This window comes from Cebus imitator, unplaced genomic scaffold (assembly GCF_001604975.1).
Source record: "Cebus imitator isolate Cc_AM_T3 unplaced genomic scaffold, Cebus_imitator-1.0 Scaffold53, whole genome shotgun sequence".
Classification (NCBI taxonomy): domain Eukaryota; kingdom Metazoa; phylum Chordata; class Mammalia; order Primates; family Cebidae; genus Cebus; species Cebus imitator.
In genome coordinates, this window is record NW_016107368.1 from 809,541 (window position 1) to 881,629 (window position 72,089).

The 72,089-nt window shown below is 41.0% G+C and overlaps 1 protein-coding gene across 2 annotated transcripts; it reads right to left on the minus strand.

Moving 5' to 3' along the window:
• Positions 1 to 1,572: 1,572 nt before the first annotated feature.
• CLDN18 (claudin 18) lies at positions 1,573 to 33,542 on the minus strand. 2 transcript variants are annotated; one of them, XM_017528260.1, is made up of 5 exons: positions 33,320 to 33,542; positions 10,121 to 10,285; positions 9,209 to 9,326; positions 5,306 to 5,416; positions 1,573 to 4,262 (listed from the first exon to the last, which is right to left on the minus strand). In XM_017528260.1, the coding sequence occupies exons 1-5, from the start codon at positions 33,537 to 33,539 to the stop codon at positions 4,091 to 4,093; spliced, it is 786 nt and encodes a 261-aa protein (XP_017383749.1). In that variant the 5' UTR covers positions 33,540 to 33,542; the 3' UTR covers positions 1,573 to 4,090. The 2 variants fall into 2 exon arrangements, with proteins under 2 accessions (XP_017383749.1, XP_017383748.1); XM_017528259.2 differs by lacking the exon at positions 33,320 to 33,542 and adding an exon at positions 25,241 to 25,655.
• Positions 33,543 to 72,089: the final 38,547 nt, after the last annotated feature.

Below are 72,089 nucleotides of genomic sequence, written 5' to 3' on the forward strand. Positions count from 1 at the left end.
TGTCCTGTGGAGGCAGGAGGGGCCTGGATACTACCTAAGAAAAAGGTAACAGAATTGGGCATCCCATCAAAAGACTGATTAAACCCCTTGCTTGTGGACCTTAAGATAGACAGGAGTGAAGCACCCAGTAGTCAGCTACTGGGGACTCCCAGGGATTTTTATGAGTAACAATGCTGAGTCATATTTTGAGCCTGTACTCCATGGCTTGGTTCCTCCATTTCTGTCTTTGTACAAGGAGACTTCAAAATGCCCCTAAATTTAAAAAAATCTAAATCTGAATAGCTCAAAATTATATAACTAAGAACAGCTTTCTACTGATGACTTTTTAAAATCTCACTTGTTTAAAACCGAATGTAAAGTGTTTGTTTTTGCCTTTTTTTCCCCTTCATTTTTAGGTTTTAATTATCAGCTTTCTTTGAGAACCAGAGTAATCTCTCAGACCCTCCTTTCTGTACTATATACTATTTGGTAACTAGTTAGAGAAGCTTAGAAGTTATATCTCTGAAGCTTTCTCTGGAGTTCAGGTTCAACCAAAATGAGGCAAAGCAATCAGTTTACCTGATTTCTAAGGACTCTGGGTCCTTAGAATACAAGTCTTCATGACATATGACAAATCTCCATGTTTTAGCTGGGGGACCCCGGCTTCACCAAACTAGATACCACTGCTCTGGCTATAGGAAGAGGTTTAGGGATGGGTACATTACTCAAATAATCTAAAGTATTTTGTTGGAATTTTTCTCCTATGGATAGAAGGAAAGAGATGCCTCCCTTTGGCTAGGTTTCGTATAGCTGAAACATAGCTTTCTGGCTGGAAATATAAGCAGCCAACACTGCTACCCTGTAGAAAATCTTCTTGAGAAGCAATCCAACAGAGAGGAAAGCAGAACTGAGATGCAGAGTCTTAATCATAACCCTTGGTTCAGCTGTGCCTGAAGCCAGCCCTGGCCTCAGATATCCCAGTTACATAAGTATTGCCCTCTTTGTCTTAAAGTTGTGCAGCTTGGTTTTCTGTCAATTAAGTGGGTCCTTTACTTGTATTATTCCATTTTCCTTACCATCCCTATTTTACAGGTAAGGAAACCGAGACTCAGAAAGCCTAACACATCTGGGAAGTGGTATGACCTGGATTTGAGGTTGGGCTGTTCTGACTCTACAGCTTATGCTATCTTTGTAGCCTGATACAGCCTGTTTATTGAGCTGGTAAACCCAACCCTTGGCAGCATCAAGAAGACAGGCATTGGCTTTCTTGTTTTACTGGCCCACAAATAGGCCAATGATGTTAGACACTTTGGGCTGGTGTGCTTAGGGTCTGACAGGCTAAACTGGATCCTTGAACCCCATGCTGCATGCCTGGTTGCTCTAGGAACTCCTTTTCATTAAGGCTTCCCAACTTGCAGAAACCACAAACTGGTCTGGACCCACATCTAGCTGTCCTCCAGGTAGCTAGGCTGCTGCTGAGCAGAAACAGATTCTGAAAGCAGAAAAACTCCATGAAGATGCATCCAACATTGAGGTATTGGGACTTCCCACCTCCACTTCCCAAAAATTACAAAAAAAGAGCAGACGCTATTCAACTGTAAGATAACAGTGTTTTTAATATTTAAGTAACAAAACATGCAGGTTAATACTCAATGCATATATAATAAGATAGAGCAACAACAACAAAATTACAAAGCACAATCTAACTATATGGAGGCTTTCAAACAATTAAGTGTTGGATAGAGAATGTGCTAATTAAAAACCCAGCTGAGTCACACTGCACTGCCTGTGACCTGACCAGGGACTTTCTGGTGGTAGGAGAGAGAGCTCATTGTGCCCTGTGGCCTTCAACTCAAATGGATGATCTTCTACTCATATCCAGAGAACACTTAAGAATCTTCATGCTCCAGATTGCCTAACCCTCCTCCCTGCTTTTCTTTTTTCTTTAGTTGACTTGTCTGCTCATCTTCTACCCAACCTGAGGCAGTGAGTTCCACAAATACTTCTTCTGGTTTGGCCTAAATCTTGCTATCTCAGTGAAAAGGGCCTCTGAGCTCACTGCTCTGATTCTTGATGAACACAACTTGGTATTATTTAATGGGGCATGATCTGGTCTTTCCCCAGTCTGTTCAGCCTGAAGACCCTTATGAGTATTCACCAATGCCCCTGGAGGTCACTTTCATATGTACTATTGATGTGAGGACTTTTCTCTCAAATAATAACCCAAAGGCCAAGTTCCCCAGCACCAATGCTGCTCTGGGTAGTTTTTAGAGATTGTTCTTACTTCAGTTTCCCAGGTGGCCTATCTGGCTTTGGAACTGGGATGGAATTCTAGTGTCCTAGAAGGAATTTCGGCTTTCTGCTCAAAAAGGCAGTGATGTAAGCATAGGAAAGATATGTGGTTGCAAAGAGCTTTCAGTTTTGCCTGAACATCTGATGGTCCAACCACGCTAGGTGAATTCAGAGAAGGGAACAGCTCTCAGAGTAACAAAACTGACCACCAGCCAGTTGTGATGGCACACACCTATAGTCCCAGCTACTTGGACGGCCAGGGTAGGAGAATTGCTTGAGTGCAGGAGTTTGAGGCCAGCCTGGAAAGTGAGACCCCATCTCTAAACAAAACAAAGCAAAACAAAACAAACAAAACCAACCACAGTGCCAGGAAAGTGCTATTCCCAACTGACAGTGGCTTGTAACCATGCAAATGTGGATATGTGTCACTTGGAAACATAACATTAAATTTAGGCTCAAATTTTTTATTTAAGAACTGGTTTTAACCTATTTCCCAGGACTTGCTGTGTTTCACTATTTTTTATTTTTTAGACAGGGTCTTGCTATGTCACTGGCTGGAGTGCAGTGGCGTGATCACGGCTCACTGCAGCCTCAACCTATCGGGGCTCAAATGATCCTCCCACCTCAGCCTCCCGGGATGCTGGGGCTTACAGGTGTATGCCACCATGACTGGCTGATTTTTTTTCTCTGTATTTTGTAGACGCAGGGTTTCTCCATGTTGCCCAGGCTGGTCTCAAACTTCTGGGCTCAAGAGATTCTTCCTCCTCAGCCTCCCAAAGTGCTGGGATTACAGACGTGAGCCACTGTGCCCAAACATTATTTATTTTTTACCTGGCTTACACTTATTATCATGTATAATCAGAGCCATACAGACCTCAAAGGGAAATAATTAGCATCAGTGAGCTTTTCATGGAATTTGTACTTAAGCGTGACTTTACAAAGTACCATATAGACAATGTCAAAGCAGTTATTTTTTCATTTCCTTCTATCCACATGTAGGGGTGAGGCTTCACAGAGACAGTGTATCATTTTACTGAAACATTATTTGTTTTAACTATATTTAGGACTTAGATTACAAAAAAAAAAAATTTCTCATTCATCTAGGGTCAATTGCTGATCCATGACAGAAAGAAGACTCCAGTGGAGAGCTCAGGAAGCCACTGGTATTCTTGCTGGAATAAGCAGAGGCCAACAGCAACAGAAAAGCTTGGTTTCCTCAATCTGAAAATTGCTTTGGTTTGGTAAGTTTTAAGATTACAGTGTAAGAAAACTCAGATCATGGGCTGGAGAGATTATAAATAACTTTCCCTTTTTGCCTCTTCTTCAGTAAATGTTTATTAGTAGCCAAGTTAGGGGTGGGGAAGCAAACGTCAAATAGCAGAAAATAATGTCTTTTGATCTACTCTTTTTTTCCTTTCAAAACTTTTCTTGGGGATAAGCTGGGAAATAGATCTTCAATGGGTTTATTGACTAGGAGGAAGAGGGGGAATCTGTCTAAATCATCAAAATGTCAGAGAGAAATTCAAAGCACATTCTCTCATCAAAGTAGAAAGTTATATTTAAAAAAAGAAATAGAGGATTGAAAATGTGAACTATAGCATCTAATTCATAAATGATAACTCAGCTGTTTTATGATGAAATATTTAGAGACAGAGACATGAGGCTAACACCATTTGGCCTCTTCGAAGATGAAATGAAGGCTTTTCTTAACTTCCAGCTGTGAGTCAAAAGCAATAAGAAATCAAGATGGAATATCCTTGTTTTTTGGGTGAGCTCTCTTGGGGAGTTTCTTCTGCTCATGCTGAGAGGTCTTAGAGCATTACACGTAGTCGTACTTGGAAGGATGAGATTGTCCCTCGTCCTCTGTGTGGGCACCTCCATCGTATATCTTCTTGCTTTTGGTGTTGGACCCAAAGCCAGTGCTGGCCTTGAAGCCTCCAGGCTTGTAGGCGACATTGTGGCCTGAGGCATGATAAGAAACAGCTTTGTAGCTGAAAGAAAAATAAACATTCCATGATTATAGAGGTCTTTGTTAGGGGGACCAGCCTCCTATTTACCCTAGACTGTCTCAGTCTCGGCACTGAAAGTCCAGTGTCCCTGGAAACCCATCAGTCCTGGGCAAAAACCAGCATAGTTAGTAACCCTAGTTTTTGGTACACTGGCTTTTCTGCCTCTGCAGTGGAACAGAAGTTCTTGCACTGTTTTAGCACCTTGCTGAGCTGAGAACAAAATCCTCTGAGAACAAGATAATTGTGATTCCAAATGGACATTTTTGGATGGTGGAGAGAGGTATCCCCAAGTCCTCAGTAACTAATGAGTTCCCTCTGTTAATCAGTAAAAATAAAGCTGAACCAGAACAATGTCCCGGGGAAACATTGTTACGTCAAAGGATCATAGAATTTGTGAGCTGGAAGGCACCTATGTTCAGCCCATTGCCTCCAAGCTGCTCATTTCGTGGATGAGGTGATTGAGGCATAGAGAGATCAAACAACGTCAGCAGCAGAACCACACTGGAATCCAGCTCTCTCCACACCAGTTCAATCTAGGGAGTTATGGCAGAGTTTCTCAGCAGTAGCACTGTTGACATTTTGGAACAGATACTTCTTCGTTGTGGGACAGTTCTGTATGCCGTAGGGTGTTTAGCAGCGTCCCTGGCCTCTACCCACCGGATGCCAGTATCACTCTCCCCCATCCTCCCAAAGCTGTAACAAATAAAAATGTCTTCCCGTGTTGCTAAATATCCCCTGAGGGGCAAATTACTCCTAGTTGAGAACCATGGAGTTACAAAACAATCTTAGAAGGAACCAAGATGGATGAATTTTTCTTTCAAATAGGATCACATTTAAATCAGCCTAGGCTGAAATAGTCTCGTTCTATTCTTTAGGTACCCCCTAAAAGAGAAGGTTCAATAATCTTTAAGTCAATAAAGTTCTTCCGTATACCTAGACTGTTTTTTTTTTTGGCTGCAAGTTATACATTAAAATAGACCCTGAACAAATAAAATGTCTGGTTGCAGCAGGACAGGGAGACTCACTTGGTTTCTTCTGGTGCCAGACCACGGCAGGCGATGCACATCATCACACCCCCAATTAGTGTGAGGCCTCCAGCGACCCAGCCCACAAACAGAGCTGCACCAAATGTGTACCTGGGAGGGGAGATGGTAGCTGTGAATGCTGTTGACTCAACTCTCCAGGCTCCGCCCACTGCACCTGGCTGTGCCTGTTCTTTCTGTCCTCACTTTTGGATTCCATATCCATCCCTGCCCATGCCCCTGAACACACACTCCTGTGGGTCACAGCCAACTGAACAGTAGAACTGGAACTAAAGCTAGGGGGCAAAACAGCAGGGGGATTCTAGCATCACTCAACTAAAACATTATACATCTGATCTCTGCGAAACATCTCAGGAAAGGAGAGCTCAGCATGGAAAAGAAGTGCCTCCCCTTGGAAGTTTCCGTTTGTGTTCCTCAAAGAGCATGGGGACTGTTTATAGAACTCTGTGAATTACTAATATGTTTAAAGTCTATGACACAAGCTAAGAACATTATACCAACAATAGGAAGACAAGTAATATGTGTGCAAACTTCTGCAACCTAAGAAAATACAATACTTTAGATGCACGCACATTGGCCAGGCATGGTGGCTCATGCCTGAAATCCCAGCACTTTGGGAGGCCAAGGTAGGCAGTATCACCTGGGGTCAGGAGTTTGAGACCAGCCTGGCCAGCATGGTGAAACTCTGTCTCTGTTAAAAATACAAAATTAGCTGGGCATGGTGACAGGTGCCTGTAATCCCAGCTACTCCGGAAGCTGAGGCAGGAGAATTGCTGGAACCCAGGAGGCGGAGGTTGCAGCGAACCAAGATCAAGCCATTGTACTCCAGTCTGGACAACAGAGCGAGGCTCCGACAAAAAAAAAAAAAAAAAAAAAGCATACACATTTTAGCAGGATAAAAGTAAACAACATAAGCTTTGTGACCAAATGTAGTATTAATATGTAGGGCAAAACTGGTTAACTGAGCTCAGTCCTTGAAAAAGTCCTGGGAGAAAATTTACCTAGGCTATTTTTATTTCCTTTGGACTGGGAAAAAGACAGATACTTGGTTTGAGGGCTTCTGCCTTGGGATGAAGAACCCTGCCCCCTCATCCTACCCAGTGTGGATGGGGGCTGAACAGCAGGTCTTTTCCTAGGGCTTCTCCTAGGGGGGCCCTAGGTTATTTCCTGGTGACAGCCCTGCTCCTTGATACCCCTATAGATGGCTGAATGATTGCTTAATGCTAATGAGATAACAACAATGCTACCATTTATTAAGCCCTTACTGATATTCTGATAAGCACTTTTTTACTACTATTTTAATTATCCCAATAGCCACTGTGATAGTATTTGTCACTCGCATTTTTCAGATGAAGACATTGAGGCTCAGCGAGGTTAAGTAACTTCTCCAATGACCCAGGAAGGACATGACATTGTCAGGATTCAAATTCAAGTCACTTTGACTTCAACGCTTTCATTGTTCATGCATCTTCTGGGCATGAGAGACAGTCTTCTTCCTCAATTTACACACTCTGGGTCAAGGTTAGCAAACCTAAATACTTACCTGGGACAGGCAAGAAACTTAAATGAATGAAGTGAGCTAGATATAAGAACATATTTCATTTTATTAACTGTAATATATGGGAAAATCCCCTATAAGCATGAGTTGGGCCATTTGGGAGTAGTGGCGATTGTGGTAAACTGGACAAAGTCAGTCCTAGCCAAAAGGGCAGCTGCCTCTCAGCTGCAGAGATGGAGGCCATATAAGAATGAGGGCCCAGTGCAATGCGGCCAGATCTTCTGATGTTTTACACAAAGTTGGAAAAACAGAGTATGTGTATATGTGTGTAGGGGGATGAAGTCTCCTTGTACTAGGCTCTAGTGGTGCTCTACCCTTTAACTGTTTCTGTGTCTCTTCCCTGGATTGTATGTTCCTTTGCCTTTACCTGCTGGCAACTGTGGCTGCCTCTGGTTTAGCCACCAAAGCCACTCTGCCCACAAGGACTGACTGGCACTGAGATATGAAAGCTCAGCTCTTTAGTTTGGAGTCGAGACAACCGTGACATATAATTCATACTGCACAGCACCCCTCAGGATCAGGCTGAGTCCAGGGCTTCACCTGAAATCGCGCCCATGCTTGGCTTTCCTTCCTTCCTGGCCGTGCCTCCCTCACCCGCTAACCAGTCTCCCTTTTCTTAACAAACTCTGGCACTGGGATCCTCTTCTCAGGATCTATTGCTGAGGAACCCAACCCTAACTCTTCTAATTTTTAAAAGTTGGCGATTGGCTCAGATTTTAAAATGAAATGTTTTCTACAAAACACCTTGCAGACTGGGTACAGTGTGAGGGCAGGCACTTTGCAGCTCTAGTACAGGGCTTAGGCTCTGCCAGTGTGACATACAATACATAATAGAGTTGGGGAACAGGAGAAAGAGGGTGTCCCAGGACCAAGTAGGGCACTGGAACCAAAGCTCCATCAAGGTGACTGCCAAGGTCTTTCTTTGCAGCTGGTCTGTCTTGTATGACTTCTGGGTGGAAAAAATGAGAAGACAAAAGAAAGGGAAAGACAGCTACCCATCCATGGAGGGAGAAGTTCAGGAAGCTTTTCAGAATTCTATAGTCTTAATTTCAGGACTGAAGCTGCCTGCCCCTGGGACAGGGGCCAATGCCAGGGAGATGGTGTGAGAGAGTGATGGCAGGTATTAGTGCTAAGTGCCAAGTGGCTAGTAGATGGCTCCTCTGGGCAACAACAGTGATCCCAGGCACCCAAATACTCTGGGAAAGGTGGGCTCTTCTAAGTATGGCAAACAGTCATTCTGGTTTGCCCATGATGGAGGAGTTTTCCAGAATGTGGAACTTATAGTGCTAAAACTGGGCAAGTCCCAGGCAGATTGGAATGAGTTGGTCATCCTACTTCTAAGTTGCACCTGCAACTAAGAGACCATGAGAGGAACATGGAGTAGGATCAGGGGAGCTTTTGGGGGCCATTTCCTTCCCATTCTTGAAATAAAGCAGAAATATGAATGGGGATTGGAGTTCCAGGGAGCCAGTGGTAATGGATTTATCACACCCTCACTCTCTGTCTGTACCCTATGTTGGTGTGGCTGGAAAAATGTCAAATGCATGCATCCAGAGATGACGGGTCACTGAGGTCTAATATTTATATTTCCTCCCAAGAACAAGATCTTTCTTTTTCAGGAATTTGTTCCAGCTTCTTGCTATGGGATATATCCCTTACTTTAAAGGGACTGAATGAATACAGGTGTTGGTATTGCTTTTCTATCTTTTAGAAGTTCTACCATCATTTAGACACCAAATTGTGGTGGGGTTTCATCTCCCTCTGCCAGATGTACCCCCTGTGAGAGTGGGGGCTTTGTGTCTCCAGCACTGTGAACATGTCTTGGCTTACAGCAGGTGCTCAATACATTTGTAGAATAAATGAATTAATGAATGAGAGAAAGAGGCAGCTGTGCCAGGAAGGAATATTACTTTTCTCAGCCATACTGCACCTTGTTAATTTCTATTCAAATGTTTACCTCTTCCTAGCCGGGTTCCTGTGATGGACTGTAGATGTAAGTTGATGTTCATTTACTTGCCTAGGTTAATAGTGCTTGTTTCATTGCCACCACAATGGGGCTTGTGTAAGAGTGTTAGATAAATACTGTGAACTGTCACTGTATTTCAATGCAAATGTCAGATCAGCCTCAAGTCATATTACCAAGGATATTTCACTGAAATGAAGTTTATGAGTTTACAGGTGATTGTTGATTTATGAAATGGCATGGTTGTCTCTGATAAATTTTTGCTATTTCAGGCACTGACAGTCACATTAGGCACATGTGTTTAATCAGATTCTTATAACAATATTTATCATGGTGAACGCCGATACCTAGATTAGGAGGTTACCTGGTCTGCACAGTCTGCACCATCCCACCCATGCCGGTGTACATGTTAGCGGTGGACATCCAGAAGTTAGTAACCAACATGTTGGCAAACACAGACACTCCAGCAATTGCACAAAGACCTGTGGGCAAAGAAAAAGAGAGCTCCAGAGTTAGTTTTAAGGAATTACAATGTTTCTGAGGTAGTTTATGCCTAAATGAGTTTAGATGAGTAGGCTGCAGAATATTGTATCCCTATAACCAAGCATTGAGTACTGAATTCTCGCTATGTGCTAAATATTGTGATAGGTGCTTATAATGGTTTGTCTCACTAACTGTTGAAGAATATGTGTGTGTACAGAAAGAAATTTTTTATGTGTCTGAGGACCATAGTTCAATGGTCCAAATATTTTGGGTCTGGTTCTTTGGTAATGTCAAGATATATTCCCTTAAAATCACTTTCTAAAGCCTTGCCAAGAAAATACTTTTTAGGGATCAAGTCACATGACTCTTTTAGGGTTGAAAACCTCTTTTTTTTTTTTTTTAAGCTGAATTTAAGATTTCAAAAGCTTACTAAGGTTTTTTTTTTTTTTTTTTAAATAAAAAACCATTTTAAAAAATGGGGTGTTTCTATGCTGCTCAGGCTGGTCCTGAACTCCTGGGCTCAAGTGATCCTCCTGTCTTGGCCTCTCAAAATGCTGACATTATAGGCATGAACCACTGCACCCAGCTAAGGACCTCTTATACTGGGGTTAGAGTGGCAGCTAAAAAGGACCTTAGCACTCATGATACACAATTGGGCCTCCACACTCAGATCATGAATCCCAGTATGAAAAGTTCTGAACCACATTCAGCAGTGTGAAGAGTCATGTTTTCTCTACCTAAATGATTTTGCTTTGGCATTCACAGAAGTGAGAACTCCAGGCTCTGTGTTTACCTGAGATGATGAACATGATCCCGGAGGTCAGTGTCATGTTGGCTTTGGCAGAGTCCTCCATGCTGCCAATGCGGATGCATTTCAGGGCAAAGATGGATACCAGGAGGCCAATGGCACCCAGGACGATGCTCACGATCATCAGGGCTCGCACCGCCTGCAGCATGGCTGTGGGACAAGGGGCAAGACACAAGCAGAAAAATAAGACCAGCTCAACATACTTGATTAGGCTCTGGTTTAATAAAACAAAGCAGGCCAGGCATGGTGGCTGACGCCTGTAATTCCGGCACTTTGGGAGGTGGAGATGGGCAGACCATGAGGTCATGAGTTTGACACCAGCCTGACCATTATGGTGAAACCCCATCTCTCCTAAAAATACAAAATTAGCTGGGTGGGTGGCACGCACCTGTAATCCCAGCTACTCAGGAGGTTGAGGCAGGAGAATCGCTTGAACCCAGGAGGCAGAAGTTGTGGTAAGCCAAGATTGCGCCACTGCACTCCAGCCTGGGTGACAGAGGGAGGCTCCATCTCAAATAAATAAATAAATAAATAAAACAAAGCAACAACAATTAACCAGCACCAAACCTCTGAGAGATAGCAAAGTCCATAAACTGAATCTTGCCATTGTCGAAGGATGTGCAATTGTGGGAAATACAAAATGCATCACTTACAATTATCTGACTGATGAAGGACATGCACTCAGATGTCTACAGAATCAGAAAATTATGGATAGCTGGAACTGGGATGGCCCTTGGATTGTATCTATTTCAGTTTCCTCATTTTTAAAGCTTGATAATCTGGGATCCGGAAAGGGAAAATAGTTTGTCTAAGGTAACAGTTCAAATTACTGTTAGAGCTTATAACTGTGACTTCTAACCCAAATATTTTTCTTCTCTTGTGCTTCCATATGACCTGAAAATTTCATATAGTTGTGTCTACTTTAGGAAACTCAGAATTCATTTATAGCATATGATGAAGCCAAGGTCGTTAGGTGATATACCAAGGATACTCAATTTTGTCCCTTTCCAAAAGGAACGACTAAGATCATGGTGAGCTGTAGGTTTCAGATGTACATAAAAAGATTGGCCAGGCATGGTGGCTCACACCACAGTGCTAGGGAGATGGTGCGAGAGAGTGATGGCCGGTAACCATCACTGGACCATGCCTGTAATCCCTGCAATTTGGGAGCCTGAGATGGGCTGATCACGAGGTCAGGAGTTTGAGACCAGCCTGACCAACATGGTGAAACCCTGTCTCTACTAAAAATACAAAAGTTACCCAAGGCATGGTGGTGCATGCCTGTAATCCCAGCTACTCAGGAGGCTGAGGCAGGAGAATCACTTGAACTCCAGAGGTGGAGGTTGCAGTGAGCTGAGGTTACCCCACTATACTCCAACCTGAGGCAACAGAGTGAGACTCTGTCTCAAAAAAAAAAAAAAAAAAAAAATTGGGGGTGATATTTCCCTTCTCTTTATTCTCCAAATTGTTCTTTAATGCTTTTATAATAAACAAGAATTACAAAAAAAAAAAAAAAAAACAACAATATAACAATATTAGGCCTTTCAACTGGACCAGAGTTTATCAGCAGTTCCCTTTCTAGGAATCAGTCATAGCTATAGGGCCTGCAGGGACTCTTCTGCAGGGCCCTCACCTCCAGATACATCCAAAGTTGTTTCTAGTGCATCCTTAAATTGCAGTGACTCATTGCAACAACTGTTTACTGAGCCCCCCTGACTGGCCATGGGATGACAGTAGTTAACAACAGGTCAGACGTGGTCTCTGTTGTCATGGAGCTTATGCCAAAGTGGGAAACAACAGTCACCAAGCATGTCTGTTATAAGTATAATTGATTTAACAAGGAAGACAACTTAGTCCTTCATGTGTTCCAGAAGGTAAGGCCCCTAGTGTGGGTTGGTCTGGTGGAACTGAACTGCAGAGCTGTGTGGAGATACTTATGTGCTAGACACCAATTGTTTTATCCCTCCAGTATATCCCCCTTTCCCTCTTAAATCCATGATTTCCAAAGGCATTGCCATGTCTTACATCAGTGCTTTTTAAACTACTTAAAAATTTAAATTTCTAATCTGTCACAAATTGATGTCCTGGCAAAATACAAAGTCCCATGCTTGAGTGTCACAGACATTTCAAATTGTCACAAATGTTTAGAAATATTTATTCTTGATTTCTGTTATTTCTCGATTCTCAGAACTGTTCAGGTGGGCAGCAAATAGTTTGTGGGCCAGCTTGATACACAGGCCCGACTTTGAGTAGTAATATTGATCTTGATCTTTCAGGCCCTGAATTTATACCTGGTGCTGTGATCATGGCAAATTAATCCAGCATGGGTATCTGAGTCAAACTGGGCAGATGAGAACCTTACACAGAATGTTTGTGCTTTGGACACAGAGAGCATCAGGCCAGTCTCTCTCCAGGGGCTGAAAGCATATGATGCTGTCCTGGGAGTCCATGGTTTCCTGCAGGGGGCAAGCTATTGTATAAAGGCAAGCAGACCAAACCCACGAGAGAGGTAGAGAGCCCTGACGGGTTTTGAGCTCCTGACTCCAGCTTTTCCTGTGGTCCACATACACGCTTTCCTTAGGTTTCAGGTGCTATCCCAGCATCATCATTATTATTTTTTTAAAAATCCCTACCTGTTTGAAGTAATTCAGGTTGGGGTTCTGTTACTTGAAATCAAGCGGTTCTAACTTATGCAAGATGGTTTCATCAGTGTCTAGACATGCTAACCTTTAAAGCCTTATTGTTTATGTAGAGTTTCTACCCTTTCAGGTTCAAGGTCATGACCAGAGAGCTGCTGACACCCCTTGCAGATGTGAGGGACATCTCATGCCAAGTCTTACAGCTGCAAAGAGACTGCATCCCACAATGTGGTGTCAGAGAAGAGGTAAAGGGCATCATTTTTCCTTTGTGGGCAATTGCCGATTTTTTTCCTAGTTATATAAGCAATAACTGCTCATTATAAAAATTTCAGGATGAGGCCAGGCGCGGTGGCTCATGCCTGTAATCCCAGCACTTTGGGAGGCCAAGCAGCTGGATCACCTGAGGTCAGGAGCTTGAGACCAGCCTGGCCAACATGGTGAATCCCCACCTCTACTAAAAATACAAAAATACTCGGGAGACTGAGGCAGGAGAATCGCTTGATCCCAGGAGGCAGAGATTGCAGTTAGCCAAGATCATGCCATTGCACTCCAGCCTGGGCAACAAAAGTGAAACTCTGCCTCAAAAAAANAAAAAAAAAAAAAAAATTCAGGATATATAGAAAACTATAAACAGGAAATAAAAAACAATAACCTGTTATTCCAACTCTTGGAGATAACTACCTTTAGCATTCTGGTGGGTGGTTTTCCAGGAAGGAATTTTTTAAAAGGAGAAGCAAAACCCTGATGAGGCTCCTTACTTCCCTCCCCACCCCCCGCCGTCACCCAGACCCAAGGGAGCAAGTCAGAAGCCAACTAGAAATGCAGATGGAGACCTTGCAGAGTTTTAACTAGAAGGGGATTGTGGGGTACAATCAAAGGAGGTGCCATTCCTACCCTCAGTGAGACCAGTTAGTAGTACCCAGGCAAAACTAAAATTTGGGAATAGAAAAGAAACAGGAGAAATGATTAACACTTTTTCTCTTTGAAGGAGATACTGAGGGAATCTGCCTATACAGCCATAGGCAAAAGGCTCAGAGGAAACTGGAAACAGAACAGAAAGTTCTGTCCTGCCCTAGTTTTCATAGGAGTCGCTACTTTTGATTGAAAGCCAGTAAGAAATTTTCAGACATTAAAAAATGTAATCCATGGGGGAAAAACTCTACAGTGTAGGTAATATAATTATCATCATTTTATGGTTGAAGAAATGGAGTATCACGTGAAGTAACTTGCCCAAGGACACACATCAAGGGAAAGGAGGCAGAGCTGGGGGTCAAATCCAGAACTGCCTCAAAATCAAGGCGGGTGGATCACCTGAGGTCAGGAGTTCAAGACCAGCCTGGCCAACATGGTGAAACCCTGTCTCTACTAAAAATACAAAAACTTAGCCGGTCCTGGTGGTGGATGCCTGTAATTCCAGCTACTGGGGAGGCTGAGGCAGGAGAATTGCTTGAACCCAGGAGGCGGAGGCTGCAGTGAGCCAAGATTGTGCCACTGCACTCCAGCCTGGGCAACGGAAACAAAACTCCGTCTCAAAAAAAACCAAAATCATTACTTTTCCATCACAACACATTGCTTTGAGGCACCTTATTCTGGAAAAACAGGTAGAATCCTGGCTTCCATCAAGGTGCAAGGATCTATAAGTGCGTACAGAATGTATCCTCCAAGCTTGGACACTCTGAAATGTATGCTACGAATGTGGAAGGAAACATTCTACAAATCATCTTAGGGAATAACCTGGCCTGGTAGATTATTTATAAATGTGACTGTCAGGACAGCAGCATTCCCAACTCCTCCAGTAGTCCTGCGAGAGAACTCTCTCCAGTCACCTTGGGAAGATTTCCCTCTCCCATAACAGCCAACTTTAGTGGAGCTGCCAGAAGGTGTGTATCATAAAGCAATTTGTCATGCCAGAAAATTGGCAATCAATGAGAAATATTGAAAAAAAGAGTTAGATAATGTAGAACTTGTTAAAGTGCCTTCTGCCTTAGCAGGCTTCTCACCAGATAGGTCTGAAGTATGAATGACAGTGCCCAGCTATTCTAGTTCTATCCCGTTGATCTTCATAAACTTGATTCTGATTCTCTTCTCCCTAAAGAAGCTTCTGTTTTAATGTTGCTTCTCTGCTGGGAAGAGAATTCTACAAATAATGATCATCAGTCTTGGTCCTACTAGCAACTCTCATGGGTGCAGGTGCCAGTGAGTGGGAGGAAATTAGCTCTACCACTCATTGCCAGAAACCCCCATGCACAGAGATGCATGGTGGTGAACTGACCTTCCCCTCCACCTGCATGGTCCTACCCTCTGGGATCCTAATCTTCTCTGTAGATAAGCAAACAGAGAAAACTTCCCCAAAGCAGGTAGCAGGTAGGTTTCTTTTTTAGCCATTCTGTCTCTTACTTGATATTCTGATCAAGAGGCTTATCAGCTGATAACAGGTGAGTCAACAGGCTCTAAAGGCTGATTCCCTGCACCAAAGGTGTGACTACAGCATTCTTCCCAATGAATAATGAAGTGTTATCAGACCTGAAGGGTGGGCAGGATTCAGGGCTGAAAGAAGCAAACAGAGAAATGGGAACTCAGTGTTCCCTCCCTGCTGCAAAATACCTTAATCCCACAAGTAGGTGTGGACTGACAGGTGAGGTGCCCTTGGGTGTGGTTTTTCAACTCAGGCTGCACCTGAGCATCTTCTGGGGGAACTTTTAAAGAAATATTAATGTTTGTCCTCACCCCCAGAGATTTTCATTTAATTATTCAATAACAAAATTTCAAGGAATAATGTGAGAAAATGACTTTCAAGGAGGGCTCAGCAGAGGTACTCAGAGTGGAGAGCTGAGCCGAAAGGGAGTTCCCAGGGGCTGGCATCACGAAGTGGAAGTGGGAGTGAGGCTGATGGGAAAGCAGTTCACCAGCAGCCAAAGGCCTGGACTGGGGCCGTGGTGGGGTGGGGGATGGGAGGAGTCATACCTTCAGGCATAGCTTTGTCCTAGACTGGAGACAATAGGGCTAATGGAGGAGCCCACAGGAGGGGAGCACAGAAGATGGTAGTCTGAGGTCAGACGCCAGAGGAAAGAATAAGATGGGAGAGACTAGATTCTCTAGACATCCCAGGGAATCAACACAGAGGTCCTTTGTACCTTGTAAAATTCTACGGAACAGTGTGACACCAGGTGAGTGTTATTAGGTAAGTCATTTAAGCTCAATGAAAATGAGTCCTGGCCGGGCACAGTGGCTCACACCTGTAATCCAAGCACTTTGGGAGGCCGAGGCAGGTGGATCAACTGATGTCAGAAGCACGAGACCAGCCTGACCAACGTGGAGGAAACCCCGTCTCTACTAAAAATACAAACTTAGCTGGGTGCCGTTGGGGGCTCCTGTAATCCCGCTTGAATCTGGGAGGCGAGATCACGCCATTGCACTCCAGCCTGGGCAACAAGAGTGAAACTCTGTCAAAAAATAAGAAAATGAGTCCTCCATTCTGGAGCGAATCAAAGATATCTCTTGCTTAGATGTGTGAGGATCAGATGCTACTTGGCGCCAGCATAAACCTAAGCCAGGCTCAATAAATATCAGTTTCCTGTTCTTCCCTAAAGAGAACATGCCATGGCAGCTCCACACAGCTTTGACTTGTACTAACTGTATACAAACCTGAATCCTCTCACATGATGATTAAATATGGTTGAGGATTTGAAACAGCCACGTTTGTGAACTGCTGTGGGCAAGAGGGGAAGGAAGTTTGAAAAGAGGAAGAAAAGAAAGACCTGGACCTCACAGCACCTAAGTAGTGGGGAAGATCAGGAAAAATGGACACAAGACCCGCCATGAGCAGGGGAGCCAGCTGATGGGAGAGGCAGCACAGGTGGGTTTCTATCCTCACTAACCTTCCTCTTCACCTCTGTTGTGATTTGAATGTGTGTTTTCCTCCAAAATTTATATGTTGAAGCTACGAGGTGAGGTTTGTAGGAGGTACCCTCAGGAGAGACATTAGTGCCCTTATAAAAGGCCTTGAGGGAGCCTGTTTCTCTTTTGCTTTCTGTCCCTTCTGCCATATGAAGACACAGCAAAAGGCACAATCTTTGAAGAGTGTGAACCCTTACCAGACACGGAATCTGCCGACACCTTGATCTTGGACTTCCCAGCCTCCAAAACTGAGAATAAATTTCTGTTGTTTATATATGGCCCAGGCTAAGGTAATCTTGTTATAGTAGCAGGAACCGTCTAAGACATCCTTTAAGGTGAGATCCAGCTACAACTCTGATATATCTCCCCACCAAGAAATGATGCTGCACCACTGACTAGGCCATCCTAGGGCATGATGCTTTGTGGTAGCTGCCCCGTCGTCTATGGGGACGACAACAGCTGCAAGCTGAGCAGGCGTTCTGGTTCCTAGCTTTTGGCATTCTGACTCCTAGCTTTTCTCATTGAGAAATCACATCAAGCAGCCTCATTTACCTAAGTTGCAGGTTCTCTTAAGCTGTGTAGACCTGTTCTCAGCTCCCTGTGGTGTCTTCTTCATATGGACAACAATGTGTAAACATTTAGATGTTTGTCCACATATTTGTAGAGGCATGCTGATGCTAAAATATTTTTCTCTTTTGAAGAGAGGGAAAGCAGCTTGACTGAAAACCAATAGACTCCCCAACTTTATAATTAACTTATGATCACTTCACCTTCTAGGGCTGATTTCTTCTACCAGAAAATGGGGAAAGGCAAACTGGTTTCACAACCAGTGAAACCATTCAGCCAACAGCAAGAAGAAATAAACAGACAAGCTCCTTTACAAAGGACGCTTACAAGAAGTCTTATTTTTTTTCCCCTTATGGATTTTTGATTTAGATTTTGAGAAACTGTTCTCTGGTTAAATGTGGTTTGGTTTAAAACCTCATTCCTGTGTGTGTGTGTAAATATGAGTTACAGGTTGATAGGAAACTCTGTAGCTCTCCAGTGGCTGTTGTTTTTACACACTGAAGCAGAAAGGGGAAAATGTAGCTAGTCATATAAAAAAATCAAGACCCCCAGTGCCTGCAAAGGGGCTGAGATACAGTGAGGTGCTCAAAACATGGGTAGGATGGGGATGGGAAGGGAGAACACAGGACCCTAAGTAATCTACTTTGGATATTTGAATTCATAAAATATGCTTGATTTTGGCAGAAAAAAAGTCTAGAAGATCAAATGTCCTGTTTGAGAGCTCTGAGTGATGCAGACACAGCAGTGATGATTTGGTAATGCCAAGAGCTAGATCAAATGGATCACAGAACACTTTTTGTTTTTTTTAAAGACAGAGTCTCACTCAATTGCCAGGCTGCAGTGCAGTGGTGCAATCTCAGCTCACTGCATCCTCCACCTCCCGGGTTCAAGCAATTTTCCTGTCTCAGCCTCCTGAGTAGCTGGGACTACAGGTGCCTGCCACCACACCTGGCTAATTTTTTCATATTTTTGGTGGAGACTGGTTTTCACCATATTGATCGGGCTGGTCTTGAACTCCTGACTTTAGGTGATCCACACGCCTTGGCCTCCCAAAGTGCTCAGATTATAGGTATGAGCCACCATGCCCGGCCCAGCACTTTCATGTAAATCTTACTGTGAGGCATTTCACAAATATAGAAAGTGAGGTCCAGAGATGTAGGTGGCCAAGCTGTGCCCTTGATTCCAGCTCACTTCCCTCTAATTGTAAGGCTTACCACTGTACCAAATTTAGTTCAAATGCTTGCAAATACTTTAGAAAAAGCATTACTTGACTGTGACATCAAACCAGGGACATGAGTTTGCTGTATCTTTGCCCCTTCTCCATTCTGCTCATTCTTGGCCCTTTGCTCTTCCCTTCCACTGTTTCCAGGAAAGGCATGTGTGAATGGGGTGCAAGTCATCCATGCTTTAAACTTAGTTAATACTCCTAAGTCGCATCATTGATTATATTGTTACAAATGGGTCAATGCCCATATACCCGCTGCTCTTATTGTGCTCAAGCCTAGACCAAACTCTTCAATTCTGAAGGCAGCGCATTCCTGCCTTTAGAAACAAGGTCTGGGCAGGGGAAAAGAACACAGACTTGGAAGTCTTTCAGCCTTGTGTTCACCTCCTGCTTCTGCCATCTTCTATTCACAGGACTTTGCGCATGTCCTTCCCTCACCCCCAGCCTCCAACTTTTTAAATCTAAAGCTAAGACATATTTTCCAGATTTTTGTAAAGATGAAGCTGAAGAGTCAATATGTAGTTCAATAATACATAGTGGTTATTTTTATTTCTGGCACTGTCCTCAGAGCCCTGCATGCTGTATTGACTGTGTGGAATGCAATGAGATTGAATCTTGAGCTGTAACTTATACAGAGCTGGTAATATACAAGTATATAGTCCTGCTACCACCACCATTTACCTCATTAATCTATCTGTAATTTACATAATACAGCTTGTTGCATTGAATTACATTCTTCTATAGCTGTAAGTTCCAAAGAGACATGATACGTTTTTGTCAGACAAATGAAAAGTTAAGTGAGAGTTTGCAAGAACAGAGATTGTACTTAGGAAGAATTTAATAACTGGTAATGGGCCGGGCGCGGTGGCTCACGCCTGTAATCCCAGCACTTTGGGAGGCCGAGGCGGGTGGATCACGAGGTCAAGAGATCGAGACCATCCTGGTCAACATGATGAAACCCTGTCTCTACTAAAACTACAAAAAAATTAGCTAGGCATGGTGGCGCGTGCCTGTAATCCCAGCTACTCAGGAGGCTGAGGCAGGAGAATTGCCTGAACCCAGGAGGCGGAGGTTGCGGTGAGCCGAGATCGCGCCATTGCACTCCAGCCTGGGTAACAGGAGCGAAACTCCGTCTCAAAATAAAATAAAATAAAAACTGGTAATGATTATTGTAATTATTTACTATTTTTTCGAGGTGGGATCTTGCTCTGTTGCCCACGTTGGAGTGCAGTGGCATCATCATAGCTCACTGCAGCCTTGAATTCCTGGGCTCAAGTGATCCTTCTGCTTCAGCCTCCTGAATTACTAGGCTTACATTACAGGTGTAAGCCACTGTACCCAGTGATGATTATGATTATTAACTAAAGTATTATAGGTATCTGCCTTGTATCTTTCTAGAAACACTTTAAGGCTTACTTTTCTACTAAAGGGTGCTACTTTTCTGGGTTCTAGGTCAAAATTAAACTCTCTGGGAGAATCATTGCAAACTTACATTTCTCCCTCCAGGCATTTCATCCAGCTCCTCTGCTTCAGGTCTCTCTTCCCCAGGTCTCTTGTCATGCTCAAGAAAATACTTTAAACAGCTGTTTCTGATGGGAAGTTAGGCATTAGGTCCTGGCTGATTGTTACTCCTTCTGGCTCCTTTAGGAGCTGCACAAGTGTCCTCTAGGGCTGTTTTATCTCCTGGCATTGTTGCCTTTAGCTTTTGAGTTTCTTTCAAGCTTTTTCCTCCTGGTAATCTTCCTGCCCATTCTTATACTCTTTAAATATTTTTTGTTTGTTTGTTTTTGTTTTTTGAGACAGAGTCTTGCTCTGTCACCCAGGCTGGAGTGGAATGGCGCGATCTTGGCTCACTGCAACCTCAGCTTCAGGGGTTCAAGCAATTCTCCTGCCTCAGTCTCCCAAGCAGCTGGGATTATGTGTGCCCACCACCATGCCTGGATAATTTTTTTTGTATTTTTAGTAGAGATGAGGCTTCACCGTATTGGCCAGACTGGTCTTGAACTCTTGACCTAAGGTGATCCACCCACCTTGGCCTCCCAAAGTGATGGGATTACAGGCGTGAGCCACTGTGCCTGGCCTAAATATTTTTTAAAAAATAATTTATTTTTAGAGATGGATGGAGTTTCCCTTTGTTGCCCAAGATGGAGTACAGTGGCATGATCACAGTTTACTGCAGCTTCTAACTCTAGCTCCAGTGATTTTCCTGACTCAGCCTCCCTAGTAACTAGGATTACAGGCATATAACACTGCCCAGCTAGTTTTAAAAAAAATTATATGTGCTATAGAGATGGGGCTCATTTTGTTGCCCAGGTTGGTCTTGAACACCTGGCCTCTAGCAATCCTCCCACCTTGGCCTCCCAAAGTGCTGGGATTACAGGTTAAAGCCACCACTCCCAGCTCCTGTCCATTCCTTATCTAAGTCATGAAATAGACATTTGTATTTTGGGGTGCCAATTTGTAGTGTAGCCACTCCTGCTGCACGAGGACTGTCTGCTTCTAAGTCCATACTCTCCTTGAAGACCACAGATTTTCAGTGATTTAAAGTACCTCATTTCCCGCAAACTCAATCCCAAGAAGTGGTTTTCCTGGCTTTTGGTGGAATCCTCTTTTCTCAACTCAGATAGGCAGAACTAGGGTACACCTCTGTGGTGGCTGCTGGGAACTGTCCCCCAGTCCCCAAGCTGGCTCAGCCCGGCTTGACATTTCACAGCACAACTGGGAAATAGGACACAGAACAGCATCCACTTCCCCTCCCCCAGGCCTCTGTGCTTGTTGTGGGCCATGCTGGGTTTTGTGGGAGTTGCATGCCATGCACATCAGAGTCCTCTGGCCATAAGCTTACCGACAGCGCTTACCAATGGATGGTCTTATGACCAGCAGTTTCCAAGAGCCCTCAGTGCATTGCTGCTGGTCCTGACATTCACATTTGCTGTCCTCTAGATGGGATTTGAGGAAGTTGTTTCTTCTAGCTTCCCTAAAATCCTTCTCAGAGAGCCAAGGACCTCTCCTTTTGTGGGTCTGAAACATCTTAGGGTTCCATGAGTGGCAACTGGGTTTCCTCTCTAAGAGGTCTTTGTCTGGCCTGACATGGAATTACAGTACCTAGCACCACCAACTCTCCCACCTCATTTCCTCCCTCTCTCTCTCTCTCCTTTCTTCCTTCTCTCCCTCTCTCCTTCACTCACTGTTCCTTTCTTCCTCCTTACATTTTGAAAAAAATGTGCTTTTTTTCCACGGCCGTATTTACATTCCTCTGATGTGAAGTGCCAGGGAATTTTTACATTTCAGAAATTTACCTCAAACCCCTCCTCTTTCCTGATTCCAGGCCATCCCCTCCAAAATGTCTAGCTCTGAAATTACACACTATATTTTATCTTGAATCAGATGATAGTTTCCACATATAATTCAGTCATATTTGTTTGAATATAAATTAATGGTATATCTTCTTTTGCAGTCTCATTGGGTTTGACTCTTTGGTGTTCAAGGAATTATCTGTCTCGTAGAACTGAAATTTGTGTGGTTGATATGTTGCAGCCCAGGCAGTTAGTATTCAAATACTCCCTGTGGTAGAGACAGTAGGTGCTCACCAAATAGCTATGTGCTCCTACATCTCCCAGCTCCTGGGGCCATATGCCTAGTTCTGGCCAATGCACTGTGAGTGACATGTTACTTTCAGATTGAAGTAGTTAAGAACTGTTCCTCCTTCAAGCCTTTCTTCTCTTGCCCCAGCAACTTTGAATAGTGTAGCTACAAGGAGACTGCTCTTCCCACAGTGGACTTTATGTGAGGAGTAAGTAAACTTTTGTTGCATTAAGCCATTGAGATGTTTAGGTTTGTTTGTTGCAGCAGCAGACATTAACTGGTCTGACTAACAGAGTCCCTGAACTCTAGCCTCTGCCACACAGTAGGCATGCAAGAGATATTTGTTAAATACATGATTTGATGAACAAATGAATCTGTTCCAGGCAGGAGGAGGACCAGGTCCTTTTCTATATATGGAGCCATAATAGCCAAAAATTTGTAGTACAAAAACAATTTACTGTCCTTTTTGGGGGAAGACCTTGACCTGTTTTTTGTTCAATGGCTTGCATAAACACTTAAAATGAACTATTCATACAATTTAATTTAACTTAGTTTATTAATCCTTTGCTGAATACTCACTCTACCAGGCCCTTTTCTGGGAATGGGGGAAATAATTCTTATCTAGCTGAAGGGACCTGCCACATAGAAGCTGAATGAGACAAATGTACAAACAACCAAGTTAATAAGCTGAAGTTCAGACTCAAACAGAACCTCCTTTAGTGAAACTGTCCTCATTTCCTCCCCTCCTGATTCTTCCTACTGAATAATCACTTTCTACCTAGTGCTCCAAACACTTGTGTCAAAGCCCCATGACACGTGTTGCCTTTGCTTTGATATTTATGCACATGCCTGTCCCCTCCACTGGAATTTATGGTGCCGTCAAGGCTGGTTTTGTGTTGTGTACTCTTTGTAGGTATGCAATAAATGCTTTTGAGATTTGAGAGCAGTGTCATGAGGGGTGAATATGCTCAATGCTATGATAATGCTCTGGGTTTGGTACAGAGACTTGTGGAATCCTATTCAATTTGGGGGCTTGAGGAGGTTTTGGGGAAGATTAGTGAGAGGACAGTTGGGGTGGTGGAGGGGGGCATTCAGGAAAGCGGGAGCAATGGGTGTCCAGGACCAAGTCCAGGGAATACTGAAAGGACAGAAGAAACAGGATGGGGGAAGAGGATTAGTAAGAGGCCACCAGGGAAGGTAGGTGAGGGGTTAGGAAGGCTTGGTGTTGGGCTGTTATGTGTGCAACTAATTAAGCTTGGAATGGGGAACCATGGAAGGTGCTTGGGTTTTGAAATGTCTAAGGAGATGAGAACTAAGAACTGGGGGTTGGTGATTGAAAGACTCCGCCTCATCCTCTGCCATGTCAAAAAAGCAAACATTCTAAAGAGATGAAGGATACAAACCACACTGAAAAAGGTTAAGGGTGAGAGGTAGAAAAATTTAGTCTTTTAATTTGGTTGTCAGTGACTCAGGAGAGAGACAGAACTTGACAATGATTAGGATTAACAGATTTCCCCGGAAAGGAGGCCATATGCATAAGTGAGGAGAAGAGATGAAAGACGCAAGAAGGAGGGGGGCTGACCAGCAGGGCATGATGTGGCATGATGCCTTCAGAGCCCTGCTGGAGAGGTTGACCTTAGCAGGAAAGCGGGGGCGGGGGGGAATCTTGTTCTGTCAAGGGGGAGAGAAGGAGTTATGATGGGTCTTGGAGATAGGATCCGTTGATGGAACAGGAGTGACAAGTCACAGTGGAAGCAATGGGGTTTGCCCATTTAGGAGAGTGGGAATATTCAGGAACCCCATGTATGCAGACTGCAATACAGAGTGAGCAAGAGATTGATCATATGTCGTGGGGCCCTCAGAAGAGGTTATTGAACATGAAGTCATAGGATATCATGCCTTAATTTTGAATATGAAGACAATCCTTTTTCTCCATATGATAGTTAAAATTAGACATAACTAGCAACTCAACACTCCATGTCCCATATCCTGCGTCTCGTCTCCCCGCTCCCACTGCAGCTGAATCCCTCCTCAGTCTGGTTCTCTTTCTTCTGGCCAGGTTCTGCCTCCCTCGCTTCCTAAACAGGTCTTTCCACGGAGTCTGTGATCCTGTTGATCCTGCAACGAGTAGCTTCCAAACAATGGAGTAAACAACCCAATTCTACTCTGACACCCATCTTCCATTTCTTCCTGAAAATGAACTTGGATTAGTTGAATTGCTTTTCACAATTCAATTCAGTTTCAAGGGCTCTGAAGCCTCTTCAGAATTTCTTGCAAATGTATTTCCATCTACTTGTTTATAAAGGTATTTGTTTCAGAGAGGCAGAGCCTAACATGTTCTCCTTTCTCCATCACACGCACATCTGGGTCACCCCTTGGAGCCACTAATTAGCTTGATCTATTATTTTCTTGTTTGCTTTTAAAAAATACAAATAGAGCTCCCATATTATTCAGAATGCAAAGTTGCTATGATGCATATTTGAAGTAATTATCTGTATTAAAAGCAGAGGTTTAATTTATTTCATCTTTAGGGGTGAAAGGATGTCACACTGTAATTATATTTATATTTTGATATTATTATATAATTATAATTATGTAATTATGTTTTGATATACATTGATTTTCAGGACAGTATACCAGATATTCTTAATACAAATGCAGAAAAAGGATATTTATAATTTAATGGCAATATTCTTTTTGGCACCTACAGAGACTCCAACTTTGAAAAATTCAATTGAATTGGAAAGAAAATTAAATTAAAAACAAAATACTCAGCATCCTGCTTCCCTACTCCCATGTACCTGCAGGCAGGAGCAAGTCCCATGCACATGTGTAATGCACACAATTTGTTTGCAAGTCACATGCACATGTGTAATGCACACAATTTGTTTTCTCCTTGAGAAACATGAGTTTTTTCCAGGTATCATGAATGTACCCTTAGAATAGACCCATTCTTCTCGAGCCTGCCTGCTTACTAGCGATTCCTTCGCCCTGAGTATGAATCCTCCCATTTTCTCTGGTATGACTGTTGCCCTATTTGACACAAACCAACTTCTCTTACTCACACCTTTCATTCTGAGCTAAAGCTGCCAGGGTTCTCATCTAGATGTGGGAGTGGGGCTCAGCACAAACACCCGCTTCCCTGCGCTCACCGGGCTCTCCCGGCCCTGCCCCGGGGTGCGCGGTGCCTACCTGGAAGGCCCAGGATGGTGAAATAGGGCCTGCACTCGGTGAACCCCGAGCTCTGTCTCACGCAGCTCCTCCAGAGCCCTTCGTACTGGAACACGGAGGTGACGGGGTTGTCATACAGGTCCTGGGTGCTCCACATGTCCATCCCGGTGGCCGCGATGCAGCCCGCCAGCCCCAGAATGGACAGGAGGAACGCCACCACTTGGCATGTGGTGGTGGACATGGCCCCGGCCCGCCAGCCCTGCCGCCTGCGAGGAGCTGCCACCCACCTGCCGCCGCTGGGAGCTCTTCTAATCAGATGGTTTCCCTAGGCGCTCAGTATTTGCTCACAGTGTTTTCCTTAGATAGCTCAGTTTCACTCTTGGTTCAAGGGCATTATTTTTACATTTGTTAGAGAAGCCGCCCCAAGAGGCACTTGTCTGCGCTTCGCAGGCTGGGTGGGTTCGGGCAGAGCCGTGCCAGGGTGCAGAAGGACTCTCTGCTCCAGGCCCGACCGGCCTCTCTCCAGCTCTGGATCCTGGGAGCACCGCCTTCTGGAAAAGGCTGATGTGTCCTTACCACTGGGAATGTGACTGGAGACCGCTTTGACAGACCTCTCTTAAGATGGCCCTGGGAAGCACCCACGGTGCTCAGTCTTAAACCAGACTTTTCACATTTTCCCCTCATAACTCACAAACGACTTTTCACTTACATCTTTCCATTTTGATCTTACAGAAATGGGTAGGGCAGGGATTATTATCCCCATTTTTTTTTTTTTTTTTGGTGAGTCAAGAAAAGTACAGATAAGGGACTTGTTCCCAGTGCCTGGAACCACAGATACTCTAAAAACGGCAGGGGTGGGGCTCCCACCTCAGCTTCCAGTCCAGGACTCTTTCTCTATTTCCATGTGGGGCCGCAGGGGCAGGCAAAATTGTCCCCACTTTTGAGAACAGGAAGCCAAGTCCTAGAGCAATGCTCTTGGTCCACATGCCCTGGAACTGGAATGAGAGTAAGCCAGGGATCCCATTGATTTCCATCTCATGGTTTCACTTGTGCCACAGGAACCACATGAGGACTCTGTAGCTGACACAGAAGGTCCCACAAAGGCCAGAGGAGGAACCAGGGCTGGCTGGGCTGAAGTCTTTGGCGTGGTCACTGAGAGGCTTAGGATCTGCTCCTGACACTGTTCCTAACTTGCTATGTGCTGGGTGGGTTGGGGGCAAACTTCTAAGCCCTTGTAGGAAGTTCTTCATCTACAACAAGTGAGATCTAAACTAGAACACTCCAGAATCTTTTCAGATCTCGTAACACTATCTTCTACATTTTACAGAAAAGTTTTCATAGAATTGGTCAAAACATTAGGAATTGTATAATCATAGTAAAAAGAGACTTGGCTGAAAACATCAGGGGTTGTGTTTTGTCTATACAACTAAATTTTGCTAGAGAATTGGTTGACTGACATGGGGGTCAGGTATGTCTGGCCTCTGAACCCAGAGACTTTTTTTTTGAGATAGAGTCTCATTCTGTTGCCCAGACTGGAGTACAGTGGTGTGACCAGGCTCACTGCAACTTCTGCCTCCCAAGTTCAAGCAATTTTCATGCCTGGGTCTCCAGAGTAGCTGGGACTACACATACACACCACCACACCCGGCTATGTTTGTATTTTTAGTAGAGCCTGGGTTTCACCATGTTGCCCAGGCTGGTCTTGAATTTCTTAGCTCAAGTGATCTGCTTGTCTCAGCTTCCCAAAGTCCTGGGATTACAGGCATGAACCACTATACCTGACCTCCAAAGACATTTTATTTTTATTTTTATTTTTGGAGAGGGAGTCTCACTCTGTTGCCTAGGCTGGGGTGCAGTGGCGTGATATTGGCTCACTGCAACCTCCACCTCCTGGGTTTAAGTGATTCTCCTGCCTCAGCCTCCTGACTAGCTGAGATAACAGGCACTTGCCACCACACCCAACTAATTTTTATATTTTTAGTAGAGATGGGATTTCACCATGTAAGTCAGACTGGTCTCGAACTCCTGACCTCAAATGATCTGCCCACCTTGGCCTCCAAAAATGCCGGGATTGCAGGTGTGAGCTACCGTGCCTGGCCCTCTGGAGACATTTTAATGAGACTCTCCAAAATCTGGATTTCAAAGCCCTGAAACACAGACACAGATACACACATGCGCGCACACACACACACACACACACGCACACACACACACCACATACATACTCCAATCTTTAACCTTTATAGGTCTTTATAGATTCTCCAGGAAACGAGCCTCTGTGTCTGAACATTTTGTTATCTTGGGTGCACCCAGCCACCACTCCCACAGCGTTATTCCCAGCAAACACAGAACGCAAACAGGGAAGAACTCCTCCTAATTTGAATGGGGGCAGCACGCCCTTTCACTGCACACCCTACTTTAGGTTCTGTGATCAGTGTTTCTAGAGAGTGGATCATGAGCCAGAAAGCCTAAAATAAGAGGCGAAGCAACAGTTACATGATTTACAGTGTAGTAGTGTTGGTGGCTGTGTATCCCTTGAGTTGAGTTAGAAGGCCAGCTCTAAAAGGAGGGAAGGAGACAACTAGAAGTGACACTGGTTTCTGCTGGTTGGCATCGATTCACCAATTAGATTGAAAGATGCTGTTGGAATAATTCAGGAATGATTCTGCCATTGTTTTTGTGGACAGAGTCCATCTTACTTTTATTTCAACGATGAGGCAGCCTTTTTTTTTTTTTTTTTGGTGACCCCTATGTGATTTGAACATTTTAATTCTTATTTTAAAAATTTATTTCATTAAAAAAATGGTTTTACTTTAGGTTCTGGGATACATGTGCAGAACGTGCAGGTTTATTACATAGGTATACATGTGCCATGGTTGTTTGCTGTACCTATTGACCTGTCATCTAGGTTCTCTCCCTTCACCTCCCCAACCCCCAACAGGCCCCTGTGTATGATGTTCCCTTCCCTGTGTCCATGCATTCTCATTGTTCAACTTCCTTTTATGAGTGAGAACATGTGGTGTACAGTTTTCTGTTCCTGTGTTAGTTTGCTGAGGATGATGGCTTCCAGCTTCATCCATGTCCCTGCAAAAGACGTGATCTCATTCCTTTTTATGATTGCATAGTATTCCATGGTGTACATGTACCACATTTTCATTATGCCTATCATTGATGGGCATTTGGGTTGGTTCCATATCTTTGCTATTATAAATGGTGCTGCAATAAACAGACATGCGCATGTGTCTTTATAGTAGAATGGTTTACATTCCTTTGGATATATACCCAGTAATGGGATCACTGGGTCAAATGGTATCTTTTTATTCTTAAAAAGCTCTATCGATTTGATTTTCAGAGGTTCAGTTTATGACATTTGTCTAATCCTCCCCCTACAATACATATACATTTGTTATAATACCACCAAAAACAGATTGAAGATGAAAAAATAAAAAAATAGTTAATGAAAGTTATCTATTTTTCATCTATGGCTGTTCCTTCCCCAGTTTCCCTATGCAAATGTTTTCATGCAGAGTTTCAAAATAGTAAAAAATGTTACTCAGGTAGTAATGAATTAAGCTTTCTTTCTTGACTGAAATGGTGACAATGACACTTTTTTGAAAGTGGAGAAAAGTTAATTTTAAAGAATAAACTAAGGCTATCTCTACCTAGGCAGAATACTGAATAAGAAGAGGGAAATTGTAAGTCTACACACTTTTTCAGTGTGAAATAAATGTTGACGTGTTTTAAAACACCTGGAAGATAGGATTTTTCACTTCCTGGTAAGTTTTCTGGGCTCTGTGCAGACTACTATTTTAACCGTATCTGTCCAAAAATGAATGGGGGTCTGCAGAGAAAAATATGACTTTCTAATTTATGGCAACAGGCTTCATTGAAACATATCAATGTATCTCTACCAAATAAGTCTGGGTCTAATTCTGCTTAACAATAATGGGGTTGGTACAACTTTGTTTAATCACGTTTAAAATGAGCTGCATTTTTTGCTGGCTTTCGAGGGGAAATCATCCATTCATTCAGGTTTAAATACGGCTCTGGCGGTGTCATTTCAGGTTGTAAGTTTCCAGGAGCGTATATTATTTTACTGACATTGGATAAAACATTTCCACCACTTTTTATAACACTGTCTGGGTAATTAGGCAAAAATGGTGGCATAAATAGCAATAGAAAATATTATAACTAGGAATTAGGAAGAAGTAAAATGAATATACTAGTGAGAAAAATAATTGACACATCTATTAATGTTTTCTTCAAAATTATTACCACATTATATATCCCTAATTTCTAATTTCACCTTTTGGTGTTCATAATAGAAAATTTGGAGAGAATTGAACAAATTGCTCACAATTTTAAACCCTAGACAAAATGTTTGGCATACTTCCTTCTTACCAATTCTCTGCATGTATTTCTTACATAATTAAAGGATAATATAGCTTGATGTTTTGCTCTTTTCACTTAACTGCATTAATTTCACCAAAGCTCTTATAAACATCATTTAATATGAGTGCCTTAGTATTTCATTATATAGAAGTGCTATTATTCATCTATTTTTATATAGTTAGATTGTACCTCCTCCCATTTTTTTTTTAATAAATGGCAACATTATGATGAACATCTTACATATATCTCTTTGTCAGCATTTCTGATTACTCTTTTAGGATAGATTCCTAGGAGTGAAATTACGTTGTCTAATACTGTGAAGTTTTGAAAAATATTTTTTTTACGCACAACCAGATTGCTTTCTATGAATTTTATCCTAACAACAGTGTTTGAAAGTTCTTATCTCTTTACATTCTAGTCTACATTGTGAATTTGGTAAGTTATATATGTATATGATTGCTTGTTTTAACTTGCATCTCTTCAATTAATGAGTTTGAGCCTTTTTTTTTTTTTTTTTGAATGTGAGTTCATGTCCTTTGTAGGAACATGGATGAAGCTGGAAACCATCATTCTCAGCAAACTAACATAGGAACAGAAAATCAAACACTGCATGTTCTCAATCATAAGTGGGAGTTGAATAATGAGGACATATGGGCACAGGGAGGGGAACATGACACACTGGGGGCTGTCAGGGGGTGGTGAGCGAGGGGAGAGATAGCATTAGGAGAAATACCTAATGTAGATGATGGGTTCATAGGTGCAGTGAACCACCATCGCACATGTATACATAACAAACCTGTACGTTCTGCACATGTATCCCAGAACTTAAAGTATAATAATAATTAAAAAAACTCATCATCAAAAACAGAAAAGAAAAAAAACCCAAAAAATATGTATGAAACATTTAGTTCTTTTCTTTTCTTGAATTGTCAGTTTGTATTCCTTCCTCATTGAATTGCTAGAATTTTAGCACTTTTTCTATCAGTTTGAGACATGAATTTGTTAAGGATTTTAATACATTGCTGTAATTACTAAAAATATCTTTTCCCATTGATTATTTGCTTTTAAATTCCATTCATGATTTAGAAAAAAATATATATTTTATGTTCTTCCTGGTGCCTGGTACATAAAGTATGCTTAATAAATATTTGTTGAATGATATAGTCAAATAAAATTACTTTTTCTTTGTGTTTTCCTCCACTATTTCCATGCTTAGAGAATTATTTTCCATTTAAAAGATGGTTATTCTATAATTATTTTGTTATTTTAAAATATTTAAAATTATCTTATATTTTAAAATGATTAGGATCCATTTTGGTATATTCGTTAGTTATACTGTAATTACTTTTTCCTTCCAAAAATGCTAGTCAGTAACTTCTGCAGCATTAACTAAATAACCTTCCTTTTTCTTCTTTGCTTTGTAAAACCTCCTCTATCTTATATTAAACTCACATATATATCTTTCTGATTTTAGATTTTGTTCCATTAATGTTTGTCCATCTTTATGCCAAAGTATACTTTTAATTATCAAAACCTTAAAATTTTGTTGAATATGTGGCAATGTTAGCCCATCACTTTATTATTCTTAAAAAAAAAACTTTTGTTTTTCATCTGCTTCTTCTTATACGTATACACTTTGTCAAGTTCCCATGGGGAAGCTCTTACTGGTATTTTGATAAGAATTCTCGTAAAGGAGAAGAGCTCAGGCTCTGAAGAAAGTTCATATGGTTTGAATCTTCATCTTGCTATTTACTGCTACAGTGGCATTAGGCAAATACTTTAACTTCTTTATGCCTGTTTCCTCATCTATAAAATGGAGATAACACTAGTACTTACTTCATAGGGTAGTGGCAAAGATTAAAGTACGTATACGTAATTTATCTAAATTTTTTTTTGAGACGGAGTCTTACTCTATCATCCAGGCTGAGTGCAGTGGTACAGCCTCAGCCACTGCAACCTCCATCTCCTGGGTTCAAGCAATTCTCTTGCCTCAGCCTCCTGAGTAGCGGGACTACAGGCGTGTGCCACCAAGGCCAGTTTTTTGTTTTTTGTATTTTTAGTAGAGACGAGGTTTCACCATGTTGGTCAGGCTGGTCTTGAACTCCTGACCTCCATTTAGTCAGGATTAGACCCCACATTAACCTTCTTCTCCAGCCAAGGTCATTCTCTCATTGCCCCTGAGTAAGACTTGGGCGGTGGCACCCTCATGGCTTTGCCCATGCTGTTTTTCCTTTCTGTATTGCTGCCATCTCCAAATCTTGACTCCTTTTCACAAGACACTTGTGGTTTTTCCATCTGGATGGAGTCTTGGAGTTTTACCCTCCTCTCCTGCAGCACTGGCACTCTGTCCCCCTCACTTGGCATATTGTCATACCCAGCCCGGTGCACTCTTACACTTTTGGAAATAGAAGGCGCACAGATTCCTGAGGTTATAGGAAGCTCTCCATAAATCGATGTTGAATGTATAAAAGAATAAATCACTGTATGATTCAAGTCTTCTCTTGTTACCTTTTTTGTGCATCTAAGTCTTGACCCTGCAGTCAAATGGCAAATTCCTGGGGGAGAAAGCCCCATAATTTCAATTTCTGATCCTCTTTACATTGTCACCTTAGGTCACCTTAGATCAATGCCTCTCTCAAGACTTCAATGTGTATTTATGGAAGAAACAAGCAAAAATAAAAATGACAATTTTATTCATTGTCTTACTCTCTTATCTGAATGAAAGACATTTTTAACATTCTCAGAATATAAATATCTTGTAAAAATCAAAGTATATTACAACCTGATTATAGACACTAGCTACCTAAATTTTGATATTATAATCAAAACATGATTCACATGATCAACAGAGCTATGAACATAAAACTTTTCTGTAAATTTTTCTGTCATAATAAAAACAAGCAGTGATTCTAGACCAAAAAAAAAAAAATTCTCTACTCTTGTGACTTGAATTTTTCTTCTAGTTAAAATGACCACTGTACTAAGCAAATAAACACAATCCTTGTATAGTGAATATGCCAGTCCGTGGAAGGGACACAGCAGCCTGCAACACCTTTCCCTGCATGGCAGTGCTCATTTGCCACAGCAGAAGCCCCTGTGCAGAGAGCACCCTGAGTCTGGTTCCTTATAGCCAATACTTTCTGGAGGTCAGGAACCTGGAGCCCCAGAGCAGGGGCCCATCGACGTCCCAGAGAAACACAGCCACCTAATTCTTTTTCTTTGCCTTTTTCCTCTGCCCCATTTCTATTGCTGCTGCTTACTTAGGTGTCCCTGGAGGCTGAGCCCAGGCACAAAGACTGCCTGAAGACGGAACTCTATTCAGGAGGTAGGCAGTCCCCAACTCAGAGAGGGGAAATCCTGGGGCTGAAGGAAGAAAGTGCCCGAAGTCTGGGCTTCCGAGTCCTGTTTCTGTGGGTAATTGAGACTATGCCATTGCTAGCATAGGAGTTAATGAAAAAATATGTTCCTTTGGGATAATTGGCCACCATCCACTTAGGGGACAAGGAGCTCAGACAGCTCCAGAACGTTCCTTTCCCTCAGGTTCCCGTCCTCCCATTCCACCCTGGTGCTGGTGGCTGTTGCCCCTGTCAAACATGAATCGCGGTTACTCCCTTTCCAGCAGTCCCTGTCGTGGTGCCCAGGCAGAGACTGCAGTTTCCTCTCCACCTCCAATCTCTCCCTCCAGCCAGCCAGGCACCTGGCCCTTACCTGGCAGCCCCAGCAGGGTGAAGTAGCCCCGGCATTCAGTGAAGCCGGAGCTCTCTCGGACACAGGAGCGCCACAGCCCCTGGTAGTTGAATACAGCTGTCACGGGGTTGTTGTACAAGTCTTGGGTGCTCCATTGGTCCATGCAGGTGGCAGCAATGATGCCCGCAATCCCAATCAGTGAAACCACGAACCCCAAGCCCTGGCAGGCAGTCACGGCCATGGTGCCGCACAGTGTTGACACAGAGCCACACGACAAGTGGACAGCGCAGTTCTGAGACTGCTGAGCGTAGGGATGGAGTTTTCTCTGAGAGGCTGGTGCACACGTCAGGAGCGGGCCATGTAATGGAGGCGGTTACTCACCCGTGCCCTGGGCTTGCCCTACTCCATTATCTAAGCGAGATAATTCCCACAACGTGGTACCAAGAGCCATTTGTTTTCCGCCATATGTACACTCGACTCACTGTTTACCTTTTGAAGGAGTTTCTTTCCTGATTAACCAGGCTCCCCTCTGTAGAGGGTAAAGTAAGTACAGAGGTGGTTGCCTGGGAGGCACTGCAGATTGGTCAGGCAGGGCTTCCAGTAGCTAAGCCACAAAACACTTGGAGATATAAAGGCTTCATCCATGTGGCCCTGGGGACTGAGATACATGCCGCCACCTTAGTTAAAAAACTGAGGCAAGGCTGGTTATGAGGCATAATAAAGTATAGTTGATTCTCATTAATCATGGTAGTTATGTACTATAAAGTCATAAAGAACACTGAATTAGCGAATACTGAATCATTGCCCATAGGGGAAATGCAGGGTCAGGCTCCTGCAAGCCTCTGGTCTCAACATTTTCATCATCAGTAGATAACCTTATTTTACGTGTATTTCTGTTTAAAAGCAGCTTCTTTAATATAAATTGTTGGTTCATTAGCATTGAACTCACAGCCAACAGCATTGAAATTCATGTCTGAATGGAGCTTATCTAACACACATATTTACTCCATAAGGCACAGCACAGCCTCCTTGCGCTTCTAAACAGTAATCAGTGCTTCTGTACTGTGCTTGGGGGCCATTTGAAACAGTGAAATCAACAAAAAGCACAAAAATGTGAAAAATGTGGCGGTAAACATACTTCAAAGAGGATGCTTGTTTACAGTATGAGAGCTGAAAAAAGAAGGCAGATTCACCTTTTTGAACCTCAGCTGGGAACATGCAACTTGGGCAATGCAAATTTTTCACCCTTGGCACACGTCATTATAATTGCAGCAGTACCATAATTTGCACAGTACTGTACAGCAGTGCAGAGTATTGATTTTGGAGTTAACATAAGTTTTAGCAAATTAAAAAATATAGTACACATGGTTAATGAGAATTGGCTGTAGTTATTTGATGAAACTGACTAGTTAATGTGGTTAAACTGTTTGCAGCTTCTGTGGCACTGACTGCCTTGATGAATGGAGAAACCATGCAGGAAGGAAGATAGCAGAGGTAAGTAGCAAGAAAGCCGCGGGGCTCTGGAGCTGTACAGCTTGGGTTCAGGCCTCACTATACAGCTTGGGTTCAAGACTTACTAGCTGTGGAGGGGGAATGGCTAAATACTTAACCTTTTTGGGCCATAGTGTCTTCCTAAAATGAGATTAATAAGTGCTTATGTCTCTGGATTGTTTTGTAGATTAAATGTGAAAATACATGTGAAATGTTGAGCATCACATGTGGAGCACTGTACTAAGAAAATACTAGCAAATATTACTAGGGCAGACTGATAATATAATTGAAAGCCGTAGCAATTGATGATTGCTCTCTCATTGTGTTTCTTCACATTGATCAGAAATTAAACTGCAGCCTAGTGACACAAAGTGTCTCTAGTTACAAAAAGGCTTAAAGATTTTCTTTGTCCAAATATTATTCCTACTTATTTTGAACCTGGATTCAAGTCTCAACTTTTTTGACCAACTCACAGAGCTATGTTATATGTTGTTGGCTAAGATCTTTGTGTTCTAGCCTCTCCGTTTCTAAAGTTAAGGTTTTGGAATATCTTAGAAAGTTCCTAATTGTAAAAAAGAGGGACCTTTTTCTTTGACTCTGATATTGTCAGGAAGATAAATATATTATTTAGATTAAAAGTGAGTGTATGTGTTCATGTGTATGTGCATGTGTGTGTGCATGTATGTGCTTGTGTGGCAGCGGGAGGGCAAGAGGAAGGGCATGCTACTCTGGATTATAGGATGGAGAAACTTTTCTCTTGCTCCATGAAGTAGCTTCTACGATCATTTATTAGAATCCCAGGGCTCCAGGAAACATAATTTGAAAACCATTGGCTTAGAATCCCTCAATAATCTATTAACAAATTCATACAGTGAAGAATGAACTAGAAAAAGCAGCTCACTGGCCCAGAGAGAAAACAAGGAAACTTGTTAGGCTTTTCCTAGGCTGGTCCATGTATGAAAAAATAGAAAAAAATATTCTGAGAGTATATTACCAAAAGCCTCTTTCTTTAATGTGACTGGGGTTTGAATTTGTACCCTGAACATCATGGCCCTGGAGCTCCTACACTAAGAAAGCAGCTTTAAAAGGTGATTCCAAGCTGATAACACATCTAGAATGATTTGCAGAGGCAACTGCAAAACCCTCAATGCAGGTTGCATAAGGTTTTTACTTATAAAGTCCTGTCAAACTTGAGCTCAAAACCCAAAATTCAAAATCAGCTATAAACAGTAGTGTACTGGTAAACCCAGTGGTATACTAGTAAACCAACTCTAAAAAGAAGAAAGGAATCACTCTGATACATAGCCTTTGCAAATTCACGTAGTGTAGATACTCCCACTATCGCTAATTTCAAGCTACTAATGTGAATGTAAAGTTACTAAATGCAAAGTTGGGAAAAGATGCATGGAATCAACTCTTGCAAGCTGACTCTGGCATGTTACTTATGAATAATATCACAAGACTTAACAAATACTTTTAAGAAACACCTTCTCATATCAGATAATATAGTTAAAGACATAAAAGAAGGAACTAAAACCATAAATAATTAAAAGTCAGCATAAAAAAGGACAGGAAGATTTGACAACTTCCCACTTGAATTTCCAGATACTTAGGATATAGAGAATGACACAAAACCTCAATAGGTAGTGTGGTAGGCACAATTTTGCCCTCTTGCCCAGTGATCTCTGGCCTTTGTGTTACTCCTATGACTGTAATATATTACATGGCAAAAAGGATTTTACAGATGTAATTAAAGTTACTAACCAGCTGACCTTAATATAAAGAGATTATTTTAGATTATCCAGAAAAGCCCAATGTAATCATATAAACCCTAAAAAGCAGCAGAAAAAGGTAGAGCATGGAGTGAGAGAGATGTAGCAGAATGTTAAGTTAGAGAGCTCTCAAGAATGAGAAGGATTTGAGGCATAATTGTTAGCCTGAAGATGAAAAGAGATCACATGACAGGGAAGCAGGAACTTCAGCCCTGCAAGTGCAAAGAACTGAATTCGTCCAACCAACAGTGAATTTGGAAGAAGGCCCCAAGTCCCATATGAGAACCACAGGCATGGCAAATACCTTAATTGAGGCTTAGCAATTCCTTAAACGGAATATTCCCAAACTAATTGGGCCCTTATCTTACACCATACACAAAAATCAACATTATGCTAGACATCTGATTTATAGAAACTGTGAGATAATAAATGGGTGTTGTTTGAAGCTGCTAAGTTTCTGGAAATTTGTTATGACAGCAATAGAAAACTAAAAACAGTTAACTAACAGATTAAACACAGCTGAAGGTAGCATTCATAAAGTAAAAAATACAACTGAAAAAATATGCAAAATATAGATAGAGAAATAAAGAGATGGAAAACATGAAATAGTAGTAAGAGAATGGAAGAATGAATAAGAAATTCCAACATACATCTAATAGGAGTACAAGAAGAAGACAATAAATAGAATGAAAAACAATATTTGATGAGTTATTGGCTAAGGATTTTCAAGAATGAATGAAAAGCATAAATTCCATATTAATGTTGTTAAATAAGTTCCAAGAAAGGCAAATAAAAAGAAATCCACACCTGGATGTATTGTAGTATTGAAAAATAACAGAGTCAAAGAGAAAAATCTTTAAAATTAAAACCTGAAAGACAGAAATTACAGCTATTATATCAATTACAACAACTGAAGCCAGAAGGATAGAGTTATATCTTTAAAGACTGATAATAAATATAATTATTAACTCAAAACATTGAGAAGACAAGCCATAGACAGAGAGAAAATATTTGCAAAAGAAATCTGATACAAGATTATTTTCTAAAATACACTAAGAACTCTTAAAACTGAACAATTAAAAAAAAAAAAAAACCTGATTTTAAAATGGAAGAATTAACATGAGCAATCAGACAAGGAAAAGAAGCAAAAGACATCCAATTTGGAAAGAAAGAGGTAAAATGATCTGTTCTCAGATGATGTGATCCCATATTATAAAAACTTCTTAAGATTTCACAAAAAAACCTGTTAAAACTAACGAATGAATTAAGTAATGTTGCAGGATACAAAAGAAACACAAAAATTAGTTGTGCTTCTTTATACCAATTATCTATCCAAAAAGGAAATCAAGAAAAAATATCATTTGTAATAGAATAAAAAACAATAAAATTTTTAGGAATAAATTTAACCAAGGAGGTGAGAGATCTGTAGCCTGAAAACTATAAAACACCAATGAAAGAAATTGAAGACACAAATAAATGGAAAGATGGCTCTTGTTCATGGATTGAAAGAATTAATATTGTTAAAATGTTCTTACTACTCAAAGTGATATACAGATTCAGCATAACCCCTATCAAACTCCAGTGGCATTTTTCACAGAAATGAAAAAAATTCTAAAATTTGTGTGGAACCACAAAAGACCCCAAAGAACCAAAGCAATCTGGAGGAAAAAGAACACAGTTGGAGATATCACACTTCCTGATTTCAAATTATATTACAAAACTATAGTAATCAAAACAACATAGAACTGACATAAAAACAGACACATAGACCAGTGGAACAAAATAAAGAGGACAGAAATAATTCCAAGCAATATACAGTTAACTAATTTTCAACAAGGAAATCAAAAATACACAAAAAAGAAAGACAGTAAATGGTGTTGGGATAACTGGATATCCACATACAAAGAATGGAGTTGGGCTCTTACCTTCCACCATACATAAAAATCAATTCGAATTGGATTAAAGACTTAAACATAAGACCTGAAGCCATAAAACTCCTTAAAGAAAATATTAGGAAAAAGCTTGTTGACTTTGGGCTTGATAATGGTTTTTTTGTTTGTTTATTTGTTTTTGTTTTGTTTTGTTTCTGAATATGACACCAAAAGCTCAGGCAACAGTAGGAAAAATAGCCAATTGGGACTACTTCAAGCTAAAAACCTCTGTATAGCAATGCTAACAATTAACGAAATGAAAAGACAATCTAGAGACTAGGGGAAAATATTTCCAGACTATATAGCTGATAAGGGGTTAACATAAAAGATATCTAGGGAACTCACACAACTTAATAGCAAATAAACAAACAACCTGATAAAAAATGGTCAAAGAACCTGAATAGATATTTTCCCAAAGAAGACATACAAATTGACAACAAATATATGAAAAAGTGCTCAACATCACTATCAGGGAGATTCACATCAAAGCAATAATAAAATATCACCTCACATCTGTTAGAAAGGCTATTTTCAAAAAAACAAAAGATAGCAAGTGTTGGCAAGGATGTGGAGAAAAATAAATTCTTGAATGCTGTTGGTGGGAATGTAAATTGGCACAGTCATTCTGGAAAGTCATTCTGCAGTTTCTCCCAAAAAATTAATAATAGAGCTACCATAAGATCCAGAAGCCCCTCTTCTTGGTATATACACAAAGGAAATGAAATTAGAACCTCAAAGAAATATCTGTGCACTCATGTTCATTGCAGCACTGTTTATAATGGGCAAGATACAGAAACAATCTAAGCATCTGTTGATGGAAGAATGGATAAAGAAATTATGGAAATTTGATAAGAAAGTAGATTTCAGGTGCTCTCACCATACAAAAATGTAACTATGTGAAGAGATGGATGTATAAATTTGCTCGACAGTAGTAATCATTTCACCAAGTATATGTATATGAAAACAACATGTTTCATACCTTACAAATAATAATAGAAAATGGATATAATATCTTAACTGACACCTTCTTACCAAAGAAAATATACAGGTGGCAAATAAGCATGTGAAAAGATGCCCGACGTCTTATGTCATTAGGGCAGACTTCAGTAGGGGCAGGGAGTTGGAATCAGAGGTGTCCATAAAAATATAAAATTCCTGGGTATTCTGAGAAATCTTGGGAAGGGAAGTAGGGTTTCTCCATGTGTGGGCTCAATCCAATCTCATTTAGATTTTCAGGCACAGGGGAAGAAGCCCTAGGAAAAGTCTGTTACATGACAAGCCAATGGAATAGGGAACCTGTCTTGGTGAAGTTCTCAGTCATGGAAAGGACTGAAGTCAGTGAGCACATTCAAACTCCCAGTAATGGGGCACTTGTGAGGCCTGTCCTGGGAAGAGAGAATTGTGATTCACAATTCAGGTCAGTGACTGGAGGCTGGGTCCTTGTAGCTCTGCGTCTCTGGCTGTCAAGGTCCCATATGACCCTCCAGATGCACACCTTAGCCTGGGGACCAAGAGAACACCTTTTTTTAACCTTTGTCTCATTTGTCGGTGTTCAACGATGCTTTAGAAACTTGCAGAAATATTTTTTTGTCAGATCTGGGAATCAGGAGCAAAGCAATCTCGGTAACTACGATCACATGTAGAAAATTTCACGTGCTAACTCCAATACCTGTATGTGCTAACTCTAATGGTGCTGAGGGATTTTATTTGCACCATTTTATCAATCTGGGCCTCTGATTCCCAGGCACATAGGGAATATTTCTCATCTACGATATAGGAACAGTTTGAAAAATAACAGTGTAAATACCACTATGTTCAGAGGTCTCCAGCACTAAATGTGGTCTCTGAAAAAACAAATTCAATTTTCCAGAAGAGAGAGCCCACCTGCTCTTTCCAGGAAAAATGCCCATCCCAGATTCTGGAGGAGAAACTCAGTATGTTCTGGTCATAAGCTCATGCTTCTGGGTCAGATATGACTCAGAAAAATGACGATTGAGCCCCGAGTTTCAGCCTAATGTGGGAGTTCCAGGGATAGCATTCAGCGAAGTAGTGACTCATTTCCATTTGGTTTGGCTTGTGGGAGTAACAAGGCATCACTTCACTGACTGTAGACAGAAGGTATAAATGGCTCAAGCACCCTCCCCCATTTGCAGACTCAAGATTCCATTCTAACGTCAGAAAGCATGGCTAACAAAATATTCCCAGTATTATTCATTGGCTTCCTAGTCCTAGCTATATTTTTGAGCCCCAGTTTGAGTGACTAATAACGTATGGATTTTCAATAAAAAGTACACCAAAAAGCAATTTATAAATTCAAGCATACTGGGAAAGAATTTGAACAATGTGTATTCTCTGAGGCACTACATGAATGGATCTGTTTGTTTGCCAAGCAGAGTTTTGGTTAGCAAACTCAAACCCTGCTTCCATTGACATAAAGCAAGATGCAGCAGAACTGTGAACACTATCTGTAATACCATGTTTTCCTGGTTGCCAGCACATGTATATATTAAGGTGTACCCTGAAATATAGGAGGCCTTTCTAGGACAAGAATTCTAAGACCGAATCATTGGCCTTTGACAAGGGTGTGATGACGCCACACATGATCTTCAGACTCCCTGACCCTCACCTGTTTGTCTTTTTCTGAGACCTTTTCTCCTCATGGATGCTCATTGCCCCAGGTCCTCTTGTGCCTTCACATTTCTAAAATATGCCAGTAGGAAAGAGATGTGCTAAGGCATGATCTGGAAAGCTTCGTCTGCAACATCTTCTGAATTATTTATGTTTTACCCTGGGAATCAACTTGTCTCTCACATCAAACAAAACGTTTTCTGTTTGCTGGTGGTTTGGCGATTCCTAGACTTTTGGATTTAATAAATGAGTACATTTTATATAAAATATTTCAGGATTCAAAGAGGACTGGCAAATCATTATTTTGTTAAGTAAGGACAATAACTAATGACCATGTCAAATCATTTATAAGATAAATAATATTTTCATGTGAAATGGTGGAAAACTACAATTTCAGAATAAAGAACAGTCTTCAACAGGTAAGATGTATGTATATAATATGTTTTTATGTTCAACATGGTCCTGATTTTTTATCAATTTCTTTTCATATGAGGAAATCATCATCATGGACCATCATAGTTCATGAACCAGCATGAGTGCAGATGCTTGGAGCTGGAAGATTAGCAGCTCACCTTTAGCTGGTGAGAAGCTCGCTGCTAAAGTTTGTTGAGGAGGAGCAGTGCTAGGATAAGGGGGCAAGAAATGTGACTCTTGAGCTGCAGGTGATCCTGAGGAAAGACACTGAATTTGGGAGAAGATGTAGACAGGCAAAGATAGAAGATCTTGAGGACTCTAGATGATCTGACTGAGGGGGCAGGGCCTGAGGTGGGTAGAAGTGGGGGCAGGGTGTCTGGTGAAAAGTCATTCACAGGGACAGAAGAGAAGAGAGGCAATGAAAAGTCCCTAAAGACCATGACTATGAACTCTCAAGGTGCTCATTTAGAATGTTTTGTGGACAAGGATGAAGGAACATTGATTGATTGATTGGTTGATTGATTGATTGCATGAGATACATTTGATTCATTCGATTCATTCATGAATGCATTTATCTAAAAAGCAATTGTTGAGTCAGGTAATTCACTGAGGACTGGGGCTATGGAAATTAATAAGGTACAGTTTTTGTCCTCAGATATGTGTAATTATTTGCAAATGGTATACAGTCGTGCATTGAATAACAATGTTTTGGTTAACAATAATCTATGATGGTGGGCCTTAGAGATTATAACGGAGCAGAAAAACTTTAATTGCCTAGTGACATTGTAGCTGTCATAACATCGTAATATAATGCATTGCTCATGTGTTTATGGTGATACTGGTGTAAATAAACCTACTACACTGCCAGTTGTATAAGAGTATAGCACATAACAACTATACACAATACATAATACTTGATAGTGATAACAAATGACTATGTTACTGCTCTTGTGTATTTACTATACTATACTTTTTATTGTTGGGGTGTACTCCTTCTACTTATTAAAAATAGTTAACTGTAAAACAGCCTCAGGACGGTCCCTCAGGCAGGTCCCTCAGGAGGAATTCCAGAAGGTGATATTATTATCACAGGAGATGACAGCTCCATGTGTGTTATTGCTTCTGAAGACCTTGCAGTGGGACAAGTTGTGGAGGTGAAAGACAATGATATTGATTATTCTGACCCTATGTAGGCCTATCCTAATTCGTGTGTGTCTTAGTTTTTTCTTTAAATGTTTAAAAAATTTTAAAAAAGGAGAAAATTATGATATAAAGAAAAGATATTTATGCAGCTGTCCAAAATGTGTTTGTGTCTTAACCTAAGTAGTATTACAAAGGAGTCCAAAAGTTACAAATAATTAAAAGGCTTATAAAGTAAAAATGTTACAGTAAGCTAAGATTAATTTATTATTGAAGAAAAAATTTAAAAAATAAATCTAGTGTAGCCTAAATGTACCATGTTTATAAGTCTATAGTGGTGTACAGTAATGTCCTAGGCCTTCACAGTCACTCCCCACTCATTCACTGACTCACCCAGAGCAACTTACAGTCCTGTTAGCTCTATCCATGGTAAATGCCTTATCCAGGTGTAGCATTAAAAAAAAATATTTTATGCCATATTTTTACTGTGCCTCTTTATGTTTAGATATGTTTAGATACATAAATACTTACCATTGTGTTACATTGATTATAGTATTTCTTTTTTGAGATGGAGTCTCGCTCTATCACCCAGGCTGGAGTGCAGTGGCGTGATCTCAGCTCAACACAACCTCCGCCTCCTGGGTTCAAGTGATTCTCTTGTCTCAGTCTCCTGGGTAGCTGGGACAACAGGTGTGTGCCACCACATTCAGCTAATTTTTGTATTTTTGGTAGAGACGGAGTTTCACCATGTTGGTCAGGCTGGTCTAGAACTCCTGACATTGTGATCCGCCTGCCTTGGCCTCCCAAAGTGCTGGGATTACAGACGTGAGCCACCATGCCCGGCCTGATTACAATATTTATTACAGTAACGTATTGTACAGGTTTGTAGCATAGGAGCAATAGGCTATACCATATAGCCTAGGTGTGTAGTAGGTTATACCATGCAGGTTTGTGTAAGTTCAGTCTATGATATTCCCACAACAACAAAGTCGCCCAACGATTCATTTCTTAGCATGTATTCCCATTGTTAAGTGACACATGACTGTATATATGCTAATATATTTTATGTATTAGATATATTACAAAGCATACCCTGACATGAAAATTAAATAAGGATAATACAAAAATGATCATAAATAGAAGTTCTGAGATTATCTTCCTGTGGATTATTTTCCTGGGCTGTGTACACTCCCTGTTTGGAGATTGTCGGCCAAATGAGGTGTGAACAAATTGAGAGAGGGATACTGCCAAGTAGGAGGGCTGATGGGTCTGGGGAAAGGAATAGCGCCGGGAGGCTCAGGGTAGACATGGGGCTCAAAGAGAGAGTGGCACGAGTTTCTTAGGACCAAAGAGAAACAAGGGAAAAAGAATGCAGTGAGCTGAAATAGAGCAAAAAGAAGAGAGGAGAGGAAGAATGTAGCTTGGGGCTAGGGGAGTAAGTAGGGTGATTTAAAAAACTGGTGAGTGCTCATTGAGGTGGAGCTTACTGACAGAAAGGGAGCTAGAAACTCTGGTTGGAGTGGATCTGGCTTATGTGGACCCGGCTTATGTGGACCCAGCTAAGTGAGCAGCATGAGGCTGGCTTGTGATTTACCTACCGTTCATATGAGACACACCCCATTGTCATGCAATGATGACTGACAGATTGTGCTCAGCTGCAGAGCACAGGGAGGGAAGGGCTTATGTGAGACTGGAAAGATGGAAAAACCATAAATTTCAAGGGGGAAACTTGCACTGATCCTGGTAGGCTTATAGGTCACAGGACACTGTGGCTCAGTGTTAGCTTTTTGAGTCATTTGATAACAGCACTAGGCTGGCCAGTCATCCTGGTTTGCTCAGGCTGGACTTGGTTATGTGACTGAAAGTCCTAGGTCCCAGAAAACCCCTGAATTTCAGGCAGTGGTGCTTAAAAACACTCCTAGCAAAGGTCCTGTAGAGGGAATGTGTTTCCTAAACCAAAGTGTTTAAGTGTGTGAATGGAGGAGTTTCCCTTCTGACTTCTTGGGTTACATGGAAAAAAAGTTTTTTAGGCTGGGCGCAGTAGCTCACCCTTATAATCCCAGCACTTTGGGAGGCCAAAGTGAGTTAATTGCTTGAGCTCAGGAGTTTGAGAACAGCCTGGGTAACATGGTGAAACCATGTCTCTACAAAAGGACAAAAATAGCTGGGCATGGTGGTGTGTGCCTGTAGTTCTAGCTACTTGAGAGGCTGAGATGGGAGGATCGCTTGAACCCAGGAGGTCGAGGCTGCAATGAACCATGATATGGCACCACTGCACTCCAGCCAGGGCAACAGAGCAAGACCCTGTCTCAAAGAGTTATATATTTTTTAAATATAAAATTAAATTACCTTTAGTTAATGTATGTAATAAATTAACTTTGTGATGACATTAAGATGGGAAGAAATCCCCCATGTGGGAAGTGATAGGGCTGATGGCCATAGATGTTTTCATTTGCCCACCACACATGCTTTTATCTAAGGCGACTTTCAGTATCAGCAGCGGACTCTGTTTCCTGCTCTCAGGAATCACAAGGAGAGTGAGACAAGAGAGCAAACAAGGTAGGGAGGCCTGGTTTCTGTTTGACTACCTGTAGGCCTGCTCGCCTTCCTGCCACCTCCCAACGTTCAACACATCAGCTGCAGGTTCAACTTTAGGTGCTTTTATTCAGGGGAGCTAAAAACTTACTCAAAGAATTTCTGAGTCATGGGGAAAATTAAGATTCCAACCTACATTTTCTTTCATAAAGGTTTTCTTTAAGTTACAATGTTTATTCTTTTATTTTCACAAAAGTAATATAAACAGTAATATAAAAGTGAAAGAATAAAAAAATTTACAAACAAATCCAAAGGAGGGATGAATAGGTGGGGCACAGGGGGTTTTTAGGGCAGGGAAACCACTCTGTACGATGCTGCAATGGTGGATACATCACATATTTGTCATTGTACATGTGTCCAAACCCACAGAGTGCACAGCACCAAGAGTAAACCCTAAAGTCAACTATGAACTGTGGATGATAATGATGTGTCAGTGAAGGTTCATCAATTGCAAGAAATGTACCACTCTGTGGGGCATGTTGGTAACAGGGGAAGTTTTTAATGTGTGGGATATAGGGGCACAGTATATATGGAAAATGCATATACTTTCCTCTCAGTTTTGCTGTGAACCTAAAACTGCTCTAAAAAAGCAAATTCTAATTAAGAAAAAAGGAAAAGAAATCCTCAAGCCAAAAAAGCATAGAGAAAAACCTCTGATTCCTGTAAGAGATACCACTGTTAACATTTTGTCTTTATTTACTTCTTGTCTTCTTTCCTTGAATACATATGTTTTACATGTTTGGAATCAGGCTGCACATACACATTTTATTATGTTTTTTTCATTTAACTTTGTATTTGTCAAAAATATTTTCTTGCTTTATTAAAAACTTATTGCAAGCATAAATTTTAATATGTTATGTGGATGTATCATGTTTATTTAACCTTGCTCTCACTGTTTATTTAGGTTGTTACAGGGTTTACTTTTTGAAAAATCAGAATCTTTGATTTTTGAAATACTGATGGGAAGAAGTGAAAAAAAAAACCCAGCATTTACATTGTAAGCAGTTTTTAATTTCACTAGAGAGATATGCTTGTAATACTCCTTCAGCACAAGCTGCATTTTGTTCTGGGCACCACTGTAACTAACACAGTATAATTGCACACATGTAAAGTACATACCCACTTGCTATTTTGGGGGAAAATGTGTTGTTGCAGCCAACCATAACGTAGATGTTTGTATGCTTATAATCCAAGTGTACTGATGTGTAAGGAATTCTCTCCCTCCCTCCCTCTTTGGTGTATGCTTGAGTGAGAGTCGTGTCTCTGCAGAATATGTTTATTCGTTTGGTAAGAAGTGAATGGAGTGAAATTTTTTTTTTCTCAGTTTGAAATGAAACTTCTCTGTGCCTAAAGGCTTGTTGTTCTCCTGAATATGGCTATGCATGTCTCTGTACATACATGGTTACCCAGAGCACTCGGCCTCTTAAGATCTAGATTCTAGATCTGTCACTCATTCTGTATAGCTTATGGATCTCCAAAATTCCACCCAAGATTTCTGCAATTTCCTGATCAGCTTGGGATGAGTGGGTGATGAGTGGTTTCTCATCACTTCTGCCTCTGAGATCCTGCTTCCCTGCACCTATACCTGTTACATATCAGGTATACCCAGATCTCACATCCAGCTTCTTCCTTAATTTCTACAATACAAATTCACACAGAGCATCTGAATGTGAAGAAATAAAAATAGTGATCGCTGACATTTTTTGAATATTTAACACTGTACTAGGCATTATTTAAGAACTTCAGAGGCTTGATCAAATCTTCATAACAACCCTATGAGATGGGCATTCTAAATATCCCAAATTTACAGGTAAAGAAAGTGAGGTACTGAGAGATTAGGTACAATTTATAAGCAAGTATGTTTACTAAAACATTCACTTATTCAAAATATTAGTAAGCCTTGTCATAATTTTGCATAGTGGTGGGAATTCAATGGAGAAAAATATAGACATGGTATTGGCCCTCAGGGAGTTCACAGTTGAGAGGCAGGAAACAGACAAATTATTGGCGCAGAGCAAGATGGTAGAATAGAAGCCTCCACCAATCATCTCCCAACCCCACAAGGACACCAATTTAACAACGATCTATACACAAAATCACCTTCATAAGAACCAAAATGAAGGTGAACACCCCAGTACCTGGTTTTAACTTTATACCACTGAAAGAGACATTGAATGAATCGCCAATGCCACCCTTCCTCTATCCCCAAGCAGTGGTGGTGTGGTGTGGAGAGTGTTTCTGGGCTCCAGGTGAGGGGACCTCAGCATTTGTGAGGCATTGAACTCAGTGCTGCCCTATGGTAACAGAAAACAAAACTGGACCAAACTCAGCTGACACCTACCCATGGAGGGAGCATTTAAGCCAGCCCTAGACAGGAGAATCGCTGATCCCTGTGGTCCAAACTTGAGTTCCCCCAAGGCTCGCCTCCATGGGCTAACGTACTCCGGGTCTCTGAATAAACTGGAAAGGCAGTCTAGGCCCCATGGACCGCAACTCCTGGGTGAGTCCTGGTGCTGAACTGCACCCAGAGCCTGGGTTGGGGTTGCAGGGGTGTGTCCTCCTGATACACCAGCTGGGGCTGCTAAGGGAGTACTGACATCATCTTTCCCCTCATCCAGGCTGAGCAGCTCACAGCTTCAAAAGAGATTTTACCCCTCTGCTTGAGGAGAGAAAAGGGAAGCTTGGGAGGACTGTCTTGTATCTTAGATACCAGCTCAGCCACAGCAGGTTAGGGCACTGGTCAGAGTTGCGAGACCCCGTTTTCAGGCCTAGTCCTCGGACATTTCTAGATACATCTTGGGCCAGAAAGAAACCTGCTGTCTTTAAGGGAAGGACCCAGTCCTGGCAGGATTCATCACCTGCTAACTGAAGAGCCTTTGGGCACTGTATAACCAGCAGCAATCCCCAGGTACTATATTGAGGACCTTGGGTGGATCTCATGAGGCTTGCTGGCTTCAGGCAAAGCTCAGCACATTCCCAGATGTGATGGCTATGGGTGAGACTCCTTCCACTTGAGAAAAGTGGAGGGAAAAGCAAGGGGATCTTGTCTTGCACCTTAAGTGCCAGCTTGGCCACAGGTGGGTAGAGCACAAAGCAGGTCCCCATTCCAGGACTTGGCTCTTAGATGACATTTCTGGACCTACCCTGGGCCAGAGGGGAGCCCACTGCCCTGAAGGTCAAGTCCCAGGTCAGGAAACATTCATCACAAACTGACTGAAGAGCCCTTGGGACTTAAGAGAACACTGATGGTAGTATGGCAGTACTCCCTGTGGGCCTGTGGTGGCAGTGGCCATGGGGTGAGGCTCCTTTGCCTTTGGAAAGGGAAGGGAAGAATGGGAAGAACTGCATCTTATGGTTTGAGTGCCAGCTCAGCTGCAGTATAATAGAACACCAGGTAGACTTCTAAAGTTTTTGACTCTAGTCACTGGCTCCCAGACAGCACATCTGGACATGCCTGGGGCCTGGAGGAACTCACCACCCTGAAGTGGTACAAGCCTGGCTGGCTTTGCCACCTGCTGAGTGCAGCGCTCCAGGGTCTTGAGTCAACATAGGTCATGAAACCTATGTTTCAAACCCTAGGGAGGGTATGAAACATAGCACGCCTTGGGCGAAAGTCAGTGATGTGCTGGCTTCATGTCTGGCCCATTACAGTCCTAGTGGTGGTGGCCGCAGAAAAAGAAATAAAAAAAAATCCAATTTACAATAGCCACAAATAAAATTACATACCTAGGAATTAACTTACTCAAAGAAATGAAAGATCTCTGTAATAAAAACTATAAAACACTGATGAAAGAAGTTGAAGAGAATGCCAACAAATAGAAAGCTATTCCATGTTCATAGATTGGAAGAATCAATATTGTTAACGTTCATACTATCCAGAGCAATCTACAGATTCAATGCAGTCCCGATCAAAATACCAATGACATGAGCTAGGCATGGTGGCTCATGCCCATAATCCCAGCACTTTGGGAGGCCAAGGCAGGTGGATCACTTGAGGTCAGGAGTTCAAGACCAGCCTGGTTAACATGGTGAAACCCCATCTTTACTAAAAATACAAAAATTAGCCAGATGTGGTGGCATGCACCTGTAATTCTAGCTACTTGGGAGGCTGAGGCAGGAGAATCATTTGAACCCAGGAGGTGGAGGTTTCAGTGAGCCAAGAACACACAGCCTGGACAACAGAGTAAGACTCCAACTCAAAAACAAAAACAAAAACAGCAAAAAANAAAAAAAAAAAAACCCAATGACTTTCTTCACAGAAATAGAAAAAAAACCATCTTAAAATTTATATGGAATCACAAAGACTCAGAAGAGCAAAAACTATCCTAAGCAAAAGGAACGAAACTGGTGGAATCATATTACCTTACTTTAAAGTATACTACAGAGCTATAGTAATGAAACAGCATAGTACTGGCACAAAAGCAGACACATAGACCAGTGGAACAGAATAAAGAACCTAGAAACAAATCCACACACCTACAGTGAACTCATTTTTAACAAAGTGTCAAAACATTCACTTGGGAAAAGACAGTCTCTTCAACAAATGGTGTTGGGAAAATTGGATATTCATATGCAGAAGAAAGGAACTAGACTACTATCACTTGGCATATACAAAACTCAAATCAAAATGGATTAAGGACTTTAATACCTCAAACAATGAAACTACTACAAGAAAACATTGGGAAAATCTCTAGGATATTGGTCTGGGCAAAAATTTCTTGAGTTGCACCCCACAAGCACAGGCAACCAAAGCAAAAATGGACAAATGGGATCACATCAAGTTGAAAAGCTTCTGCACAGCAAAGGAAACATCAACAAAGTGAAGAGTCAACCCACAGAATGGGAGAAAATATTTGCAAACTACTCATCTGACAAGGAATTAATAACCGAATATATAAGGAGTTCAAACAACTCTATAGGCAAAAAAAAATCTAAGAGTCAAATCAAAAACTGGGCAAAAGATTTCAATAGACATTTCTCAAAAGAAGACATACAAATGGCAAACAGGCATATGAAAAGGTCAATATCACTGATTACTACAGAAAGGCAAATCAAAACTACAATGAGATAGCATCTCATCCCAGTTAAAATGGCTTATATTCAAAAGATAGATAATCACAAATGCTAGTGAGGATGTAGAGAAAAGGGAACCCTCATACACTGTTGGTGGGAATGTATGTTAATACAACCACCATGGAGAACAGTTTGGAGGTTCCTCAAAAAACTGAAAATAGAAGTATCATATGATTCAGCAATTCTACTGCTGGGTATATACCCAGAGAAAGGAAATCAGTGTATCAAAGAGTTATACGCACTTCCATCTTTGTTGCAGCACTGTTCATAACAGCCAAAATTTGAAAGCAATCTCAGTGTCCATCAACAGATGAATGGATAAAGAAAATGTGGTACATATACACAGTGGAATAGTATTCAGCCATAAAAAAGAATGAGATCCTGTTATTTGCAACAACATGCGTGGAACTGGAGGTCATTATTAAGTGAAATAAGCCAGGCACAAAAAGACAAACATCACATGTTCTCATTTATTTGTGGGATCTAAAATTTGAAATAGCTGAACTCACAGAGATAGAGAGCAAAAAGATGGTTACCAGAGCCTGGGAAGGGTGGTGGGAGGGCTGGGGTGGGGAGGTGAGGATAGTTAATGGGTACAAAAATTACTCAGGAAGAATGAATAATACCTACGATTTGATAGCACAAAAGAGTGACTACAGTCAATAATAACTTTGTACATTTTAAAGTAACCACATTTGGATTGTTGGTAACACAAAGGATAAATACCTGAGGGGATGGATACTTCATTTTACATGATGTAATTGCTACACATTGCATACCTGTATCAAAACATCTCATTTACCCTACAAATGCATCTATCTATCTGTCTATCTATCTATCTATCTATCTATCTATCTATCTATCTATCTGTCTATGTATCTATCTATCTATCTCTACTATGTATCCACAAAAATTAAAATAAAAAATTAAAAAAAGAAATTATAAAAAACCTGAATTAGGTGAGGTACAGAGTGGTACTTCAGATAATTTATTTAATCTTTGTAGTTGTGGAAACTTCTTGAATGAAGTGATATCTAATGGAAACCGGAAAGATGATTAGAAGTGAGCCAGAAGATGGGAGAGGAACCAGAGGGCAGTGGGTGCAAAGGCTGAGAATGAAGGGCATGTGTGATGAGGCCAGGTGCTAAAGGAGGTTTGGGTGGCTGCAGCAGACTGAGGTGGGGTGAATGATGAGGGGGATGAGGGAGTTGGGCAAAAGCCAGGACATGGAGGCGTTGTAGGCCAGGGAGGCTCTTGTGGGCCTGTTAAGAATTTTAGACTCTATCCCAAGGGTAATGGCAAACCAAAGAAGAATTTAGCCAGAAAAGGGACATGATCATATCTACATCTTAGAAGATTATTTTGGTTGCATATGGAGGATGGAATGGACTAGTGGGAAACTGACTAACAGCAGGAAAGCCAGAAGGCTTTGAATGGGCCAGGCAAGAACTTATGGTGTCCTGGACTCCAGGAGTCTCAATAACAATGGAGAGAAGTAGATGGATTTGAGATATACTCAGAAGGTTGTATTGGTCAGAGTTCTTAGCTGCAAGAAACAGAACCCATTTCAGGAGAGTCAATCAGGAAGAGATATATTATAGGATGATAGGTAGCTCATAGAATATTGAGGAAGGCTCATGCAGTGGACGCTAGTCTGAGCTTTTGGAAAAAAACTCTAAAGGGGATAGTAGAGAAATCCTTTTGTCATGGTCAAAAAGCTACCCTGTGACTAGAAAATCCAGGACCATATGGTCCCTGCTACTATCCATACCAGCAACAAATATGCCCCATGTTCTGCCTAATGCAGTTCTGATAAAAGTGTCACGCATGTTCATCTATTTAGAAGAAACTTAATCATATACATTCCCCCAATGACAAAGAAGCAAGAGATATGTATGACCTTTGTACAGGAAGGAATGCTAGAAAGTAACTGGAATGGTGTTAAATGAACCAGCCTGCAGTATTTGCCCCAGAGCTGGCAGGGTCAATAAATTTTGGTGATTGAGGAGAATAAGAGAGAAGAGAGTATTCAGAAAGATGTCTAACTTCTGGTGTGGTATCTGAGGGGATTGTGGTAGATTATATTGAAATAAAAAAAACATGGCAGAAAGAAAACCACTTTGAAGGTTGGAGAAAGGGGAGGGATGAGTTCAGTTCGGTATGGGATGACTTTGAGGTATCTTGGTCTGTGTATATAGAGGTGTCTCATAAATAGTCAGATTTAGGGATTTGGAGGTGTACGTTTCCGAGTCATCAACATATGATGACATATGTTGAGAGAGGCCAGATGGTTATTAGAGGAATGAAATCATGTAGGAAGAGAGTACAGAATCTGTAGCATGGTGAGTTCAAGAACAGAATCTTTAGGAACACTACCAACACTTAGAGGACAGACAGAGCAAGAGGCATCAGCAAAGAGACTGGGAAGTGTTGACCAGAGAGGCGGGAGGAGACTGGGGATGTGGGATTATGGACGGCAAGATAAAAGAATGCGTGGAGGAGAAGTGAGTGTGACAGTGTTGAATTCTGGTAGAGGTCAAGCAGGTGGGGGACTGAGGGGTGTCCAGAGAATTGAATGACAAGGGGGTCATTGGCGACTCTTCAGGGGATAATTTTAATAGTGTGATAAGGAAAAAAGCCAGAATATAGGGAGTGGAGGAGTGAATAGGATGTTGGAAAGGGAAGAGAAGCACGGAAGATGTGTCTTTCCATAAGTTTTCCACGAAAGGAGAAACGATGGTGGAAAGGAGCCTGGGGTTGAAGGAATATTGGGGATAGAGTGGGGAAGGCACGGCAAGAGTGTATAAACGGTGATGAGGAACTAGGAGAGAAGAGAAAGATTCAGAAAAGGGAGGGATAATTGAGAGATTGAAGTCCCAGAGGAAATAGATGGGGTTAAGCCAGAGTTTAGACAAATAGGAAATTCATACAGACATTCATTTTTATTCATTCATTCATTCAATTTATTTTCTTTCTGAGCCATCTGCCTCCTGAAGCTGTTGAGGAGTTCAGAATCCACTATAAATTTCCTCATTTCCTCATCCATTTGCTCCTCCCTCCCCCTCTCTCTTCCTTCCTCTTTTCTTTCCTTTCTCCCATTATTTATTTATTGATAATTTTCTTTAAGCCAGGCCCTGTCCTAGATGCAGAGGATACAATGGTGAATAAAAACCTATAACCCATTTTCATTGAGCTGGTAGAATGATAGGGAGAGAAAGACTAATCACATCACAATTATAAACCTGAAATTATAACAGTGATAAGAAGCACAAGGGAGAGGCTCATGGTGCTGTTATAGCATATAATAGGGTGGTTTGCACTAGTCTGGGAAGTTCAGAAAAAGCTTCTCTGAGAAAGTGGAAATTGAGCTGAGATGTGAAAGATGAGCAGAAATTCACTAGAAAAAGAGGAGTAGGTGGCTGGGAGCACATAGTATTGCCAATAAAAGGAAATGAACTTTAGAGACACCAAAATGTCCAACAATAGGGGATATTTTTTCAATAAATTATAGTGCATCCACATGATGAAATAATGTGCAGCCCGGCTGAGCGCGGTGGCTCATGCCTGTAATCCCACCACTTTGGGGGGCTAAGGCAGGCAGATCACCTGAGGTCAGGAGTTCGAGACCAACCTGGCCAACATGGCAAAACCCTGTCTCTACTAAAAATACAAAAATTAACTGGGTGTGGTAGCACGCACCTGTAATTCCAGCTATTTGGGAGGTTGAGGCTGGAGAATTGCTTGAACCTGAGAGGTAGGGGTTGTGGTAAGCTGAGATTGTGCCACTGCACTCCAGCCTGGGCAACAGAGTGAGACTGTCTCAAAAAAAAGAAAGAAAGAAAGAAAGAAAGAAAGTGTAGCCATTTATAAAAGATAGATGTGTATACTTTGGGTGATATGAAAGATATGCTGTTTAGTAAATAAGGAGGTCATAAAATAATATGTTTGGCATGATTTCCTTTATGTAAAAATATTTATGTATAGATAGATAAATGTATAAAATATCCAGGAGTATAGTAGCGGGGCTTTCTTTCTACATGAGCATGTACTACATTTGTAATGCAAATAAAAATCAAGAAAGATATGATCATTTATTAACTAAAATCGGACCCATTTAATATAATTAAGGAAAATCCAAAACACTTCCTGCAACTTTAGATGTGGTTTGAGAGAGAACAAGTTGGTGGTAGGTCACTGCAGGGGGTAGAGTGGACCAGGCCGGGTGAGCAAGGGGATATGCATTCAGGTCCCACAAGTTCCAAGTCAGCTGGCATGGGTGGGGAAGGAAAGCCCTTCCTATCTGCCTTACCTGGGATGCAGGTGGAGGATCTTGGCCAGGAGGAGTGCACTTCTTTTCATGGGCTTGTCCTGCGCCAGGGAAGGGACAGCTCTTTGACTCACTTTTCCCTTTGAGACATCTTCCTTCTTCTGGCCTTTGAGTAGTCCAGAGTTCACTGGGAATTTCTCCATTCAGTCCATTTGTTCTTGAATTTATTCACTGTCTCAAACATTCATTCGTTTGGCTACTCACTAATTTATTTGTTTATCCATTCATTTACTCACCCATTTACAAATAATGGGTTTACTCAATCTTTTTGTTCTGGGCATTGTGGCGATAAGGAGAGAGGCGGACAGGTTCAGGGTATGGAGTTCAGGGCTGTCAGCCTTGGCCAGGGGTCTGGAGAGCTCCATCTTTCTTCTTCTGTATGCCTCCACTTGGCTAGTGGCTCTCTAGCTTAGGGCTTCTCAAACTTGATGTCCGCATGAATCACCTAAGAATTTTGTTAAACTGCAGGTTCTGGTTCAGTGGCTATGGGTAAAGCCTGTGGTTCTGCATTTCTGATAGGCTCCCAATTAAGACCTATGTTGCTGGTCCTCAGACCACACTCTGAGTAGCAGGAGTCTAATTGGTGATGTCCAGTAGACATATTAGGGTGGCCAGATAAAACACAGGACACACAGTTAAATTTGACTTTTAGATAAACCATGAATTTTGTTTTTAGTATAAGCATATCCCAAGTATTGCATGAGACACATTTTTACTGAAAATTTACTAAATATACTAAAAAATTACTTGCGTTTATCTGGAATTCAAATATAACTGAACATCCAGTATTTTTATTTGTTGCACCTGGCAAACTTACATATATAATCCTAGCCATAAATGCGAGCCACATATGTAATTCTGTTTTCTAGTATCTGTATTTTAAAAGTAAAAACAGATTAAACAATATATTTAATCCCATTTATTCAAAATATTATTTCAACATATAATTAATATCAAATTATTAGTGAGATAGTCTATATTCTTTTCTTGTACTAAGTCTTTGAAATTTAGTGTGTATTTCACACTTCCATCATATCTCAATTCAAAGTAGCCACGTCTCATGTGGTAAAGAGCACCACGTGGCTAGTGGCTAGCGCATTGGACAGCACAGGTCTAGATCACCCTAGTTATCTGGATTTCATGGGCCTGGGGAATGGGCACGTTTTAAAAGCTCCTAGGTGTTTCCAACGTGCAGCCAGATTGCTACCACTGCTTGGCGGGGGCTATCTGGTCACAGAGCATTTGGTGATGAGCGGCAGCCGCCACAAGAGGGAGCCAGCCCCTCGGAATAAAGGCGCCTTCCCGAAGTCACGTCAAGTCTCACTAGACAAGGAGCAGGAAATGCTGGGCGAATCCGCATGCCCCGCGCCTGGACCCGTTTCTCAGCTTCCCTCACACTCGCTTTCCCAGCTAACATAACATTTTCCACAGTCTGGGCCACCCCTGTGGATCTTTCTGTTAAACTGCTCCACAATTTTCCCTATTACCTGCAGCATCTTGATCCCTTCCTCCTCCACCCGCTATCATAAGGTCTTCCCCGTTTAGCAGTGTGGGAAGGTGCAAAGACTAGGAACCGGGACTCCCACAGATTGGGGTCTCGATTCCAGCTCTCCTCCTTACTAGCCAAAGTCTTTCAGGGAGTCGCACAACTGTCCTCAGCCTCCTCACTAGCGTGAAGATGATGCCAATCTTACCACCATGTCGAGGAAACGCAATGTGTGATAATGTACTTAGAGCCCTGCCCAGGAGGTGTTTGTAATAAAGCAAAGTAGGTGCTCAGAAAATAACAGTTCATTTCCCCCCTCCCCTACAAATATGTTTAAGGTGATGGGATACCCCTAATACATTAGTCCTCAAACCTGGCTGCACCACAGGACCACCTAATGAGCTTATGAATAAATCTTGTTTCCTGATCCTCTCTCCCAGAGTTTCTGATCCAGTAGGACTAGGATGAGGCCAAGGATTATGAACTATGAATTTTAAAGAAGTTCTCCAGGTGATTCTGAGCAGCCAGCCTGATACTGATTTTGTAGGGTATTGTTTGGAAACCATTGAAAGTAGAAGGAAGAGGGGACTTGGAATTAAGGGTCCTGGCTTTAACTTTTTGATGAATGCACAAACATCTCAGAAATCACCACTAAAGAACTATTCATGTAACCAAACACCATTTGTTCCCCAAAACCCATTGAAACAAAAAAAATTAAAAGATTTTCCTTGTCAATTCAGTATTGTTTGTTTAGTCATTTCCAGTGTTTTTTCTTATAAAGAATGATGATATTGCTATCTTAAACCCTTACTACTTCCCCACTTCTTTCATTATTTTCTTATCATATATTCCTCAAAAAGAAATATTCGGTATGGATATTTAAAAAAGCATGTTTAAAATTTTGATATATTATTCTCTCAAAAAGTTAGATCGGCTTACACACTTGCTAACAAACTATGCTTAATGACAAATTTCCATATCCTTGAAAACTGAAGAATATCAATAGTTTTATTATTTTCAAGAGAGAATGGGTGAAAGTAATGTCTTAGTTTAACCTATAAGCTCTTGGATTATTGTCTACTGATAAGCACCTTTTTCTGCATTTGTGGGTGTTTTAAATTTTTTCTCTTTTCATTTTCTTGTTCATGTTGGTGAAGAAAGTTTTAATCGGATTAATAATTCCATTACAAGGTTGTGTTTTAATATCTTCTTTTGGTGAAATTAATGTTAAATTGGTGGGCAGAGGTCTCTACTCCTCAATTATATATAAAATTAATGCCTCCAATTACTGTTTTAGAGTACTTTTCAGATTATTATCTTCCATGTAACTCAAGGTTTTATAGTATTTCAATTTTTTTAAGCATGTGAGTGTAGCATGAAGCTCACTCAGACAGAAATAAGCTTGTTAACATGGACTTTGGGGAGGGTGGGAGGTGGTGCTGCTAACCTAGTTGGGCACTTTGTGGGTGCCCACTCACTGATTCTCAGAGTCAGGTAGTCCAAGTCTATCTGAAACAATTTTTGGAGATGTTTATAAAAATTATAAAGAAGTTTGTTTGTTAGTGAGACAACTTATTCTTTTACCATACAGTTAAAAATAAACATGTACATCCGATCAATTTTAATTTTTCTCACTGAGGAGCTTGTGAAAGTCTTCATCTGAAATGGCGTCTAGAATGGCCATTCCTGTTGCATTTGCAGCGAACAGGTTCCTGGGGACCCTCTCTGTGTGTCCAAGCAGCATGTCCTTACACTAAGCCCAGCATTTGTCATTGACACCCATTTTCTGTTTTTTTCCTCATGGTTCAGTTCAGCAGAATCACAATAAAGTTTAGGATTTTTCCTTCCCTCTTCTATGTTTTGCGAAATGCAGTGAAGGAACTGAATCCATAAGGTGCAAGCGCGAGACAGCTCTCCTTGCCCAGGGTCCGTCCTAACCCAGCCTTGGGGTGTTTTTTTCCTTGCTTGTGGATGATTACACTCCAAATAGGCCGCATATCTTTCCCAATCATTCTTAGATGGCACAAAGTGCTTTAAGTCAGAGAAACTGAAAAACAGCCACACCTCAGTAATCCACATGTCCCATCTAACTATGGTGTACCTAGGTATATCTGACAATCCAAGAGGATTGTTAATATTTCTTCCCACTATATGACCACATTGTCTTCGGTAATAATCACGAAATGAAGCAAATCATAATCATGGCCAAAGAAGAAATAGAGACAGTGAAAATTTTCTTTTATTAAACTTCTCTATATAATCACACCAGTAAACAAAAAATAAAAATAAAAATATTACAATATGGAAAGGATAAAAATAATGAACTAATGCTTTGTACATACACTAGGATTTTTTCAAGGAAAAATTACGCTGCAATCTGCAGTCCTTTAAAATTTAAACACAAGAAAAACTCCAGGTTGTCTCACAGAAGGACAGAATTGAAGTAACACCTGTGCTTTGTCTTTGCGGCAACCATGCTATCATTGCTTATTTCAAATCTTTTGATTAAATGCAGAAGTATGTAATACCACAGGAGCTGGAGATAGCAAACCGTGCCTGAAGCAAACATGAATGATTCTCAACCCTTAGGAACTTGTTCTTGAAACGAATGTATGTAGCTAAGACCCCGTATGTTGAGACCAACTGGACAGCTGGGAACTTTCTGAATTAACTTCTATGTAGAAAATATTTATTAAAAGGCGAATGGTAGCAATGTACTAATTTGAAACTTATGTATTATTATTTCTCAAGAGTAACCACAGCAATGGTTTAGACATTAAACCAACAAAAGATATTTTTGGAGAGGAGTATTTATCATTGGCAGTATGTAGAAATGCTGCAAAATGATCATGAAAAGCAGACTAATTTTGAGTGAATTTAATCACTGCTTTAAAATTCTCCACAGATGACTCATCCTTGGTGCCTTGGTACCATATAAGCTCTTGAGCTTGGATTCAACCTTCGGAAAAACATGAGTAGAAGGCCCAGTTTCTATCATTGAGTGAAAGGGGCTCAAGGTAAAAATAATCCTCAGTTGTTAAATGAAGACTTATTTTTTTAAACATCTGAGTTTGTACTTGATTTGTACTCAGTAACTTGTTACTATAGAAACTGCTTCTTGGTGCTGTTGAGGCAGGAAGCAGGACTTGGACACTGGGCCAAATTGAAGACAGGGACAGGGTGGAAGCAGCTTTCCATCAAACATTCCCACCAGTGTGGCATGTCAGTGTACCATTGCCATGGCAACACCCAGAAGTTACTGCCCTTTTCCCTGGCAATGACCTGACAACCCCAAAGTTACCAAGCTTTGCCTAGAAACGTCTGCATATCTGCTCTGCAATTTGCATGAAGTTAAAGGAGGATGTAATTATGACCACAGAACTGCCTTTGTGCCACTTGCTACTCTGGGTACACTGCCTGCAGGGTAGCGCAGCTCCGCACCTCTGCTGCTGCTGCACGCTGCTGCTCTCAATAAAAGCTGCTGTATAACACCACTGACTCACCCTGGAATTATTTCCCGGGCGAAGCCAAGAACCCTCCTGGAATAAGCCCTGATTTGGGGGCTTGTTTGCCCTGCAACACTGGCTTTCCTTCTTGCTGTCATCTAAACACTGGGTCTTCTTTCTGTGTGGTACAGTTTTTCTTTCATGAAAAGAAGAGGTTTTAAACCCTTATTTTAGACAGAAGAATCACTCTGTGAATAGGATCCAAACTGAACATGGATGCTGCCTGGGTAGAGGCATGAATATGCAGCCCCAGTACACAGTCTGCACAGAACTTAGGGGATGTCCACATTCACTGTCAAGTGGCTCACAGAGGCCTTTTTCACCGCTCCACAATGCTTTTGTTTGGGGCCTTCCACACCCTCATCTTTGACAATTACTGGCCTGAGGCTGCTTCAGGGACCTAAAATGGCAAGTAGGCCCACTGATTCCAAATGTCTTAATTCTGAAAAGCATTGATCTGAGTATCTGTGGCAGAGAGTGAGGGGCCTGCTATTATAGAGGAGGTGATCTCTCTTGGAGCAATGGAAATTTTTCTGAATAGTGAAATCCAATGTAGGTTTGCAAATGACCGCTGGTGAGTGTGAGTCTTCAGTCAGGATGCCTCTTTGGTGGTGTGTCAGCATGCAATTGTCTTGAAAGTCCTCAGGGGGAGGCACAATCGGTATGGTTCCCCGTCGGGCCTGATAAGTCTCCAAGTCTTCCCTGGGGTGCGGTGCCCATGCCAAGAAGGCACTGCAGCAATTAAAGAAGGTTTTCTCCCTGAGCTCTGGGGTACATTTATCTTCAAGCTAATGTTACAGTTGGTGCTTCCTTTTGCCAAGCTTCATAACAACTGGGCCTCCTATTCCTTCACAGCCTCATGACAGTGAGAGGAGGGTTCAAAAAAAATCTTCCTTCTGGTAAGAAGGGAAGAGCGCTAGTTGAATATCCATTAGATTCAATAAGTCAGCCTCATTTCAAAGGCATCTCGACCTATTGTGGGTCCTGCTGAAGCTGTGACCTAGAAGAGATGCTGGGCCTTTTGTCCCCGAAGACTGGTGGGAGGAAGCCTGAGCGGCCAGGACGATGCCCTGCTGGACAATGGGGAGCATTGACGAAGTGCTCCCATTTATTGGCTGAGTGACTGCATCAGTCATTCATTCACAGGCACAAGGTCTAAATTGCAGAACCAATTAACAGCACTAATAGCCCTTGCCTGAATTAATCTTTGAGACAAAAGGGAGGAGAAGTGGAAGTGCTATTAGCAAATCAAGCTGTACCATCCCTGCTTTATTGCGGAAATCTCAGTGTCTGTATGTGGCTATTGTGCGCTGACTGCAATTACAGCCCTCATTTAAAAATGATTAAGTGGTTATAATTATTTTTCAATTAAAACTTATATCTTCCATTTATGCAACATTTCAGACTTCAATTAAACTTCTTTTTAAAAGTGCCACTGAACCAAAAGATTCCTGTTGCCTCTTTTGCCAGGAAACCCTAAACTCAATCCAGATAGGATTTTGATTTCCAGCCTTTGGAATTACTTATATTAAATTTATATATTGTGATGAAAGTTAACAAGCGATAAAATTTGCAGTGCCTGCAGGAAGTGACCGTCACCGTCTCCACCACCATGGGTATTGAGGAGAGAGACAGTTCTAGACCCTTCTTGGGCAGGCCTGAGAAATTTGTGACCTTGTCATCATAAGGTAACATCACTAGAAAAGCTGCTGCCTGAGGCCCAATATTTAGAATAGCACCCTTAGCTGTGGTCTTGTGACAGTAATGAGTTACTCTAAGAAAAGTGTGACATTTCAAGCAAATTGATTTGTTTAAGACTAGATCAGTTTCAGGATTTTCCTCGTAAACCCATCTTATTTGCCTTTAGTGCTCTTTCTTGAGGAGGAGAGAATGGAATTGATAGGAATGATGCATAAACCATGGCTTATTTTATCTTGCTGCCACCCCTAATCAGAACAGGTTCTTGGGACGATGACCCTCACAGAGACATCACAGTTGTGTGTGGTGTTGGGGAAAAGAACTGGGAATCTTTCGGATCTGGAGGTTTCATCAGGACTGTTTTATGGAGGCCTGCTCACCAGCTTTAGTGAGCACCAGGGTTGTGAAAACAATTCTTGGGTTCAGACCGTGGAAGCTGTTAGTTGTTATCCTGATAATGGCCAACCTTGGACTTCTATTTTAACTGGTTATTCTGAGTTAATGACTGCAATGTTGTTCTGTGCTGTTGAAAGAGCACATATTGCATGTAATGAGTTTTAGAATCACATGATTAAAAGAAATCGTTTATAATTCTTGTTCCTTAGTAACAAAGTCCTGGTTTCTCTGACCTCATTATAGCACTAGTAAGGAAAATTATGTCTAAGGAAATGGAAGACAATGGTAGTCATGAAGTCTTGAGCCTGTACTATGGACCAGACCTTGTCCAAGTAACTCAGACAAAACTTATGGCCCCTCCTTGCAAGGAAGAGATGTACTATGGCAATATATTTTTCCCTTTTAAAAAATTAAATAAAAGATGTCACCTGTTATTGTTTATTTCTCCATAGTACCTTTAATTTTTATGCTTATACAATATGTTAACTGTAGAAGAATAGAAAATTTGGGAAATAAACCTAAACAAAAAATCAAATCAAATCAAATTACCTCTGACCAGCGTTGAAGATTTCATGTAATACCTTCTACTATAAAAAGTTATTTCTCATTAAAGTTAGATCCCCTGAGCATCTGATCAGCTTATAGCCACAGGACAGATGAGCTGTGTGTTATCCTTCTGTGTGAATTGTAGCCAGGGTCAGGGGAAAGTACTGAGGTGTCTACTGAATTCTATGTGTTTGGGTAGTAGGTAGGGAGTGCGCAGGACAAAGAAACCTATGAGAACCTCTGGATTCAGAGGAAAGTGAGGACTTATACTTGGTGCAGACCAGCATCAGAAACAAGAATGGTAGTTACGACCCAGCAGCGAGTGGGTTACTGGGTCAAGAAACTCTGGATTTCTTTTTTCCTTAATCTATAGGCCATGCAGGCCTGGCAGCAGAGCAAATAGGGCCTTGAAGATTGGGAGAAGCTGAAATATTTGGAAGTGCATATTTCCCTGTTAATATTTTTGAGAAAGCTTGTTATAACTTAATCACTATTTTTGGTTTTCGCATGTATACCTACCTTTTTAAAATGTCTCTACTATTTCCTACTGAACTGACCAGTTTATGTCAGTTATTTTATAGTTTATGTAACAGACTTGCAATGTAGATGCTTTACAAGCTAAATTTTCAGATGGGATTGGAGATGTTGTTCAGAGAGGCTAAGAGTTTTGCCCCTGGTTACATACCTAAGATGTGGCAGAGCTGGATTTACTTGTCTGTCTTAGCAGCTGTACCACTCTTCCTTAATGATGACTTTATAGAAAAGCAGACACGTGGTAGGACAAGGGCGTTCCTCCCCAGTCTCGCCCCCATGGTTCCTTCTGTCCCCACCCATGCACCTGTTACTTTTCTTCAAAACAGTTGTTCATTTTCTTTTTTTCAACTCTTCTCTGTGAATTTAAGGATGAGCTTATCACATTCCGTAAATAAGACCCCTCTTGGGATATTGATTGAAAAAACATTAAACTTATAGGTTACTTTGGAAAAGACTTGACATCTTTATGAGATTAAGTCTTTCTGTCTGCGAATGTGGAGTATCTCTATTTATTCAGATCTTCTTACATGTGCTTTAATAATATTTAATAATTTGTTTTCCTACGAAGCACATCTATTTATTTCAAGGCTCCTTACAGATTTTTACAGTTTTGTATTGTGAATGGGATTTTTCTCTATTATCTTTTTCAATTGATTATTACTGTTGTATAGAACTTCAATGGATTTTTGTATATAAATTTTGTCTCTAGTGAGCTTGCTAAATTATCTTATTCACAAATAAAGACAATTTTGTTTCTTTTTTCAATTTTTATATGTGTATTAGAAATGAATTGCATGTATTCAATAAAACAGTGAATAGAAGCAATGATGTGAGCATTTTTTCCTTGTTCTTGTTTTAAAGAGAGAACCTCTAATGTTTCATTATTAAGCATATTATTTGTTTTAGGTTTTGATAAATGCTTGTCTCAGATTAAATAAATTGTTTTCTCTTTATAATTTACTAGAAGTTATTTTTAATTCTGAAAAGATTGACCTTCATCAGATCTTTCTTTGTAGTTATTGAGATGACTACATAGTTTCCCTTATTCAGTCTCATGCTGAGGTATATTATATTACTCTCCTTGCATTCCTGGGATATACCCTACATTGTCATGATAAACTGTTGAATTCAGTTTGGTGGTATTTTACCTAAAATTTTTCATTCAGTTTTATAAATGAGATGGACCTGAAATTTCTGCCCTCCCTGCCTTCCTCTTTCCCTTCTCTCCTTCCATGTCTTACTACTAAGGGTATGCTTACCCCCTCCATGAGTTGATTTTTATCTTTTCATCTTTTCCCATGCTTTGGAGCAGTTTGCGTGTCATCAAGATCATTTATTTGATGCACATTTACTGAGTGCTGACTATGTGCCAAGCCCTCTTCTAGTCATTAGGGATGTAGCAATGGACAAGCAATGGTTCCATTAACATTTAAAAGACTCTCCTGGCTTTGGGTCTTTGGAAGTGTGAAAGAGTCTTTTGATTTCCAATTTAATTTCTTTCCTGTTTTTTTTGGTTTATTCAGGCTTTCTATTTTTCTTCAGTTTGTTTTTTAGATTTTTTCCTAGGAATTTTCTAATATATATATTTACCAATGAATTGAGATAAATTATTGATAATATTAATGTATGATTTTTAATCTCTTCTGTAGCTGTAGCTTTGTCCCTTCCCCTCCACCCCATAGTATTGCTTATTTCTGCCTTTTCACTTGCTCAGTCTTGTTAAAGGCTTATCTATTTTATTATCGTTAAACTAGTTTTATTAGTTTTTGCAAGAAACCATCTTTTAGCTCTCAATTTCTGCCCTTTACTATTTTTTATATTTCTTTCATAAACATTTCTGTTTCTAGCTTTTTGAAATGATCACATAATTAGTTTATTTCAAACCCGTCAATTAAAAATTACATCTCTCTATTATTCCCACTGAAAGAAACTAGGACTTCTAGAAGAATGGCTGAGTTGAGATCTGGGGCAGAAAATATACAAAATAAGCTGGGAACATCTGTCACAATAGATAACAAAGGAGCTATCAAAGACTACCAGGCTCATAACAATAGGACTCTGAAGCTTAATTAAAGAGGTCCATTCTCACTGGCCAAAAATGGGACAATATGACCATCAAAAAGAATAATATCTGCAGAGAATTGAAATACATCATGTATATTAAAATCCATGAGCCCATAATGATTCTAAAAATATCCCACATGGCAATCTTTGATATTAGGGTATTAACTCATTATTGTAAAACCTTTTACAAAGGGACAGGGTCGGTATTTATCCTGTTTTTCGTATATAAACTTTTCCTAGGTATAGCTAAGTAGTTGAGGGAAAGCTCTCTTTAGAACAAGTTTAGTCGATAAACAAAGAATGGTACGTTTAGGATGCCATCCCTTCACAGCCCTCGATGAGTATGCGAAGGTAGGCAATAATCCTTAATGCCCACTAAAGCCTCCTGACTTGATGCATTGGGAAGTACACACCCTCACCTACGAAATATTATAGCCCAAAATTTAAACCTTGATTGAATCATATTTCAGCATCTAAATAATAGTGTATGGGAAGCACAGGCAACCAAGGAACATGTGAAATGACCCCATGGGGATGGAACTAATAAAATCCAGAACGTGGGAAATCCCACACCAAAAACAGCAGGCTTTTTCAACAAATAATTAACAAGGAGAAAAAAAAAAAGAGGGAGTAAAACCTATAGAGTAAAGGATACCTAAATGACATGTAAGCCAAATACAATAACTGGACCTTGTTTGGAATCCTGATTCAAACACAGGGTATAAAAATTATAAAGGAGTTATTATTAGTTGTTTTAGTTGTGATGACAGAAGTGTTGTTTGGTTAAAAAAGAGAGATGCATATCTTTTAGAGATATATGCTAAAGTATTTATACATAAAATGTATGACATATTTTGCTTTAAAACATTCCAGGATGATCAAATGCTGATAATGGTTGAAGCTGGATGATAGGTACATAAAGGCTCATTATACTCCCTTCTCTACTTTCATATATATTCGAATTTTCCTGTAATTAAAAAAATACATCTAAGATTTTAAATTAACCTCTCAGTAGTAATTCAGCTTTATTCTACAAGTTTTCTAGGTAGTACTTTTATTGTTGTTTAGATCTAAACATTTTTTCATATCCATTGTGAATTTCCTCTTTAAACAATAAATTTAGTGATGTGTTTGTATACATACACACACTTTACATATTTTAATGTTTATATTTTAAATGTTAACTGATTGTTCATTTCTGCTTTAATTGTGGAGATCAAACACTGTCTTAATTGCATTGATTTTATTCTTTGAAATTGCTTGAGACTTCTTTTCTTATCTAATGGTCAAGGGCAAGTTAAAAAATAATTTTTAAGGAAATATTGCATTTGAATTTGTTAAAAAAAATTTATTACTTATTTTGTGGATTAAAAATTCTTCTTTTTATTGATTAGATCAACTTGCTCTCTTTGTTGTTCTTTATTACTGTAATCCCAGTACCTTGGGAAGCTGAGGCGGGCAGATCACCTGAGGTCAGGGGTTCGAGACTAGCCTGACCAACATGGAGAAACCCCATCTCTACTAAAAATACAAAATTAAAGGGGCATGGCGGTGAAACTGGACCACTTCCTTATACCAAATACAACAATTAACTCAAGATGGATTAAAGATTTAAATATAAAATCACAAACTATAGAAACCCTAGAAGAAAATCTAGGCGATACCCTTCAGGACACAGGCATGGGCACAGATTTCATAACAAAAACACCAAAAGCAATTGCAACCAAAGCAAAAATTGACAAATGGGATCTAATTAAACTAAAGAGCTTTTGCACAGCAAAACAAAACAAAACAAAAAACTGTCATCAGAGTGAACAGGCAACCTACAGAATGGGAGAAAAGTTTTGCAATCTATCCATCTGACAAAGGTCTAATATCCAGAGTCTACAATGAATTTAAAGAAATTTACAAGGAAAAAACTCCAACCCCATTAAAAAGTGGACAAATGACATAAACATACACTTCTCAAAAGAATATATTTATGCAGCCAATAAACATATAAAAAAAATCTCAACATCCCTGATCATTAGAGAAATGCAAATCAAAACCACAATGAGATACCATCTTACGTTAGTCAGAATGGTGATTATTAAAAAGTTGAGAAACAATAATAGATGCTGGCAAGGTTGCAGAGAAATAGGAATGTTTTTATACTGTTGGTGGGAATGTAAATGTGGAAGACAGTGGTGATTCCTCAAAAACCTAGAACCAGCAATACCATTTGACCCAGCAATCCCATTGCTGGGTTTATACCCAAAGGAATGTAAATCATGCTATTATAAAGATACATGCCCACATGTGTTCATTGCAGCACTATTCACAATAGCAAAGACATGGAATCAACACAAATGCCATCAATGATAGACTGAATAAAGGAAATGTGGTACACATATGCCATGGAATACTATGCAGCCATAAAAAGGAATGAAATCATGTCCTTTGCAGAGACATGGATGGAACTGGAAGCCATTATCCTCAGAAAACTATTACAGGAACATAAAGCAAAACACCTAATGTTCTCACTTATAAGTTGGAGCTGAACGATGAGAACACACAGACACAGGGAGGGGAACAACATACTCTGCAGCCTGTTGTTGTTGGGGTGGGAGAGGAAGAGCATTAGAAAAATAACTAATGCATGCTGGGCTTAATATCTAGGTGGTGGGTTGATAGGTATAGCAAATCACCATGGCACGCGTTTATGTATGTAACAAACCTGCACTTCTTACACATGTACCCCGGAACTTAAAAAAAAAACTTAAAGATTGTTTTTGATGCAATTATTATTACTTGCTTAGTTTTTCTTTTTTTAAATTTTGGGATGGGGTCTCACTATCTCCTGGGCTGGAGTGCAGTGGCATGGTCTCAGCTCACTGCAACCTCTGCCTCTTGGGTTCAAGTGATTCTCCTGCCTCAGTATCCTGAGTAGCTGGGATTACAGGCACCCACCACTGCACCAGGCTAATTTTTGGTACCTTTAGTAGAGACAGGATTTCACCATGTTGGCCTGGCTGGTCTCAAATTCCTGACCTAGTGATTCACCTGCCTTGGCCTCCCAAAGTGCTGGGATTACAGGCGTGAGCTAATATTTGTATGATACATCTTTTTGGATTCCTTTATTTTTCATCTTTCTTTTGGTTTTATTTTAGGTTGATCTTTTAAAAAATTCTTATAATCTTTATAGTTTAATTGGTAAATGTAATCTGCTTACATGTACTGTGATTCTTGATATATTGGTATTAACTCCACCATCTTATTTTGGGTTTATTTTTTGCCATCTGCAGATGCAGGTAGGCAAGCCACTTCAAGAAAAACCTGGTGAATTAACTCATGGAGAAAGATTTACAATGTGTGACTTAGGGTATGCCAGCCACTCATATAATTATATATGCTTGTCAATGCTTGTATTTTTTTTTTTAAAGAAATAAATCTATTTATTCTACTATGGGAAAGGGGGTTGAAGCAAAAGTTGATGGATGGAGGAAAATTATTTTTTTCTCTCAGTTCCCAAAAGCAAATGATGGTTGGTAGATTACTGATGATGATTGTTAGGGTCAGTCAGCCCTTCAGCCAGAGGTGTTTGTTGAAAAATACGATGTTCTGGGCATTGTGTTGATGCAGGGATATAGTGGTGCATGAGATAATCACTGTCCGTGTTTACATACAGAAAGTCAAGAAGGAAATCATTATTAGTAAATAAGGCTCAAACTGGGCTCCCTGGGCTAGGAGTCACAGGTATCCAGACATGGAAGGATATGACGAGCAGAATGTTGGCCCCTGGCTTTCACACTCTGGTGTTATGCCATGGAGTAAAATATAATTAAAGTTATTAATCAACGGACCTTAAAATAGGGAGCTTATTCTGGATTATCCAGTTGAGTCTAATTTAATCATATGAGTCCCTAAAAGCAGAGAACTTTCTCTGGCTGGTGGCACAAGAGGAAGGCAAAAGTGGAAGTCAGAGGTAGCAGGAGAAATCAGATTGAGATGTTCGAAGCATGAAAAGAATTTCAAATGCTTTCGCTGTTTGAAGGTGAACATGGCCCGGTGACAATGGAAATGGGGACTTCAGTCCTACAACCACTAGGGACTGAATTTTGCTAACACCAGTGAGCTTGGAAGAGGAGCTTGAGCTCCAGACGAGAATCAGAGTCCCTTGATTTTAGACTGGTGAGACCCTGAGAAGAGAATTCATCCACACTGTGTTGGACCTATTAATTTTCCAAACTTCTCTGAAAATGCTCTGTTTGCATTTCTGCAAGCTACAGATGTCCCTTAGAGACTTTCAGTGCTTCCTAATGTCTGACTGGTGAAAGACAGTTTCTTTCCTGGATCCATTACCATGGGGATTTTCCAGCACAGGCCTAGGTTCAGATGCTGTGGCTAAGGACATAATTTGGAATTTCTTTACTACTCACTGGCTGTTTGATTTTGGACAAGTTAACCTTTCAGAATCTTAGTTTTCATATCTGGAAGCTGACGATATCAAATGCAGTGAGAATTAAATGAAGTCATGTAAAGTGCCTAGTACAATGATTTTAAGTAGAAGATATGGTTATTAGTGTCAATTCCAAAAACACTTTTTAAGGTTAACTCTAAGTTTTGCCCTAAGCCGAGCCCTGGGGCACTGCAACCAAGAACCCACTTTTGGGCAGGGGAGTAGCCTCTGGATCCATCTCCCTCCTAAGGACACACACCTTGTCAGGGTCCCTCTTCATTTAGCATGCAGGTAGCCATTGTCATCTAAATTTCACATCAGGAAGTTGATCTAAATAACCTTAGCCAGCAGTAGGCTCTTTTAGGTACAAGTTGTCCAATGTGAGATCCTTAATCACCTGCTTTGAAGATGAGGATGGGGGCCCAGCTGCATGTAAAGACCTCTGTGGATCAATGGACTTGCTTTAACATAGAGTTTTTGTTGCCACTTTGTTCCTTCTGTATTCAGATGCCAGTGAGGTACTTCTCCAGCATTAATAAGCACATAGCTATACTCAAGTCCTACGGTCAAGTGGGATTAAAATTCAGTGACATTTGGCTTCACTACTTGTGCACTTGCTGGGCTGGACTGCACCAAGCAGGCTGGAGCTACTTTGGCACAACATTGCCTTAAAGTGTTAGGAATAAACAGGTGTGTGCCTGGAGGATGCTGACTCATGCTACCACCTTCCCTCTTTCTATCTCTCCTTGATGGTGGAAGTGTCTATGGTTCTGACAGATGCCACAGCACTGGGGGATGCATGGGGATAGTGCTACCCCTCATGTCTGTGGAAAGCCAGCCCAGGACTTCCTCTTTATCTGACCTGGTGTGGATGCCTGTGAGGTTGGAGCTCTCCGACATTGGGGTATTTTATCAGAGGCTGCTTGATTCCCTGCCCCATCTCTAATTCTCCACCAGCCACGCCTTCTACAAATGCATGTGTCTCTTCTGGATGGGACACTGCTTCTCAGGCTTGTTGTAGGCAATCAGTGCCAGGCTCAGGGTAGATGTGGCATTGGCAAGGCGAATATGTGAGTCAGCAGAGCTCAGTGAGTAGCCTTTGAACCAAGCTGGTGCCCTCAGGGTTTCTAAAGGTGTAGCTGAGCTGCTGTCAAGAGTCAGGGTTTCCAAAGGTACAGCTGAGCTGCTGTCAAGAGTCCTGTCAAATTGGGAAGAACATGGCAACACTTGTTTCAACGTAAGTACATGCTCCGCATTGGGTCTTTGTCATGTTCTTCATTTGCGCTGTAGAAATTCCTTCTTTTACCTTTAAGCAACTTCAGAAATATTCTTCATAGAAAGGCACAGCTATTCTTGAAATTCTGACAATTTTATAAAGACATAATTGCATTAATTGACTGTTCATACTTGCCAGCTCCTTTTACATACTATCTCATTCAGTCCTAACAAATCCAGGTGAGACAGTGCTTATTCTCTCAGTTTACAGATGAAGAAACAGAAGCACAGAGGATTAAGTAAGCTGTTCAAAATCACACAGCTAGAAATTGAGGTGCAAAAAAGTCAAGTCATGTGCCCATGGTCATGTAGCTCTTAAATGCTATCATGGGGACCAGAACCAAGGCCCCTTCCACTCACACTTCTTTGGCTCACTGAAATCACATGGTGATGTCTGACTTCAAGATGGGAGTGAATGCAATTATACTATGAGCCTGGGCAGTTTCCTTATCTATAAAGAGGTTATGGTAATGATTACACCTATTTCATAGGGATGTCATGAGAATTCAATGAGTGATTGCATATTCAAGCTTAGAACTGAGCTTGGCACAGAGTAAAGTGCTCATTAAATATCAGCTGTTAATATTCTCCCTATGGGATGAGCAATTTGACATATGCAACTGTGTGGATTTATTTTCTTTCTCTATAAAGTTGACTAAATGCCTGATAAATATTAGACCACGTGCAAGGTGGTTAGGACTGTGAAAATGGACAGCACAGGAGCCACTGTATAGCAATGATAAACTGAAAGCTGTTTTAGTTCTGATTCCTAATCCAGAGAGGATTCGGAAATCTGACAAACAACATATAGTTTACCTACCAGTTTTGGCTTATTTTATGTCACTGACATCTTTAAGGTATTGTCGATTTGTGATGGTGGTTGTGCGATTTGTTTATTCTCTGTTTTAAATTTGTCGGACATTGATCCCACAGTTTACCTAATGTTTGCACTTTTCTTAATTTGCCCTTTCCTGTGGCATCCTAACAGAATGTGACAATACAGCTCACCTGTCACGTGATTGAGTACTGAAGACTTCAGGTTTCCAGGAAGCATCAGGCCCGAGGGCTCCTTTCTTGGAGGAAAGCAAATCATCTTATGACCACAAGAGGACAGTAGCAACTCATGGATGCAATAGGACAAACTCCCCCATCTCCTCCACCTGCCAAAGGTAAGTTAGAGATGATCTGCTAAAACTAGTACTCATTTAACAGATGAGGAAACTGAGTCTCAGGGAGGGCAAGTTGTTTTTTCAAGATCACACAAAAAATGAGTGGTAGGTTTGCACCTGGGACCTGACTCCAAGTTTGAAACCGTTAATTACAAATGCCACACTAAGACAGGAAATCAAAGCTACTTAGGCATCAGAACTTAAAGAATTTGTACTAGATGAAAAATAGTCGTATCGCTGACAAAAAAAAAAAAAAGAAAAAAGAAGAAAAGAGAGTGAAGACTAAATGTTTTGCTTATCCTCATGTG

Coding starts and splice junctions, on each gene's coding strand:
- CLDN18 (XM_017528260.1), bottom strand. CDS start 33,539: ATGGCCGTGACTGCCTGCCAGGGCTTGGGGTTCGTGGTTTCACTGATT. Junction 10,286..33,319: donor CACCCTGCTGGGGCTGCCAG/GTAAGGGCCAGG, acceptor CTTGTCCCACAG/CCATGCTGCAGGCGGTGCGA. Junction 5,417..9,208: donor GTGCAGACTGTGCAGACCAG/GTAACCTCCTAA, acceptor CTCCCCTCCCAG/GTACACATTTGGTGCAGCTC.